Genomic DNA, 72,089 nt, shown 5'->3' with positions numbered 1-72,089 from the left:
ACCGGTCCTCATTCTTTCTTATGATATATTAAGCTCAAACAAATCCGTTTTACTTTTCTGAACAGGTCGATATGTTGGCCCTAGCTATGGGTACGTTATGTGAACGACGGATTTCTCTCGCAGTCACTCAGGACAATTGCAAATATGCACGCCCCACTATTCTTCTTTGTGCACTTTTTAAGATTGTTTTCGTCCCCCCCCCTCCCCTATTTTATTTGTCAATGTTCACGTTTACAATCCATGTCATAGCGGGTATGTTGGCTTTTCATTGATAGATTTTCCCACAGCATCTCCAATCTGCTCGAGGTCCACTTCTTTATTTCGTAATTTACATCCCAGTTGTGCCTACGATAACTGGCCTAAGTTATTAAACTCTGCTGCGTTTTCCAGTTGTTCCTCCAGTTTTATTGTTTAGCAAAAATATATATTTGCATGTTACTTGTGATATCCTCATTCACATACCGACGCTGAGCACTGATGTAACACATTTTTCAATAAAACCAAGGCCGTAATTATAATATATATTGGGGGGGACACATCCCCACCAATATTCAAATGTGCTCAAAATGTCCCCCCCCAATATATTGCTATAAAATAGATTTCTGTTTATATTATTGTGGTTATGGTTGTACTTTATTAATCCCTAATCTCTGCCATTACATATGGAGGACTCGTACCGACGCGACAACTTCTTTGTCTTTCTCGTTCCTTTATTAACGCATATAGTTCGCATCTCCTCCGACGGCATCACTCAATGTTCCTCCATACTCTTCAACGCACAACTCCCCATTAACCTCACTCAATGTCCCTCCGTTCGCTCGCTCCGCTGCTTCGCTCTCTCCACCAAGGTCCGTTATATCGCATGTATGATAATGCTTCCCTACGCTGTACTCGCTCCATCCTTGCTACTCTGTCCATACTCTCTCTATCCACTTCTACTGCATACTATGTTCTCTTTGTCCACTGCTACCTTATACTATACACTCTTGTCCACTGTTACCTTATACTATACACTCTTGTCCCAGGCACCAACTCCAACTCTAACTGCAACTCCAACTCTAACTGCAACTCCCGTATCTCCATACACTCTCTGCCTTTATCCCCGAACCAATTAGCCCCAATTAATTATATTATCCCCTGCTTCGCTACTCGCCCCCAGGCCCCCAGCCTCACGTGATGCTGTTGTTGTAGACACCCCGGCGCCAGTCTCAACCACTCACCCTCTCGACCAATCACTCGCCTGCGTCCTCAGTTACCCCTAACACCTGCAGCGTCCCTTAATTACCTCACCCCCTTAATTGGCGCAACAACTGTATGGCGCGCCCCACTCCCTGTGTCCCCGTTCGCCCTCACTGTCCGCCGCACGTCCGTATCACAACCAAACGTGTGACGCGCGTTATCTCAAGTCCTACACATGCAATGAAACAAGAAAAGCTGAACAGGAAAAAACAGAGCAATTTCATAAAAACAATACACTTTTAGACATTATTGTAAAAAATAAAAAAAAATTCCAACGTATGTGTTAGTGAATTTTTATAAATATTTTAGGCAGGAAATTAGTTTTCAAATTTAGATATATTTTTTTCTGGGGGGGGACCCCTAGACCCCCTGGAAGATTTGGTCCCCCCCAATGTTGACTCCATGGCTACGGCCTTGTAGAAAACTATTTGATAAAAAATTAGTGGTGCAGTCTGCAGCTGGATAGATGATTGTGCTCACTGGTAGCAGCTATGAACTTTTCAGAAACATTATCACCCCAAGGCTACTAAGTTGTAATAAGATGTGAATGTTTAAAATGTCAGAATCAAGTTATCTTTAACATCACAAACTCACATTTGACAACATGTTACCAAATAAACATTCACAAGAGTAACACTGGTCCGAATGTGTAATCACACAGCGTGTTACGAGTAATAATGTCCTGCGGCTATTCATTTTTTACACGCTGTTTTTTTTAAAATCAATTAATGGAAAGTTTCCTGGGCTGCAACGTAATGAGACATTAGGCACACTCCATTACTAAAGATAATAAAGCTACTCTTTGAAAATTACAATGCATACTTTTCTCTTTGATTATCTTGATAGCAGAGTGCAGTGACATTAAAATATAATGTCAGCTGCAGTTTAAATTACCATTCTATTCGTGATTTTGGACGGCCCTCATTATTAAACTCCCAGAAATGAGACCTACCAAGCTGGCATTTATATCGCATGTATGATAATGCAAAAAAGGGTTGATATCTTGTTAAGGCGCCAGATTACTTCACTCTGAATGAAAATATATTTCTAGCAATTTAGCATTTCACAACTCATCATGTGCGCATTTTCTGAGGGCATGCTTGAAATTAAATTCGCTAAATGCATAAAAATAGTATGCTAGATTAGTATAGCCTTATTGGATATTGAAGGTCCCAGATGTGGTCATATGTTGTCCAGGATCCAATTGAGTCAGTTGGGTAGCCACAGCTTTCGTTTCTCTCGACAAGGCCTGATCCTCAAAAGTAACACGAATACCTATTTTCTACTCGACAACCGAGCCACTCCGGAGCCATGCCGAGCCAACCCAGCATAACTGAACAGGCGCCATGTGGTTTTCAAACTGCTGTGCCTTGTTACTTGACATCTTACACAGTAGACAGAACGCATGTAGATGGCACGGTGATGTTGTGTCACACGCAAATGAATGCGTCATAAGCCTCACCCCTGGCCCTGCTTGGCCACGTGCCAGATTCAGATGTCTTGTGAAACTGGCGCATTACGGGTTAGTTCCAGCTCCGCATGGACGAATGTATGTGGAGAAAAAGCCGTACCGTGATGGCCCCGTGCCGGCTCGGCTTGGAATTGCCAGTGGGAAAGGGAATAAAAAGAGAATGCAGCTGCATATACTCATCGACTAATTCATTGTTAATTATTTCGATTACGTTTAATTCACGTACGTCTTTGTTTTAAAATGTCAAATTTAAAGCATGTGTTTAAATACATTTAGATTGTATTGATTTATGCGTGCTGCACAGCATGCATACATATTGCAAGTTTGCAACCATATATGACATCTGCTATCAAATTTTTTGTATTTTTATTTTGCCATGTTCCATTAAATCGTTGTACCTTCAGTGGTGTAATTAAAAACACAAAAAGGGCATAAAATGGCAACGACAATTTTTGTTACATTTATTTGATAACTTAATAAAATAGTTTCTCACAGCATTTTTTCATTAAAATCCTCATTTATACTCTGTCTCCCATTTTGTTTCCCCTCGATATTTCAGTGAAGTTGTTTATCTCGCATGCATGTTATGCTGCAATGTTTGTTTTTTTCGACTGTAATGTTTCATTGAAAAACATCCCACTGCTGCTCAGAGAGCCCTATTAAATCCAGTTAAGCCACACAGAGTGCGCCTAAACCAGAGCTCTTGGGGGAAAACAAAATTGCTTTAATTTTGGTAAAATTGCATCTTATTCTTAGGTTTTTTTTCGGTAAAGTCACGTAGGTAAAACATTAAAATTAATGAAAGTAAAATAAAATAAAAATCACGACGTTTCGGAGGCAACACGTGATTTTATTTTATTTTACTTTCATTAATTTTAATGTTTTACCTACGTGACTTTACCGAAAAAACCTAAGAATATGAATCCTTGCAGTCACGAAAGCTTCAAATCTAGAATAAATTGCATCTTGTTGCTTCGCTACCGTGAAAAACTTACGTGAGCACCTGGAGGTGGGCAGAAGCAACGGATATGTGATCAGGCAGCACCGCGGGGAATGGGCGCGTGTGCGTCAGAAGCGCGGACTTACGACTCCACTCATCATTGTTGGCTGTATTCTATCCAATGTTGCACTTGAACACCACCCCACATCATCGCCACTACGCACGGTTCCGTGATGCCACAATCCATCTCGCGAATGAGCCAATTTCATCGCTTGATCTCCAAGGTGGTCATCCTCTCGGGAGCGTGGTTTCTTTTGGCTTCCACGCCATAATTAGTCGCAACCACCAGGTATCCATTTCTGGGACATCTGGCCAACATGGAAGAAGATTAGGCCGAAAGAATACCCTCTAGATGGGCTCACTAGTGGAGGCTCATCCACCGGCAGAGGAGTGATTGAGCCATTGCAAGGCTGCACCGTTACCTTTTGCAAGCCATTATCCTTTCTAATATGTATGGCTAAATGTCATCAACCATGATCCACTGCTGGATGAGGATCTCCCCAAGCCATTCCCTTTTGTTATGGTCCTGTAATGTTTATTTTTTGCATTTTTACTCGCAACTCTCCGCCTAGCATCTGCGCACAAGCTAATTTGATTGCTTAATTTTTCCTTGGAACACGTCACGGCAATATTTATATTGGTAATTTATTTCTACGTAAAGGTATGTGATTACCAAAAATTAATTTTTATTCAAAGTAAAAACAGTTCTGCAAAGGTTTACCATGCACCGTTGAACATGAAATCGTATACCGCACGCAAAGCTCTGAAGTAAAACAAAGCAATGGAAGACAGATAAAATAGTTTCTGTTGTAAATGTGGTCATCACTTTCGCTGGTGGGGGACACAAAAAAATTGTCCCTTCAAAAGGTGGCACATCTATTTTTTTTCCCGTTTGCATTCAGAAGCATGATTTAGGGTCCTTGTACCCGAGGCTTGCCCGGCAATAGGATTTCATGAACGATTGTGTGAAGTGTGTTTCACATGCTCCTTTCATGACCAAGACTACTTTAGCTTTTTATGGGATCAAGCACTGTACTTATTCGGTAAAAAAGTTAGTAGTTCAGAGAGAATCATGAATCGTTGGTATTTTTCACATCGGCTCAACAAGAAAACCATAATTCCATCATTACTGCATACAGTTTTCACTAGCAATGACGCCAGATAGTTGTGCCTGTCATAAAGACAATCGTTATTTTGGAATTATTTAATCACATGGACATTAACCGATGTTTGAAATAAATATGCAGCTTAGTTCAGGGTAAATAGTGAAGTGCGTGTGTGTGGGTGGATGGCGAAGCGATGGCGCCGTGGTTAGCGGAGTGCGCTATGAGCCTAGCAACCTGGGTTCGGTTCCTGGCAATGGCTAACGTCAGTGGCAAATATCTTCACCACTTCTGGGACTCGTCTAAGTCCACTCAGCCTTAAATTAGTACATATTGCAGTGTGTTGCAAGAATCATCACTGGGGAGACAAAGGTGGTCGAGTTTGGGTCTGGCCACACCACCCTTTTGTTAAATAGCTTGTCTCTTTCAGTGCAAAGAAAGCTTCAATGATAACTTGAATTTATATTTTCACATGTATAAGTTTAAAACAGTATAAACGCCTTGGCATATTTCAAACAATTTAAGTACACAGGAATGTATTATTTCAACTCGAAGCAATGTTTCGTAACTACTGGCATGCAAGTTTCGTGAACAGTTGAATAAAACTAGAGATGGTTAACCATTCATGATCTTACCAATGACCCTTTGACATAACAGTAGTCGACTCCCAACTTCTCAGATAATTTCAAGCAGAACTTCTTTGCAGCATGGATGATATTGATTCACAGAAAGAGGAAATGTATTGCATCTGCTAGTGGCTGGCCCATAGGGGTAGTACCCACAATTGAATTGCATTTGTCTTCCCGATCCAAGCCCACTTGTATGCCCAATATGCATTTCGTTTTCAAATGAAGTCATGTGGATACTCCACTCGAGCAGCAGGGCATCGCTGCTACATCACTCGGCTCGAGAGTTTCTTGTTATTGTTTTGCCAGTCAGTTTATAGGGTCATATATACAGAATACTTTCACATCAGTCCTTGCAATGTGTGCCTACAATTTATCCATGTTATATTGCTTTGCCGCTTTATATACCCACATGCCTAACACGGCTCAAATAAAAACTCATATCTTGCTCTTCCGAATCCTTCAAGCTTCACACGAAACTGACTTCGGGTGTATTATATTTCACGGAGCGCATATTATATGTGGGCTATAATTGTGGAGCACCCTGAGAAAGTGACCTGAAATTCCTCAAAGGCCATCTGTGGCCTGCATTTGTCTTCATGGGCCCCACATCACCCGGGCTTTGCATGAGGCAGAGGGCTCAATATGAAACAGGAAATATGAACTGCAGGCGCACTGTGATGCGAATAGGACATTTATTGTTGCAAATTGCTCTGTGGGTACAATGTGGCAGCAGCCACCTGCCTGTCTGAAATAATTACACCCATTATATGTTTGAAGCGAATGCATGATCTTAATGAACATTTAACAACCCTGACCTATCTTATCTCCAAAAACAGCACTATTGTAAAAAATGAAGTGTATAATCTTTGTGCTGTCAATGTTTCCAAAAGCGTCGGGAACATATAATGGTTACACATGTCAGTTCATTTTCCAAAATAATTATACATTGACGATTGTCTGTATTTCTATGCTTAGTTTCGTACGTATATAGTCCGTTAAATATGTATTAATCATATTAACAATCTTGTGTTGACTCATCACTATCGCAAAAGCGGGCACAAGCAGACCTTCCTGTGCTAATTGCCATTGATTGTATGTAATGCCAAAGAGGGGCCATAGAGTAGATGGGTCTGAAGCTGTCACTCAGAATTTGTAATGACGTTTGAGTACACGCTGCTCGCAATGTACATTCAGAATAATATTCATAGTCACGTGTTCTACAATGACAATTTACACCTGGCACGATGACCACTACTCTCAATGATTGATCTTCTTCGTAAAATGTTAAACCAGAATTGCACTCTATTAGACTGCATTCAATTTCACTAAAAAACAACAAAGTTTAGCAATTGCATTTCCTAAATAAGAATGCGGACTTATCTACAACCGTTAGCAGGTGATGATACCGCTGTAGAATAATCTGCGTCTGTCAAAGTGGAAGACATTTTCATGTTGTGTTCAATGGCTAGTGAAATCATCTTTCCTTGCTTGCCATTCGCAATCACAGACAATGCATCACTGAACTCTACAGCTGTAAACCGTGCCTGCAATAAGTGCCCGAGTAGAATGAAAATCACTGTCTTATAGGAACACCCAATTTGAACATGTCCAAATAAAACGCTGCACGTTGGATGCATTGTGCCAGCCGTTATTCCCAAGGTTGGCATTTTGTAAGCGGAGTGGCGTGCTATTTTTTCCCCACAGGGAGAAGGGGCCACATCTCTCTTTCTGCAAAGCAATTGTTCAGCCCTCTCATAAAACAGCCTCTACAGGAATGTGAGATTCCAACGTGATTGCCTCGACATGCTTGTGTTTATCTCTCCTAGTTTCTGTTCCAATTCCTGTTCAGGCACTGATTGTTGTTTGTTTATGTAAAATATATATAGGTGCAAACACTGAACATTCTGCATTTGTATATATATGTGTATGCGTGTTTTTTTCCAAGGGGACACATTTTTTAAAATGTCTCACCTCTACGTTGTGGGGGGTCCTTTTTTGTACCCATGAACTAGCTTTTGTTCAGAATCACAATATGTATTTCTCCTGGAGAAATCCGATCAGCTCTGAAGCTTTTTTAATCGATGTCCAGTAAATGGTGAATGTGTAAGGATGATTGCATGAAACAAAATAGCAAAGGCACTGTAGGAATTACGCACATCGGTATTACAATAAAATATCATTTATAAATGTACAGCGAATAATAAACACAACAGGTTGTGTGCGAGCTATGACGATACCATGGTTAACCGATCAGTTGTGTGCATTTGAGACTGTGAACTTAATTAGTAGGCAAATCACATCATCAGGTGCTGCTTGAGTAATGACAACACTGGTTAATGGTAATTGCTAATCATTATGCCATTATATATATGGTAAATTACCTCTGACGTTACATGAATAGTATTTCACCACCCCCCTTACTCCTATCAAAGACCATTTGTATTGATAAGTGGAGGCTTACAATACTAAATGAGTATTACAATTTCTCATATTAACGTGTGATTTTGTGGTATAACATGTAGCTCGTTCAAAATATCTACTGTGCATACTTACTTGTCTGGTGTGATTAACAATAAAAAAAATCATTTTTGGTGATGTTGCATTGGCAGTAGCACACAAGCACAATTAACTTAAAAATAAATAAAATACATGAAGGCTCATTTCTACCTTTCTATGAGGGGAAGAATGTTCCGAATGCCATGTTTGTTACATGAATCAATCACATTCAATCCTTTAACCTCTTTCCCCCATCATGCAAAACAGTGCCATATGAACCATGAACAATAACCACTGTGGTATAATAAAGTAGAGCATCTACAAATGTTTATATTATTCAATATGGAGAAAAAATGCATTTGTATGATTTATTTTTATTTTTTTCTTACAAATGAACACTGGAGCTCACAAACAACACTGCGTGGATACGGGGGAGGGGGGCGGGTGTGAAACAAAAAAAATACTCCCAGCAGAATATTTTCTGAAGGCGTTCTCTCCTTGACAAGCTGTCGCAAAGCCCTGTTGGCAAGCGACATCAGACAGCAGTGGTCCCTGCGTGCATCACGTTGGGATTGGGCTAGCAGCATCAGCAGCAGCAGCCATGTCGCCTTATCTGCATTTGGCATGCGTTGGCGTGTAACCGTTAGCTACAGTGTTTAGCGTGGCTAATCCCGTTGTCGTCATGAGCTCTGCTGGTTAAGAACCCTTCATAGGACCCTCTGGACGGTCTCACATCCAAACATTAGACTGTGTGTCCCTGGGAGACAATGGTGCGAGTGTGTAAATAGAAAATGGGGCTTTTACGTGGATTAGGTTGAGATGGGGGGAGAAAACATCCGAATTCTCGCGTACCACATCACATTATGCCTCGTGTCTTGTTTCACCTTCCTGTTAGAAAACAAAGTGAACAATATGTGTAGGCATGCATTTTGGCAGGTAGTCGTTGTGCTATGTTTATTATAAAATGCTCTGTTTAGATGAGTACCAACGTAATGGGATTAATAATAGATTTTTGGGTCAGATGGCATGAGTAAAATGTGTTTCGTGTGCCCTCCTTCACCTGACACAGAAGAAAGTTGCCATGCAAACAAAAGTGTCTATTTATAACTGCTTCAGTATTCTGGTAATGTTGGAGATCAATCCACAACATTTTATGCGTGCGACTTTTCGATGGTAGTTACGAGTAGCAATCATCAGGCAGTTGCCAAAATTGAAAATCAATCATGATATTGGCCGAGGAAAGCCTGCGTCTTAAATTTACATAGTGTATGACGGTTTAATATTTACCATATTATTTATTTAAAATTGCATTCAATATAATTTTTTTTAATCGTCCTTTAAATACCAACCTGTAAATAATACTTTCAAATTAGTATGCTTATCAGTCTCACGAATTGGATATATTATATCTTGAATTAAAGCTTTCGTGGCTGCAGGAATTCATATTCTTTGGGTCTTTTGGTAAAGCCACGTAGATAAAAAAAATATTACCGAAAGACCCAAAGAATATGGATATATTATATTTAAAAAACGGGTATAATTGCACAGTGAGACCTAACGGAGGTTGATATTTTGGTCAGGTGGTGCTGTTCAGGATGGTCTGAAGGAGGCTAACAAGCTTAAATGGTCAATGGACATCTCCTGAGACAAACACCTACATTCCATCTTTGTCCTGGGGGTTTTCTCTGGAATTTCACGAATACACATTGCCTGTTTTTTTTTTCTATTTCCGTACAGTGATGGAATTTCCTACAGGCCTGATACAGCTGTGCCTGTGAACATTTGCAATCTAGAATTTGGTAAATCACATGTGGCCGCAAATAATATGCTTTTAGTGGGAATATATGAGCACATCTTTGTAAACTGCACCATTTGACGGGCATCTTTGGAGACGTGTGTTTCGCATAAATGTCACGGTGAGTCATTTGTCCCCTAAAACCTAAACATAGAATACCATGCGGTGAGCATAGCATTGTATTCTTGGCCTGGTACCAATTACGTTTATGGTTCCAGACATGCGCTAACAATTTGAAAATGACCAAAATGAAAAAAATATTCACACATCACCATAATTTGACAGTCGCAGTGGTAGGCTGTGCATCACATAAATTACATGAAAATGCTGTGATTATGAATACAATGTTATAAACTAAATAAAATAACTGTGCTCTGAATATGTATTCAGTAAGTGAATGTGACCCCATGGGGTGGCCAATTAAAAATGTATGCTAATGAATTTAGCAAACTCCATCCATATGTTGTTTTATGTTTTGTTTGACATGTTATGGCCGCCAAACTAATGGTATGTAAACTCTATAAGCCAGTTGTCCTCAATGTTACCAACTCAGTTGTTTTGTCGCTCGATTTGGCCATTCTTTCCCGAGTCAAAGTGGCTCGCGATTTCCTGTGACTAAGACATGACAGCTTCCAGGCGTGTATTAAGAAACATGTATCAGGTAGTCGGGTTACAAAGTTGCATATACATGAGGTTCGATTGCCAAATTTCTGCTTTAAAGCAGTTGGCAACACATCTCGTACACTGTTCAATTTTAACCCCAATATTCCCCTCCCCCCCCCCCCCCAGAAATTGTTTTCATAAAAAATGTACAGATAACCTCTAGTCACGAAGCAGGACAGTCAGGTCAAAAAAATAAAAAGTAAAGAAAAATGTAGTTGGCAATACTGAGTATCCTTGAGCATTGGGCAGTGATCTTCTGCTGTAGAAGCCCTGAGTGTGCAATGGAAGTTCAACATTCATTTGGTGATTTTCCACAAAGTGGTTATTATTTTACCATCCCCCAGAGTGATGATGGGAAAAAATCGGACCCCTCATTTGGTATTTTAAGCTGCAGCTCTAACGTTGTGTTTGAGAGCTTAATAAAAATGACGTTTATATATTATTTATATTCATTTTGCAAGGCATAACCTCTCAGCCATTTCTCTGTGCTTCTCTAGAGCCTTAGGTCAGTGTGAGGAGGAGAGCTTATCCCTAATGCTGACAACATTGAGATATGTCAAAGGACTGGCATTAAAATGTAAAAAAGCCACTTTGCTGAGGCAAAGAGATGGAAGACCCAAAATGTTTATTCTGTTGAAAGCTTCATCAAATTAAAATGTTAACGGTAGTGCACTTTGAGCACTGGTGGTAGTTTTGCCTCTGTCGATAATTAATTATTTACTGATTGACACTGACCATGACACGATGCTAAACTTTACCCTGACGATATGCGCATTGTATTTACACGCTGGGGCAAACTTGCCTCTTTCTGACAATCGCTTAAATCTCTGGTGAGCAATTACATTCATTTTAAAAAACGAACTACCATTTAGATAATTGTTTTTTACCCTTTTATCTGGCAACAAAACTGACACCTTTTTACGAGGAGTCATGTTTGCATGGACCACAATACCTGCAGGCATAATGCAAACAAAAAACATAACTCTGATAATGTATGCACTGTCCTTGAAGTTGATTGGTCCACACACACAAGACAGCTTTCCTTAGAGCTTAGTCTCACATGGTGTTGGACCAGTTTTGTTGCCAGATAAAAGAGTAAAAACCCAATTATCATATTTTTCTACTGGCAAATGAGGTTCCAATGGTGAACTACCATTTTGTCAAGAGTGTGGGAATCATAACAAAAAAACAACCATAGTAACTATGAAGAGACATGATTAGACAGCTGCAATTGTTCAGAATTGGCATAGGTTATAACATGAAAAAAAATATTTCTGCTGTCTAGAAGTTGATTCTTCGGGTTTTCAAATATGGCTTCGTAAAAATGATTACCTCGATCCATCTCTTGCTTTTTGTGCTTGAAAAATGGCCACAGGGAGCAATACAGTATTCTTTTAGTCACGCCGGGCTCACCTTGGTCTGCACAAAGATGTGTGAGCCTGGTGAAGCAGCAGCAGCAGCAGCAGGCATACTGAACGCTATGTGTCGTGTTGTCTTGATCTGCAAATGGCTTGCATTGCGTTATCAAATATATATTTGGTTAAAATGGAATATGGGTGTGATTTTCATTATTCAGATCCAGGCATTTGGGGCACAACATGGAAAGTGGAATGATTTGTTAAAAGGAAGACACCACTTACCTATCCTACTTAATTTACGCCACGTTGCATCACCTACCTCCGAAACACAATGGTACCTTACCCATTAATGTTTACACACATCCATCAGCAGCTATTATCTTCCCACTGCTGATTGAAGGCATCCCCACACCATCGCCATCCCTCACGGTTTTGCGATGCCACAATCAATCTCACTCCTGAACATGAATTGATCTCATTGCTCTGTCTTTGCAGTGGTCATCCTCTCAGGCACGTTCTCTCCTTTGGCCACTGTTCCATCACCAGTCTCACGTATTGGCCATCTCCTCTTGCGACATTTCCTGCCCAAGCCCACTTGCGTTCCCTTAGCAGTCAATATGATGTTTCGGATGTTTGCATTTGTTCCATGAACAATGCACATTAAGTAGATCTGAACATGTTTTATCGCCCACGCTTATGAGTCGTGTCCATCACAAATTCGCACTGAACACACATAGCGAGTTCTTTGGAAAAATAACACTTTTGTCTAAGTCTGTATACAGAAATCGTCTCAGACTCGAGGGTGAATGCAGAACATGTGCCGGTAACTGGTTCCAGCTCTTCGGGCCAGAGACCCCGAAATTGCACTTGCACAAGGTGTGTTCGTGGGTGCAGCAGATCAGAGTGCAGTATATTAAAATAACCCAATGATAAAAAAAAAAACATTTTCCATGAGTAATCGGGAGTCCTGTCTCTGAAAGAAAACAGTTCAGGCAGACCAGTACTGAAAGCACAATGTAGCCTGAAATAAAACCATATTTCAAATACCACATCCCAAGGTGTAACTGGAGGGCAACCTTGACAATGACCAAAGGGCACAGCAGTAGGCTTGCCTGCAATATCACCGCTTTCATTTCCCGGGTTGTGCTGAGCCACTGCGCTGTTTGTCTGGACGGACTGGCATTTGGTAAAAGTCAAAAGGCAGCTGCTTATGCAGACTATTACTCGGAGACGAAAAAAAAGGAAAATGCCATGACTATCACCCAAAATGAATCATAATACGTTTTTTTTTTATCTTGAGATCTTTTTTATTCCTTTCAACCGGGTTCATGGTGGGAATGGATGGTTATAAAACCTTTTATTTGTGTCTACAATTATCATTGCCAATCAATGGAACGTGTCCAAGAGTGCGTCTACAAAGGATATAGATCAATGTGCAGGTTCTCGGTGGATTATTGCATTGCGTTGTTATGAGAGGTGGCAGCGGCCTGCGTAGGCCTTCATCCAGCAGTGAATTGATCTTGGCTGATGACGATGATTTTATTACTCTACGAGAGTTGCAACCACAGTATACACAAGACAGTTTTGTTTCGTTACAAAAGAGAGCAAACTTGCATTTCCAGTGGCAATGACACACTGGTCTTCATAATTGCACTTGGATGCAGATGAAATCAATTTAAATGTAGCCGCGTTTTGGCACTGTGCCTTATCCTTTATGCATGTGCATCTGCTCATACGCTCACTGCTTCTGCAAGCTGATCTCCGCTTTGGTGACCTAGCCAAATCATTAACATGACGAAAGCACTGTCCTCGACAACAAGGCCTTCCTGATTGAGTTGAGGCATCTGTTGGTTCAAGTTTTTTTTCCCTTCCTAAAATGATGTTTTCTGCTGAACCAAAAAATGTGCAAATAGTTAATCTGGAAATTTCCATTCCAGTCGGCTTTTCAATCGAGTATTTATTTAAATCTCGTGAACATACATGGGAATGTTTGTAACTACTATCAATAACATATCTGCAGGATATGGCTGCCTTTTGCTTTGCTGAAGATTAGCCAATATAAATGGGTGATGTACAATCAGTTTTTTGTTCATGCAATTTTTTTATCACCTTTTGTCAATCTACTGCTGGATGAATGTAATCCCAAACCACTGCCAACTCTTACGATCCTGCAATGTAATAATCCACACAGCACCTGCCCATGAACTGACCTCGCAATTTTGACATTGCTGATGATTTACACTTTACAAACATCGGGATCTACGAATTAAATGTGCCTTATAAATGTAAAATGCTATTATTAGCTTCATTTCATGACAAACATCGGGCATTGTGTCATTTGCATATAAAAGCAGGTGCCTTTTACATGAAATAATTTGGATACTGCCCTTAAGCCTATGAGGCCAGCTGAGCGTCAACATCTGTCATCAAAACAAGCCACCATCAGAAAAACAGATTGCAGAGCACATAATCTGGAACAAAAAAAACACATAAAACACGATGTATTATTTATCGTAGTTGTGTGTGCATGAGTGGTCTTTGTAAACGTCTTCATTGTGTATTTAAGCTCCATGTGGTCACAGGCAAGGGTCAAGGTTTACTGATGGACTGAGTGCTTGCTCCATGTAGGCATTTATTTTGCTGCACCTGTTGGGGATGTCTGCATTGCAGCTACAGCAAAAAGAAACGTTGTATACCCATGTCAGAAATGATACACAACCCATTCCACTTCAGTTTGCAGCACTGGAACTTAGTGACCTTGACGATTTCAAATTGGCAATTGTGTCAAATAATTAATGTAACTGTTCATCTCATTAACATTTCCATAGGAACCCATCAGCTACATCACTTTGTGGGTTTCCTTAGGAATTGACTCGTCAAAAGCTCTTCATATATGGCATAAGGCTATTACTTTTATACAAGTACAATGAATCTGGGATGGTGCCGTGGTGCAATAGCTGGCACTCTGGACGTGCAATCCAGAGGTCACTAGTTCGATATCCTGGTGCGGTAGTTGAAAGACGATACATTTCTTAGACAGCCCCCAGCTCTGTCCACCCAGCAGTTCAACATGGATTCGCCACAGCCGATCGGCAGGTTGCGTGTGGTGAGGTGCAGTGTGGGTACTCCCACTTCTTCCAAGATGTCTGCCCAGTGTGGAAGAGTCAGCCAAAATACCCTCTAGTTGAGGACTTTCCTCCAGCAGTGGCATAAGCAAATAATTGCAGGGTTGCACGTTTTGCCTATTATACAATGAACAACCAAGAATGTTGTTAGAAGGCATATTGCAATAAACAGAGAAGAAAACTCACATTGAATCAGAGTCCCATATGGTGAGTGTTGTAATCTGGCTAATTGTATTTCCAGACAAACCATTCACCTCTGTATGTCTCAAAGAGCCTAACAATGGCCTTTGAAAGAGTAAACAATCTCAACTCAATAATGAAAACTTCTCTCACCCACTCAACCCATCCTCAATTGAATGCATATTTTGGGAGGCTTGGTTGACGTAGGCCTAAATTAACCAAGATGGATCCCCCCCCCCCCCCCGCTTCACCAAGTCCTGAACAGCGGTGGACAGCAGTCGGAATGAACTCACTAGTGACGGAACATAGTGTGGGCTCCTCGGGCATGGGGTGGCGCAAGGGGGAGGGAGGGGGTGGTGGGTGGGGGGTAGTGCCAACCAGGATGTTTAATGTCAACGGGCAGACTGCACCCACTGTGATGGATGTCAGTAACGCTTCAGCAGAAAAGGCTCAAGTCCACGCCTGGAGCAGACTCAGTCGGAGGCATTAGTGCCCTGGCTTGCCTTTGTCAGAATGCATTAAGATGTCTCCCACTCCGTGTGAATTGAATATTACATTTTTATGTGCGTCCATGACAGTAAGAGCATGGCCATAAATTAAACATGTTACTTCATCTCAGGACAAGACGTAGGGAACACGCGCATCTTGTGGCGTAAAAGTGACACGGCGATCAGCAATCACGTGTGCAGATATTTCTCGCAGCCATGTGCTTCGGGGGCGCCAAAAAGACCTGTGTAGATGTAAATGAGGCAAAGGCGCAGCTCTACAATTGCTTGCTCACGCCACCGCTGGCAGAAATGCCTCCACTGTAGGGAGCTCTAGAGAGGCCCTCTAGACCAGGGTTCCCCAACCACCGGGACGCGGACCGGTACCGGCCCGCGGCCTGTTAGTAACCGGGCCGCACAGCAGCAGGAGGTGAGAGCGGTGAGTCCGCGCGTGGAACCCGCACCCATTATTTTATTTACAACTTCCGTCCGTGCCTCTTTCCCGCACTGCGCACTTGTCTCAGTCAGTTTTGGTAAGCCCACAAGCTCTAACCCCTAGCCGAAATGAGTTAAAAACAAACGACCCAATGATGATCCCCCCCACCCCCGGTTCGTGTAAAAATTGTCTTCCACGAAACCGGTCCCCTGGTGCCAAAAAGGTTGTAGACCGCTGCTCTAGACGGTGTTAATGCGTTACTCGTCCATGCTGGCCAAAGATCTTGGCAGAGGTGGGAGCACCCCACTTTAGCCCACCACGCAACCTGCCCACCGACGAATCGCGGTGCATCCGTTTGTGCTGTTGGGTGGACGGCAGTTGCTGCAACTGCCACGCTGGTGATTGAAACAGTGACCTCGGGATTGCAAGTTCAGTTTGAAAACCATTACACCAGCAGTACCCCTTGTGCATGTGTAGCTACAATTATTGACGCATTGTTATATAACTGCAAAAACAGTTCCATAGGTGACACTCACCTCAACTGAGCAACATTTTTCCCCACCGGTTTATATCCATGTGATAGCAATGCCAGTGTCATGAGACGAATAATACTGGTAGGAACCTCCTGGTTACACCAGCCCACAGGGGATTATTGTGTCCGTCCGTTGTGCAGGGAGGGGCTGGGTGGGGAGGGTGGGGAGGGGCTGGTTGGAGAGGGGAGGGTGGGGAGGGGCTGGGTGGGGAGGGTGGGTGGGGAGGGCCTGGGTGGGGAGGGTGGGGCTAGGTGGGGGGTGGGAGGGGTGGGGCTGGGTGGGGAGGGGCTGGTCACCCCGTGGTGCCCTTATACAACTCAACGTTTAACCTACTCACGCCGGCTTGTGCCCCACCCTTACAGTCGGGCATATTTGCGGAATACACCACGCCGCCGTTGACGCTGGCCATTGACCGAGCAACCCAACGTTTCCTACCAGCTCCCTCCGCAGGAATGTGTTACATTTTATCTTGCTGAACGGTAAAGCACCCTGTATTTGAACATGGTATGTGGAAGCAGATATCACGTAACTACCTCTGAGCCTATTTAAATACGAAACACAAAGTAAACATTAATTCCAAAATATTAAAGGTAATTTTTAGATCATAAAATGGCATAATTATGACCATTGGATCGGTCCTCAGATCATGCCTGGCAGATCCCCTGGCAGTGCCATACTGCATGTTTAACACACACATGTTTAACACACACACAGCCTCAATGCATTTAAATATTGCCGTTTTGCTTATCCGTCTGATGAGCTTCTCATCATTTACAGAAATCTTTACAGATATTATGAATCGAAAATTGTTGACCACGTAAATAAGTTGGAAGTGATTTAGAAAATTACCCATTCACAAATTGAGCTGAAGTGCGTTAAACACAATAAACTATTACTTCCCTTGCTGTAGTGTTCACCAAAGAAATCCCTCCAATATTCAGTATAACGTGCACAAATGTAAAGGGTGCTTCACACATGAAGCACGTGTGCAGGCAATCGCCTGATGAAACTGGTTGTAATAACCAGCAAAACGTCATACTCAAATTGTAAAATATTGTGGGATTGCTCTCCGACACACCGGTGTGTTGGAGTAGTCACTATATGGCACGTTTTGTTCACGAGACAACCCTTACTGATTGACTATGTCGGATGGAGGTGGATTTACGACACATTTATATTTACGCGATCTAACCCACAACATTTTATTACGAGCATTGTTCCTGCTCATTGTCACTCATTACTTGCAAATGCTCATGACATTCTAGTCTTGTTGAAGCAATTGGTCATAAAGCAGTCATCAATTTTTATTATATAAACCTCCCGTTCACATATATGTCCCTCCACGTATTGCACTGCTTTGCCCAGTGTAACACAGTACAGCACATCGGACAGCTGTACGGCACAATCGGGGGAAAAAACCCGGCGCAGTAGCAATTGTCGATGGATGGGTAGGTGCTAAAGGAAGAAGCGGTACAGGCAAGGTCAAGATGAAATGTGTGCGCATATGCCTTAGCATGGCTCCAAAGGAGATATGTGATAAGGCACTGGACTATGGGGACATTGGTGATTTAATTTTGCTCTTCATTCCTTATCGCATCATTCCATCTTTACCCTCCCCATCGCCGCTTTCCCTTGTGATGTGCTTGTGTTGTATTTTTGGCGGCGAAAACAAAGTCAAGGTCGACAATTGATTATGCTCGATACAAGTGAAAAACAATAACATGAAAAATGCATCATGGGACCTCCTTTGCCAGTACCAAAATATGAGAATAGGTTTTTCCCTTTTTTTCTGGCAAAAAAACAGGTGTTAAGATGTTAAAATTATTCCTTGTAAAATATTTCAGTTTGGTGTTTTAACATCTTAACATCTGTTTTGTTGCCAGAAAAAAGGCAAAAACACTTTATTGCTTTTGTTAATATTTCTGTCCTACTTGTTTTTTTGTATTTATTTATTCCATAAGTTTATTGACAATGACGCATTGTACATTTGATTTGCTGTCCAAAGCAATGTAAGGGCACTTCGGTATGGGGTAATAATGTAGCATAATAGTACAATGACGTGACCAATTCCACAAACCGTCACCCAGCTCAAGAAATCATTAACCTGGCACAGTAATTATCTGCAGAACCTGCTCTCTTTTAGAAAAAAAATACGTCTTATAGCCCTACTCACGTTCGCCATATTAATTGATGTTCACGTTCACATTACACAGACGACATCAGGACACACACTTCCCCGAATGTTTGGCTTTCAAAGCGGAGTGCGTGTGACATTTTCCGTGTGTTTTGCTGTCAAACGTGCCATTGGCCCCCATTGCCGCACGTTCTGACTGGTCCCGTCGCTCTGAAAATGTGTCTGTCCAATTAGAGGGAGCCATGAGGTCTCACGGGACACCAGACTTAAAGCTGAATGTTGCATCAACGGCCATTGTTTTGACAAGACGTTGTCGACTGTATATATATAAATTTTTAATAAGCACAGTAGCCAAAAGGCCTTCCACGTTGGCCCAACGTTGGCGTGTTCACTGGGTTTTTTTAGGTTATAAGATTCATAATTCGACTGCATATGTCTGAGATGGAAAGCGCAGTTTTGAGAGAGACTTGGTTATTGGATCGGATTGATTGAATAATGCAGCCGTGTGTTGTCGTGTTTGTTATCTTTTAAGCAATAGAAGAAAAAAACATCGTGAAATTGTATTTTATTTTCTCTAAATACTCAGGGAGATTATAAGTAACATTTGTTTCCCCCACAATGCAATTGTGCTCGTCTTTGAAATTGCTTAATGTACTTAGTTTGGTGTACTTCCCCCGCACCTCCGATTCGCACAGTTGGCTACGTACGATGTGAAATAGAGATGTGAGTAACTGGTCCCTTTTTTAACAACCTGACACCACACAGTCCTGAATCTCTCTCCATCCACGCCCTCTAACCACTGCAGAGACTCGCTGAGCGATAAGCCGCTCAGTTCGCTTCTGTTTAAAAAATCACAGTTTGCATTTAAGCGTCACCTATTCCACCCTTTCAGCCGATAAAAGATGTCACACCATAATAATTCGGTGCGATGCATGTACCTGAATGACGGCTGCTTATCTCTGAACAATGCTTCATTGTTATTGGAAAGTCAAGCCCGTCTTGAGACCGCGTACGCAGAAGTGCCACCTTGATTTATACCTTGATAGCTCAGGCATCTGCTGTCAGTGCCTTGACAGCTGACGCAGGGCGATACGGCTCATCAAATTGATGGCATCAAGCACAGAGATAATGAGACTGTCATGCCAACATTTATTTTCTTAATTAATAACAATATAAAATGACAGCAGTTACCATGTAATGTTTCAAAGAGCATGCAATATGGTGCGTTTTAGGGTGTTTTTTTCTTTCTAGTTGCTGTGTGCTCATGCAGCTGAATATGGTCGTGCTGGTTGACTAAAGTCGAACTACAATAACATGTAAAAGTATAATATAACATCGATAATAGTGTAGACATTTATGAAGTCTGATTTTTCGAGCCATTTTGTTCAAATGTTATGCAATGTGTTTATGGTTTAGTGGTCGTTTGGAATTGTATGAAACATTTGCATAGCTAATTGATTTTATGGTTTAACATCTGCCGCTTCGCAAATAAATGCACGTTTTCAAATAGTTAACATTAATGATTGGGATGAAAGTGGCTCACGAGACAAATTTGTGTTTTATGTATTTTATATATTTTTTATTTACCTCTGAATATGTCAAGCCTCTATGTTATTTCCTCCTGCAATTACTAGCGTATATAGCACTGCATCTACTGCTATATTTAACACTCTATTTACCTTCTGTGGTACTGCATTAACACAGTATTTACTACACTACGTGTATCTTAGAGTATTCGGTGACAACAACGGAAAGAACTCCGCGCAGCCGTATCCAGCTTGATCGTGTGTCCATACGAAGCTATTCTGTGCTCTGAAAGAGCAATTTTTGTAACCTACGTTTTATTATTATGGGGATTTGCTCTGTGGGTGTCTGTCAGAGGCGATAGCAATATTTTTACATGATGAAAAGTAAACTGCAGTCAGGAAAAAAAAAATTGTTAAATCTCGCTGCAGGCAAAAGCGATACAAGTGTTTTATACATCTTTATATATTTGTAACAGACAATTGTCTTTTAAATTATCTTTAATTTCTTCCATTTCCATGCAGAAAAAAATCCACCGTGGTAATATTATCATAAAAATGTGTATATTGCTTCATAGCTTGCTCATTGCAAGTCAATGAGACGCAAGCTATCACCTAACACATCAGATTCCCTTGTTCCAGGGTGTGAGTAGAGATTAACGAAAACTGCATGCGCAATCCGACACGCACAGGTGCACTGTGGCACAGTATATATCGTCTTGTGGCGGAAGAATTCGCATTTCGGTAGCAGAACAACTCCCCTTTTTAACCTTTGCTTTCTTCTTGCAGAGGACGCATCTGGGAATCTAGCAGAGCTAAAGAGCTCTCGTTTGCCTTTTGCTTTGAGATACATTCTGACAGACCAAATTAACACAGGGAAACCCTCTCTGTTGCAAATGCATGTGTGCGTTATAGATGATCTAAGTGCTGATTCAGTGAACTCGCAGATGAAATAACACATTAATTAGTAATATGAAAAGAAGAGGTTTTTGTTTCATGACGAACGCCAGTTGACCAAAAACCTATATCTTCTTGGTTCTGTCGGTAATGTCACGTAGAATTGAAATAATAAAATAATAAAACTAAAACATAAAATTATTCTCACGACGTTTCGGCCACAACGCAAGTAGCCGTCCTCAGGTGGAGAACAGGACTCTGTCTCCTCGACAGACCTGTTCTCCACCTGAAGACGGCTACTTGCGTTGTGGCCGAAACGTCGTGAGAATTATTTAATTATGTTTTAGTTTTATTATTTTATTATTTCAATTCTAAGTGACTTTACCGAAAGAACCAAGAAGATGAATCCCTGCAGTCACGAAAGCTTTAAATCGAAACAAAAACCTCTAGTTATTATTATTCTATCAGTGACTGTAAAAAGTAAAAAAAATACATTTTTTTAACAGCCAGTCATTCCTAAAGAGACAAGTGAAAGTAAATATATATAATTTCATCTGAATGCAAGTTTGTGCATTAACTTATCTCATAATCACTCTTCTACTGTTCCCACAAACTTCACGTTTTGATTCCTCCACCCATGTTGAGGACTGCGTCTACCAGAATGGCTGTTTCGTTTTGTCCATACTACATTCCACCACCAGAGTACAGGACACAACATTGCTCCTCATGCTTCTTCTCGCACACTGCTCGACTTGGGAATTCCCTGCCACCGTCTCTTTTCCCAAGTTCTTAAACTTTTGCAACTCAAGAAACGTATCTATTACACCTTCCATAGGGTATTTTTGGCCTGTGGGCCCGTGTCAAGCGACTGTAATAAAAAGAAAAACAAACATTCAGGCTCTACGTAAACAACAGTAGAATAGCACATTTCACAGGACTATGAAAATTGCTGCATGGAAATCTCATTAGTTGTATAACCAAAGCACTGCATGATTGAAATTTACATTGTAAGCAACATTTAAAAAAATATATATAACCTACAGACGACATTTTGCTAACCTCTCTATGACAAAAAATACAGGCTGTCATTGCTACTTAGCAAATCCTTGACAGCGCCTCTGATTAGCATGGTTGGCTACATACGATGAGATAGAAGTTCAACATACATTTATCCCTTGCACAGGCACTTGGCAAGGTACATTGCCAGTCTCTAGAGTCCCATGGCACCGTTAATTGCCACAGGATTAGCAAACAGCTCACGTCAATTGTGACCATAACAGCGGAATGGCTGTATACCATAGAATCAAATGAATACTCACAATATACATCAATACATACAGATAACTCTGACTGAGTCATACATATTCTAATTGTGTTCTAGGAGGGATAATAAAGATGTTTTCCCCCCTTACAAGTGTAGTGAGTCCAACTGAGTCGCAGACGGTATTCTTCAGAGGCAACACATTTATTGTAACACGTCTATACAAAGGGGTAACTGCCCCTTTACCAGATACAGCCTGGGGTGGTGACTACCCAACTAACTAACCTATACGTAGGAGTTACAGCTACAAAGGGTCGGACCCTCACTCGGGTCCCTGGTCACGTGTGCCTCGTAGGACGTAGGACGTAGAGCTTCCAGCTTGTAGATGTGGAGCTTCCAGCTTGAAGGACGAAGCGACCCCGGTCCCTCTCCGGGACCCACCTTATATCCTCCCGGGTCGGGGCTGGCTCCGCCCTCGGCCCTGCCCACCTTCTCCAGCGTTCTAGCTCCCCCTCGATCCCTCTCGAGAGCTCTCCCCAGACACGTGGTCACCCCCTAGCCTCCCCACCTGGGGCCTTCTCTGTGGACACTCCAGATCACGTGTCTACGGGGTCAACCAGAGTGCCATGGCCCGGGGCAACCCTGCCCCTGGGCTGACACTCTCCCGTTCCCACTCGTGGGAGCCCGCACTACACGCCATGCGTGGTGCCCGCGCTATCCCAGCGCTCACCAAACCCCGCTCGGGCTGGTACTACACCCGCCTACGGGGTGTACGCGATGATAGTGCATTGCACGCTGTGCTGTGCCAAAGCCGGCATCACACAGTAACCCACCCAGTGCTGTGCTAGAGCCGGCATCACACAGTAACCCACCTGGCGTAAGAACATCGCACGCCGGCACCATACAGTGACATCCCCGATGTCACTACACAAGTATAGTTGAGTCTATGCACAGAACTACAAAAATTCAAAAATCCAAATTACTAAACAGGCACTGGTTGGTTGTACTTATAGGGGCAGGGTCAGTCCCATTATCAACAAACCCAAAAATAATTTGCCTCCTGTGAAGTGTGGCAGGAAAGCCAATAGAGAGCAGGTGAAGTCCACTCCTGGTTGCAGTTTCCGAATATGATCATGTATGCAGCTGGCATAGGGAGTTTGCAAGAAAAGATATCTTGCACCATACCACTCTTAAGCAGCAGCCTGCATCTGCTAATAACAAGTCCAAGTGTTATTCAGAACTATATTAAATGATGATGAGATATCCAAAAGCGTATAATATCCAATTTCCTGAATGTCAGAGGCGATGAGTCAAGTATAAAGTTGTGCACACAGTGGTTATAATGTTTTCAAGCTCTTAAGCCGTAATGGAGTTTTCCTGACATCCTGTTTGTTTTACTTATATTTTTTTAGTGTATTTTTTTTCCGACATCATGTGCAAAATAGAGCCGGGGCGAATAAAGACTATTTAACATTCAACAGCAGAACTGATAAGTGCACCGGTCTATTTAATTTCCGTCTAAGATATGAATGCACGGTTGGACTAAGCTCGTGTGAAGTTGCCAACTCGAGTCATGTGATCTGTCCTGCCACGGGTCCACAGCTGCTGGAAACCACACGGATGTCATCCCAGGCTGAACCCAGTCTTTCGTGAGCTCTGAACTCCAAAACATAATCTATCCCTGCTTCCAAAAACATACGCATTATTAACATTACGGTTGGTCTATGATGAGATCACTCTGTATGCATCCATTCTCATTCGATCGTCGACGTCGAGCAGTATTGAACCTGCTGAGTACTTATGAGACCACCAGGGCTTGCCAGTTGTTGTTGGGAAATCAGGCTTCGAGGTGTGGCCACCTGTCACCTTCTCAAATGCATGGATTTTCTCTGGTTTCTTAAGTTTCCTCCCACATGCGCAACACTCACAAAAGGAGTTTACCAAACGTGCCTCCTGAAAACCAGTCTCGGACCTGAATGAGGCGTCCTTCTGTAAATAAAACCATTGGCATCATTATAATCACTTAATTTATTATGTATTGTTTATTTGACCAGCATCACATTTTAGGATAAATTTGTTAAATATTCTACATAAGTCCTGTGATTGTTGTTGTGGAGGTTTTCTGTTTCGGTGAGCAGTCCTCGGGTATATGAAGAAAATGTGTCGAATGTTGTTGTGATAAGTGTTTATTCTTTGGCTTTGTTAATCCCTAGGCAGTGTTTACCCCGATTACTTTCCATGTCTTTAAATGCGCAACGTGCCGTGAAACTTTAAAAATAAAGCAGGCAACGCAAATAGTTCCGCTGGTTGTGAAGATCAGCTTGGAAGCAGCCGTTCTCTCCCGGGGATTTGAATGCGTCGGAGTGAAAATGAGGAAGATGTTGAGATCTTCATGCCCACCGTAAAAAACACACACACTGAGTATTGACGAGGAGCTGCGGATGGATTTCTTTTTAGTTCGCGACTGCAAAATTCCCACGACGTCAAGCTGGGGGCGAATCGTGATAGACGTTATCTTCTATATAAATAATAAAGACATTTTAATCTGTATATATATGTCTCAAAACCCTCTAGGGTACTTCCCAATAAGGCAGAAAGTCGAAAATTTGGTACCGAGGTAGCTTTTAGGACACAAACAAGTTGAAAAAGAAAAAAAATCTGAGTTTCTTAATTTTATGGCCCCCAAATCTAGATTTTAAGTGCTCCATAAACATGTTTGTGTGTGTGTCATTCAAAAACCGTTCAAAGTATAAAATTGTGGTTATTTTCGTTTGATAGAGCTTTAAAATGTGAACCATTGTTCTATCTATTATTGTTTTTGAGATATTTCAAATTTAATCACTTGTGCCCTGGTCGTGGTCGCTTGTAACTTAAATTCCTTCTTTGATGCTTTCTTATCAGAATTTTAAATCACACGGTCTCATGTCCCGAGAGAGAAGCATGTTTGGTAATAAGCAACATTCGTATGATACGATCATTTGACTCTCACCGAGCACGTGTATGTAAGCTGGTCTCAACAAATGTACAAGGCAATGAAAGCCCTTTCTTAAGCACGCATGTCATGTTCATATTTCTCTGATAATCTCAAAATAGGATGGTTTGGTTGCTTTGTGTCCTGATTTGCTTCTGGGGGTTCCCTGCCTTCGCGACGCTTGCTGCTGCGCTCACAATACTAGACGCGTGCTGCAGGTCAGGAGAAGCAGTGGAATATCTGTGCGCATTTGCAGCTTTTGTGTATGTTTAGCGAACAGCATAATAGCCAACGATATCGACCCAACAATATAATGCAGCTTACTGGCTTGTAATTTAACGCTGTCCAACTTCCTGTTGATTTGTGTTTGGTTAGTTTTACAGCGATGCTGGTGAGTGCAGTAGTTAGTGTGTAATGTGTTTGCCAGTAAAGCAGTTTCCATGGAATCCAAAATTAAATCCCCCACAGATGCGCTGTAATGTATAAGGGGTGTTACAAAACGGAAGCCATCCAATGTATAGTGGATTTTAAGACCCAATGGCATCATCGGTGCATCACAAGATCGTGAGTGAGAGCGGCACTTTGGGGAAGTCTTCATACAGCAGTGGATTAACCACGACCGATGATAACGATGGCACAATTTGCAAGGGTGGATGATTTTCTGTCAACAGCATAGCATGAATCTCAATTTTACCCAGCACTAAAATTACCTGAAAAAAAAATCCCATACGTAACTAAGATTGTATACACGCTTTCATACGCAACAAATAATGAACATTGATTAGCTGTCACATAGTTAAAGAACACTGATTGATTGAACGATTGCAGTGAAAATTTTTTGGGTCTGTTGATTTTTTTTCTTTACCGGAATGACAACAGCTAGTTGATGTGCAAAAAATTGATTCAACAGATGCGACAAGCGTGAAAGGAGCACTTCTGTGGGAAGGGACAACCGTTGCCCGAAAATGTCTTGGCATGGGGACAATGCCATTGTCGTCCGTGCTGGGCTTGTGTGTGTTTTGTGGCGAGGAGCGGCGGCCATCTGCACAACGTCAGCCTCAGGGACTCCTCGTTGGAGAGCAGAGCAGCTGGCCACGCTGCCGCACAACTCCCGTGAAACCTTCCCCCGCGGCAACGGGGAGAAAAATGACGTGCTGCATCCGATAAAGTTTATTTTCCAAGCGCGCTATATTTTAAAATTACAAATGAGCACGGTAATAGAAGGATAGAAAACACTAGATTGAGTGGAACACTCCTGCAAGGCTAAACCTGTGGGCGATGTTCATTCATACCGGCAACATGGGATGGGCTTTAACCTTTCAAGATGCACTTTATTTTCTTTAAAGCGTTGAGTCCAATTCATTGAGCTTTGCTGCATTAGCTTGGAGGACCATTTCCCTCCAATTAAGATCATTATCCATCTGTTTGAGGTACTGCTCAAATGTGATAAACTTCTGTTATGATTGTAATGACATCGTTTCATGGAGCTGCCGTAGTGGAAAAAAAAACGAAAATTGGAAACTCTTTTTTGCGCGATACAATCTCACAGCATGAAAACGTTTCGGTGATTTTTGACCGCTGAATTGTTGTTGATGAAAAAATAAATTCTACAACACTCCCTCGGGATAGTTTTTCTCGTAGTAAACTAAACAACTCTTTCATTTCAGAGGTTGTATGTTTCTACCGTAAACTTTGACAAAGATATGGATAGTTCTTACACTGAATATTAAACCGAGTGTTTACGGTAATACATTTGAATGCAGTAATGTGACGTAGAAAAGTATTCTCAAGGTGACCGAGTGGTTCAGGGGCAAGAGCACTCAGCCTCCACCCACTGGAATATAGCTGGGTATGAAACCAGGTTTAAGCTGCCCGGGATAAAAAAGGGTTCTCAAGTACAGCGTGGTCACCAATGACTGCATACAGAAACGCCATTTATACTCTTACTACATTTGATTTTTCTCATTGGTAAAACATCAAAATCTGAGAATTAAAATGTTTTTTTTTTGTTTGGCAGTTTCACTGCCATTCAAAAATAATCTCTCTAAAAGGAGGGTTTGTATGGATACAAGGTCACTTGAAGGGATCTCTTCTGTGATATCTTCTTCTGTAGACCATTATCTAACAAGTGGTGATCTAAGAAGCCTTTGCAAGAGTCCCAAATTTAAATGTCTAAATCTCACGATATGACACCATTAGTACAATTGTAAAAAATACATGTGTAGGCTATTGATTCCACGATAGCATTGATATCTCCCCACTATGGAAAAAGTTTTCACGAAATATGTGTACACTTTTAAAATCAACATAACAATTAATCTTTTACACGATACATTATACGATATTTAAAGTCTGTGCCATGTATTCATGCGCTATAAGTTCATTAGGTGATGTATAGTTTCCCCAGTGCCTCCATAATCATATTAGAAAATATGATTATTGGATAAAAAAAATGCCTTCATCAAGTTGATAAGAATCTTCAGTTATTAATAAATCTCGTAATATAAAAAATGTGCCACGGCAAAATATAAAAATCACACTTTCATCCCATTTTTAATAGTGTGTTCTTAACCAAACTCGGTATACCTATGCATGTCCCATGCTAATTTGAGATACAACTTGGATTTGTTTATTTTCCTAACAGTTCACCATAGTTACCCACATACACCACAGTTAGCTGATTGGCAGCTTGCATGCAATGGGGTCAAGTGTGGGTACTCCCACGTCTTCCAAAGCATCTGACCAGTGTGGAAAAGTAGTCCAAATCCCATCTTTAGAGGGGCTCTCTATAGCTCCCTCAACTGGAGGCACTTTCACCAGGAGTAGCATGAGTAATTGCAGGGCTGCACCATTACCTCTTACAAATGCAGTTCAGCCTCAACTTTGTTCACCATAATGCATCATTACTTCAGATACTTTACCAGCATCAATTGCAGTATCCATTGTTGCAACATTTCACGGATTATTTATAGAGTAAACATTTAAAGAAACGTTCCAGACATTTTCTTTACATCGTTTCGCAAAGGCCAGCACTTTATGGTAGCCCCCTGGAGACATCACATTTCAAGCACTGCTTCTTGTTTTATGCTCTCATTATTTTAGGGATTGCTTTGAACCTGGAGGCGGTTGACAAACTGAAATATTTCATACTTAAAATTGTTGAGCTGGGACCAATGGTTGCATGTTCATGGAGACGCCTAATGAGGGCAGGCCTCCCTCTAGCATTCTCTGATCTTAGCACCGTGCGATGTTGTGTTCTTCCTGAGCATGCACGTGAGAAATCAACTTTATTTCTCCAGTATTCACACCTCATGTTTCCACCTCTTACGTACAAAAAAAATTGGAACCTATCAATGGAAGAATAATCATTCACAATACCAGAAGAGAAGATCTACATGCAGATTTATTTTCTCGAGTGGTGTATTATTATTAAGCAACTGACAAAAATGGGGATTTTTGTCAAACATGGAGGGACTTCCCTGGCCCCCAGATCAGCTGCCTCGATAAGAGGACATCTTGGGAACACAAGCACAGTATATAGGTGGCACCCATATTCCCAACACTCTCTTCTAGCTTTGAAACTACAAAGTCCTCCCTGTTAATCCACATTCCTTGCAAACGCCACTGGAGTATCCGGCCAGCCATGGGTTCATATGTATCGTAACATTATTTTTTTCTGGAAAATTCTGAAATCTATCTTTTTTTATTAAATCCAAGGAGAATTAACACCATTTGGGTGGGGTGGCGGTGGGATTTTTTTCATACTTGCTCAGGTAACAAGGATTTTAATGTGTCAGAAGTCATGGTGTTATTCTTTTGAGTGGTCAGATACATAACAAGCAATCTGAGCAATATCGATAGACCATTGTTATATTAGCACTTTTCTATATGATGGCCATTATTGTATTGTATATGTGGCCTACAGCAGCAATTTAATGGAGCCACTGAGCTGCAAAGAACCTGAGGTTATTTTTGACTGTGGACACATTTTTTTCTTTTAATATATTTCCATAATTTTATTCTGATTAGTATATCGGTATCATGTCACGTCACATAGTGTACTTTTGTATCTCTCCCAAGGCAATGCAACACTTTATGTAACAAAATAGCTGCAGATATTACGAGGATGCTACTTCTGAAATCTCTTCAAATAGCCTCTGGTCCATACAGTAAGGGTCAGCACTTTCCCACTCACCCTGTTACCAAGCAAATCTACATTGCATGATCGCCAAAGCTGTGGGGTTTTTTTATTCTCAGAGCAAAAAATTGGCTAAATTCAGCACAAAACCAAATTTAACGTGATGATTTTTGTTGTTGTTGTGCAGTCATTGGTGACCTGGCTGAAACCATAAATTCACTCCACCTGAGAACCTGCTTTAACCCTAGGGCTTCCTGAATTCGAACTCAGGATCTCAGTGGTGGCAGCTCAGTGCTCTGACTTCTGAACCACTCAGTCACGTGATTGTTTCCTTTAAAAAATTGAACTGCAAACACACCATGAAGAGGTTTACATATATAAAGTACAAACACATTGAAAAACTGCGTGTGTGTGTGTAAAATTAACTCAAAGTAACCAGCACTGTCGCAGAGAAATGTTGAGTCTTTCAGATAAAGACATCTCAGGGTTTTAAGAGGTTTTGAATTTAAAGAAAAATAAATGGCAATCCACAGCAAAGTGGTGCTACTGCTTTAACAGTCCGAATGACGATGGCTCGAGGGGTCTATTGCATTAGAAATTTAAAACAGTGTTTTGCTCTGAGCTAAGGCCGAGAACCAGTGAGCAATTTGTGCCTCATACCCTTGGTAGTGTCATGTGAATGACATTATAACCTGCATCAACGAGGAAAGATGAGACTTTACAATGATTAATCGTGCATTTGGCTCAGCGCTGGAATTAACCTGTGCTCGTGTTGAAATGTCTAGCGGCATTGATTTTCACATCTTATATGGGTTTTTAAATTAATACAGAAATATATGTTGGAAAAACCTTTCCGTTTTTAATGAAACAAAATGGTAGATGCTACGCCGTATACCCAGACAGAGGGCTGCACGTATATATCTCAATTAATAGTTTGGGTTTGAAAATAATCTCATTGAAGATAAAAATTACAGCCTCATAAAAATGTACCTGATCTTTTAATGGTAAAACAAATTTAACATGAAAATCCATGGTTGGTAATTTGTGTGTGTTTGTGTGTGGCTCAGCCTCTCTGGATGAACATGCTTGAATTAAATTGTAAGATTTCATATCAGAGGTGGGAGTGGGGGGGAATCATTTTCACTCCGTGTTGCATTTTGTCAACTTTAAACAAATGCTCAATCATATTGGGTCTTTCCATTGTATTTTTAAATGCTCCTGGTTTGATTATCTTAAAGAATTAAAAGTAATATATTAAAGTGATCAAACCGTTGCGTACAATGAGGTGATCATCTCCACCGTGCCCACAACTAAATTACCCTGGATGCTTCCAAAGTCTTCAGATGTTGTAAACCAATGCAGGTTTAAGCCTGGTTAGAATTTCAGACTGCCTAGAAATACCCAGGTGCTGTAGACTTGGGCTACAAGGTGACTTGAAGGTGTCAGGACAAGCAGAGATCCTTGAATCTATCTCTGTGGAGCTTTTGAGCATTACCACATCTTATAGTCTTGTTGGGGGTTTCTCCCCACGTGCCAAATATTCATTCATGGAACAACAATCCCAATGCAGGACCCTCGTAAACAACAAAAATGTCTGGAAGACTAAGCGAGGCTGTCCTGGATAAAGGGTACAGCTATTATTAGCCATTGCATGAGGCTGACGCTGCACATTGCGTGAACCTGTAAGAGGTCAACTTGTGACCATGGTGAGCACTACCATTTGCATATCAACCAATGCCACAGCTGTCACCACGGTTTACATCTTTTAGGTTAAATTTCGATTTAAACCTTTCGTGACCGCAGGGATTCATATTCTTGGTTCTTTCGGTAAAGTGACGTAGAAGGGAAATAATACAATTATCACACCTGATGATGATTGCTTGTGTTGCAATCGAAACGTCGTGAGAATTTTATTGTTTTATTTTTATGATTTTATTATTTCTCTTTTAGGTTAGTTTTTAAAAAAACACGTGAGTGGCTCTGCACTCCCCCCCCCCCCCCCCCTGGAGACTTGCAGGACAAGCACAGACCCAAAGGCTCAAAATGCCACGTGGCCAGCAACAAACAGCACTATTGAAGTTGACAAGGTAACAGCTTATCATAAATTGGGGGAATGAGATGATGGGAGGGAATTCTAAAGCAGAGCAGTGCGGGCAGAGGTGGAGAGAAGCGGAGTCATGCTGAAGCATGCCACTGTGCTGCTGTGTCCCTTTTGACAAGTGAAAAGCATCACACCCATGCATGCCGCTCATTAAAATGGTCAGAAAGCATGTTGTTTGTGGTGAGTAAAAATACAATGCGTTGCAAGATTAATGATGGCCGGAGAATTTGCCATTTCCGAGCGTATGAAACAGATGCAGAAGCGTGTTTAATATTTGGCCAGTAGAAATTGACGCCGCTCGCATTGTGATGAAACGTCAAAATGCCGCGTTGACATTCGATTTTAAATATTGATTCTTGTTTCTATTTTGGTGAAATTAGCGGCCTCTAGTTGGCAGCAGGGGTCACGTGAACCCATTACATGCGAGGCATACAATTTGAAAATCCTCAATTCATATACGCACGCTTGAGTGTATGTTCTGTGAGCATAATACACTCTAATCAATGAATCATTGCATTGTTACAGCCCTATTCAATATACACCGCAATATCCTGTGTTTTATAACAAATGCTCGCTGCGCTAAAGTATAGCAGAGTGCACCTAGAACAGCTGTTGAAGGCCGCCAGCTGGAGTGCTTATCAAGATGCCATAAATATGCCAACCGCATGATTTAATTGACTGTTTTGCTCTGTATCACCGTTTTAAAGGAAAGTAGATTTTAAGTAGTGTTCACTTGTGGTGGGCCAAGGTCTTTTGAGAATGAAATACTCACAAGTTACAGTAACCTACAAACAAGGAAGGCTTCTTTTTAAGGCCCATTTGTATTTACAAGTCATCCATTTTCGATAGACCAAACCACAATTGTGCACATTTCAAATAAATAATCCCATCTGACTGGAATATATACTCCTGTGAATCATTACACATGCACTCTGACTTTTCAGTAGGTGGCACACTTTGGAAATTAATTGTCCACACTTAATTACTTTGGAAATGTTATGTATGCTTTCCGCTTGCTGAGTGGAGACTCCCGTTATCCTGTGAGCTTTATCCTGAAATTTCACCAAGTATAAATAAAATGGAACATCACCTCGCTGAAACACAGAGTCACACGACTGTGATTTTTTTTCCTGTGCAAATTAGTTTTATTCACAAAACTTTTTGAGCGACATTTTTGTATATGTTGTATACAGTACTCGTACACGTGTGACATTTGTATAACACCCTACACAAAGTGCTGTAGTTATTATTAGTTTGTTTATGCTAATCAATTTAAAAGTCAAATTATACATGGCTCCAGTGAGCATAATTTACAGACATGATGAACACATTTCTACGATGAAGGAAAATTAATTTCTTTAAAAGTGCTTCTAGTGTATAGTGGATTGTCCTTCTCCCACACCTTTGATTTACGCGGTTGGCTATGTCCGTGCAAAAGAAGTTCAACATACATACACGATATTTGAATTTCAGAATGTACCTATATAGTACTCCACTACGGCATAGGTGTGGCCATGTAGCTCTCCGATGTTTTTCAGTTTGCACCATGTGTCATTTCGGTGTGATGACTAAAGTTTCACTTTACATGCCGGGAAATTGTTCAGGAACCGAATTGACACGTAGGCCTCGGCAAGGCAAGGTAAAAGTTAAACGGTAAAAAAACAAGACAAACTTTACCCTACCTTTTACCTTACCACAACACAATCGCTCTACCCTACCTTTTACCCTTTAGCAGGTAAGGTAATTGGTAAACGGTAAAAAGCAACGAGCCTACCGTTACCCTACCTTTTACCCTTACCCATACAAATGACATGATTACAGGGTAATTACTGGGGTACTACTACACATGAAAAAGGTTAATAACGGTAAATGCTAGGTAGAGCGCTTTATTCATATAGAATACTCTCGATGATGCCAATTTTATACGCTTACTTTGAACTCAGTCTGTCTGTTGTTGTTGTTGTCATTGTTGATGTCGTTGTTGTATCCTCAAATCTTGCAACTCAATTTTAACCCACTTCCCAATGTGGTATCGACTGCAAACTTGGTATACTTACGTCATACTGATGACAATACTCTATTCTATCATTTAAAAAATATTTTTAAAAATTATTAAAAAAATATTTTTAAAAATTATTTTTTTTATATGTTATGTTTCGCCTTGGGTCTAATTGTTCACGGTCAACTGACGTTGGCTGTAATTGGCCACGGTCCCTTACGTTGTGGCAAGCCTCGGGGCCACTTCCTGGAGTCGTGGAGTTCTGCCATTACTAGTACGTTTAATAAAAGCGTGTTTTAAAAAAAGTTTTTTTTTAAATATTACTTATTAAATGGAGGCCACGGACTGCACCACGGAGCTTTTAGCGGTAAACAAGGTACCGTATTTACCGGGTAATACTTCACGCTACCTTTACCCTACCGGATAATTCTTCCGAGCTACCTTTACCCTACTCTTTACCTAACCCCTTGGCATGTCGACACCTTTACCTTTACCCTTTTACCCGGTAAAAAGGGTAAACTACCTTACCTTGCCGAGGCATATTGAAACGAATTTTAAACCGCATTCTATTCGATATTCAATTCCTGGAGAAGCTGCCAGCACACGGAGCAAGAGGTTTTTATGTCATATGGAACAACTCTCTGTACAACCCGAAAACTCATCGGATAACCATGGCAAATATAATGACTAACAACTCTGTACAGCTGAGAATTGTGGGCCTCTCATATTTTTAAACATCAGGAAATGCCTACCTTGCTGTGCAGATTGGTAATACATCTACTGGACAGTAATGGTAACATATATATTACGTGCTAATCATAATAACTTTAATAAACATCTAATTGTGTCGTACTTCATACAAAAAAATACTTAAAAAATGTTCCTACACAATATATCACCTTTCTCTTCTACCTCTGTTTGTTTGTTTGTCTGTTTGTTTGTTTGTCTGTTTGTTTGTTTGTTTGAGGTAACAAACTTACCTCAGGGTAGTGAAAGACAAAATCTTCATTTATACAAAATATATGCTTGTTTTCACCGGAGGCCAATCAAATGGATATTTTTCGTTTAACCTGTACAGATTTGTTATTTGGTTGTAATGATAGTGTTTATGGCTATGCAAATATTTAACACATTAAAGCATGCCTAATCAAGCGAAAACTATTTCACAAAGATAATGCCTGTCTTGTGACATAATACACATCGCTTTATAGTTCCTAATTTAATTAGATTTTTCACATCAATTTACAACTGAATGAACATTATTTAATACTTAATGCTACTTAATGAACATTACAGTCATTACATAATGTTCATCGACAGCGTTCATAACGGATTTTTTTTAATGACAATAAAAAAATGACCATATATACACACACATACAGTAAGTTTTAAAGTTATATCAATGCGACATAGCAACATCTATTTATACATAATAACGGTAATCTTTATAAATTAACCACCCTTAAATAATTGAGCAGGTATTAAACTAAGTTATACATATATATAAGAAGCATTTTGGCGGCGCTGTCTGCCATCATGGTGTAGTAATGCAGTGGTTCTTACCCTGGGGTGCGTGCACACCCTGGGGGTTGACCTTTCTGGGGGTGCGAGACGTGGCAGATTTTCTTGGAAGGTAAATCATAGAAACACAAATTAAGCACGGGCACGTATGTACATCTACTTTGTTACATCTACCATGTATTTATTAACATTTTTAAAAATATATATACGATTGAGAACGAACCAAATGGGTGCAAGTAAAGGTTAAGAACCACCGGTGGCATGGCTAGCACACTGGACGTGGTTTCATCTCCCGGCGCTGCACCCAGCTGTATCAGTGCGTAGAACCACAGTTCGCCAATCGGAAGGTCACGTGCGGTCGGATAACGTGTGGGGTACCCCCACCTCTGCCAAGAGGTTTGGGGTCGGCATGAAAGAGTACGGTAGCCTCTAGACGTGGCTCTCCTCGACCTTCTTCTCGTGGGGTCCTTCTCCCAACAGTGGTTTGCACAAGAAATTGCGGGGCCGCGCCTTGAAATTCACCAATTCGCAGAGTAATCACGCGGTTTCACCGTGATGTGCAACGGTCGCCAGTTTTTAACATGCATACGACCTTTCGATTTACAGCTTTCGTGACTGCAGGGATTCATCTTCTTGGTTCTTTCGGTAAAGTCACGTAGAAGGGAAATAATAAAGTAATAAAAATAAAACATAATAAAATAATTCTCACGACGTTTCGGCCACAACGCAAGCAGCCGTCCTCAGGTGAAGAACAGGTCTGTCGGAAAGACAGCGTCTGAATGAAACAGCCTGGTGGTGTTTCATTCAGACGCTGTCTTTCCGACAGACCTGGTGGTCTTTCATTCAGACGCTGTCTTTCCGACAGACCTGTTCTTCACCTGAGGACGGCTGCTTGCGTTGTGGCCGAAACGTCGTGAGAATTATTTTATTATGTTTTATTTTTATTATTGTATTATTTCCCTTCTACGTGACTTTACCGAAAGAACCAAGAAGATGCCTACGACCGTCGTGTAAATGTGCGCTGAAGTGGCACGTAAAACGATAGCGGACACAAACACGAATCTTACATCGCTTTAACGAAAACAAAGCAAGGGTAACAATATATCCTGCATTGCACAAATAATTCAGTGTCACTCCTCGCCATTTGTAAAGCGGGCGAGCAGTGATGTTTAATCAGAGATCAGTGTAGAAATTATTCAACCGTACTAAACTTCACCTTCCGTATATACATCGGTATCTGAAAACCAAATTATAACTTTGGCCTCCAGTTGTTGGGATTTACTGCAGATACGAGTAAATGTGATAACATATAAAGTAAACAAAACTCTGTTCACACACAAATAAATCAAATGTGTTTAGGCATTGGCCATATTGGCTCTCCAGACGATATCATGATTCACCCCCCTCTTCCAATTCATACAGTTTTGTTCACACGATTATTCCATACGTAACAGCGTATAAATTACATAAGTTACGAGTAATTGATCCTCACGCACACGATTTTACTGCGAGATTAAGAATCAATTGAGCGTTGAAGGAATGTCGCATAAACGTACACGGTCCATGACGTTATTCTCCAACCAATGTGATCATGCGTTCGTGCCAACAATTCCACTGTGCACCTACATTTACAGCCCACGCCTTGCGCCTGCAGGCCGTGGGGGATATTTTGACTATACTTCACCAGGCTGGTTAGTGTGGGTTGGTGAAGGTGGGGAAAAAGGGGGGGGGGCGGGCAGAAAGCAATGGCGTTTGCTGCATTGCTCTTCTGCTGCCCACAATGCCTGCTACGCCTGTCTTTTGCGCTTGGTGATCACCCATCCAGGCACCATGCAGGCTAAATTCTGCTTGGCGTATTAGATTTCACAGTTTCGGGTGCATTCCATATGGTTTGGCCATAGGCTGAGAAAATCCTATAAACAGCTAAAAACGTTTGCGGAAGTGCAGTTGGACTCTGTTAGGTCAATTAGCTACGTAAAAACTAAACAATGCTTTTTTTATGTTACCATGTAAAGCCACTGAGCTATATAGCTCTTTTGCAGAAGCGACCTGGCCACAAATGATAGCTCAACGAAGTGGCTTATCATGTAGAAATGTAAACCAGCCAAATACTTTAGGTGCATGTTTCTAAATGTGGAGAGAAAAACCGGAGGACCCGGTGAAAAATCAACGCGACCACGGGGGTGAATATGCAAACTCCAAATATACAGGCGTCGGGGTTGGAATCAAATCCACGACCTCCTGTATACCAGGTGAGGCAATTAAGATCTCGCCACTGTGAAGCCATCAACATGCACAGTGGATGGCACCAACACATTGACTTTTAGGATGTCTGTATATTTTCCATAGATAAGTGAGGCTGAAGGATAGTTAAAGTAGGGTTTTCACGGCTGTGCTGCATAGCTCAGAGATGCCGTTTAAATCCGAACAGGTGGCACAACTTGACAACACATGGGAGAATGTCCAAAGCCTATGTCAACCCAACTGAACACTAAACAAAGGTTCATGATAACCTCATGATGACATATCTTGGTTACATATACAATTATGAAAGTATATGAGAATTGAACATTAATTATCTGTGAAGTACCATTCTGCATGAATTAATTAAGCCATAAATTAATGTTTACATTTCACACCAGAACCTCCATTTCCATACCATAATCTTAAAAATGGCCTCCTCCAGCAAAGGTGGTTGATTAACATTTTATTTATTAAAATACAACATTGTGTACTTAGATTGGCTACGCTCACGTAAAATATTTCACTTCACGTTATTTAAATGTAAACATTTTAGGAAAAAGTAAAATTACTGAAATAATTAAGCAAAACCAATTTCCAGCCGGTGACAGGGCACATTTTGCTCATGTACACAGTGGTGTGAGTGCTCAAGACGAGCAAACCAAACAAATGTTGATGCTGATTTCGGTACCATGATTAGGCAAGACAACGACATAAGCATGATTGCCATGAGCATAATATGTACTTTTTTATTCACAAATGCAGTTACTGCCAGCTGAATGTATAGCACAACATTAGTTACCAGATATTTTGGTAAAGAAAAAAAACGAGCCTAATTTACGATATCAGACCTTCTTAACAAAACATTGTTACCTAACTATAATATACTCTTAAACAAAATGCGTCTTTGTGCAGTGACAAAAAAAAATATTTTTCTTGTTTTACCAAAGTACGACTCGCAACACGAATGGTGTTAACGGAGTCGAGTTACCGTGAACCAATCAAGAGTCGGGTGCTCAAGGAGAGTGTTGGCTGATGTGGCCGACGTGGCTTTGCACCGCATCTGCGATGCGACAGCAGCTGATGACTCTGCAAGGTTATGGATGTGGTGGGTTCTGTGGGGGGGTGTCAGTGGAGGGAGGGGGGAGCAGCAGCCGCAGCACTGGCAATCTCGCACGCTCTTAGTTTTTTTGAGCATCTTTTAGCGAGTCAGTCGGGGAATCGTGGTGGTAATAGCACGTGGTGGCGGGGGAGGAGGAGGGGGGGTTTGAAGACAGAGGAGCACATGATGATGACGATGCCTCCGAATTTCCCCACAACAAGTCCACAGGTGAGCCACCTCTTCCACCGCCCCCCCACGCCGCTCCTCCTTGCCGCCACCGCCTCTCTGCCGTGGCGGCCCAGGTGGCGGGCGGTTATCCGTGGCCGTTATTGGAGAGGTAGGCGATGAGGGCGATGACGGTGCCGATGTAGAGCCCCGTTCCCACCGTGATGGAGAGGATGGCGAGGAAGAGGGCACGTCGCGAGGCGGAGTTGGCTCGCAGGTAGTCGCCCTTCGTCACCGCCTTGCTCGACTTCGTTCGCGGAAGGGAGAAGCGGAGGGGGGGGGTTAGACGGGAGGGTCGATAGAGCGGCGGATAAAGGGTCAACAATGGTCGTTTGGCATGATGGGACGGTCTGGCACGACGTTCGCTCCTTTGTTGACCTTCCCCCGATGTCTCAGGCTTCGCCTTGTCAAACAGGAGAGGGCACGAGGAGAGGGTTAACAAGGAAGGACTTTGTACGTGGCACGTGTGCATTTTCATCATGTCGCGATTGTCTCTCGTGCGTTTAATGTAATCGGGAACGTAGATGTCGTCAGAGCTATAATAATAACAATGCAAACAAGCCATGGGCCACATAGCTTTGTAAAGCCCGAAATATAACTTTGAAGGCGATGCACATGTAATTTGTCGAATCTCAGACATAGCAATTGCATGGCTAAATCGCTTACAAAGGAATCTATAATAGTTGCTCTTCGTAGGCCATACAAGAGCAAGAGGAGGCAGACAAAAGTAAGCGCACTCACATGCCAAAATGTGGTAGCAGTTTGTCACATGAGAAGATAACTGAGATGGCTTGTCATTCACCCAGCCAGGGAGATCGTAAGCACCAAGAGTCTGGGTGACTGTGTTAAAATCAAAAGGGCACTCTGCCATGTGACAATGAATCGTTGGTTGGCTTGCGCCAGTGAATTGTACAGCAAGGAGTGATTTGTTTTGACAAGAAGCAGCAAATGGCACCAAAATTTATTTTCTGCTGTGCAAGAGTCTCGGACACCTGGGCAGGCTCTGCATTGTGGATATGTTGGTTATTTGGAGTACACCTCTTGAATTACATGTCTTTTAGAATGTTTCACAATCCCGCCATTATCATCGTCGTCATCAGCCTTGCTCTAGTCATTGCTGGATGAAGGCTTCCCAAAGTTGCTGCCATTCCTCATGGCCCTGCAATGCCACAACCTATCTCTCTTCTGCATATGAGCTGATCTCATTTCTCCATCCGCTATAGGGGTTGTTACCGCCTTCAGCTAACAGTCTTTTGTCAGTCTCAGCCATCGACCGTAATCCCTTGACGATGTGTCCCACACACACCCACTTCCTTTCCCAAACAGTCAACGTGATGTATCTTAACTTATCTTATTTTATATGTATAGTGCGCCTTAGCTCAAGACGCTTTACATCGTTTAAAAGCGGTAACAAAAATAGAGCGCTTTAGAATGGCAAGGGCATGCAAGGGCCGAAGAACGAGTGACCTAACAGAGGCAATGTAGGCGACACAAAAGGGCAGGAGAGGGATGGGAAGGAGTGGAGTGGTGAGGGGAGGGAAGAGAATGGGCAATGAAGAAGAGGTGAGCATTGAGAGAGGAGTGGAAAGAGGTTAATGAGGGGGACTGTTTAATGTACAGGGGAAGATTATTCCAGTGGAGGGGTACAAAGAGGGGGGAAGGTTGAAATATTAGATTGGGCACAGGGAGAAGGAATATGTTCTCTAATAGACGTGTACCTCTCTCTAAGTGTACTACCATCATACACCACCTCTCTTATTTGAGCTCTGTTAGTGGCCACGGTTCCAATCCTTGACATAGCAGGAAATATGCACTATCACTTAGCAGACTTGAAATATATCAGTTAACTTGTTTCCTTTCTTAATTTTATATTAAAGTGTTAAGCTCCTTTTGATTTAACAAACTGTTTAATCCCAAGTAATATTTTAAGCATGTATGTTATGAAGACGTATAAGAGCATTTACAGACGAGTAAAATATTATTTGTTAGAGATGACATTTTACAGACGAAATTAATCCTCCATTTTAATAAAGCATCTGTCTCTGTTTTTCATCGTAACATTAACATTTTCAGCCCTTTCGCCAATACACTGCTGGATGAAGGCCTTCCAATGCTGTGTCGGTCATGGGGGTTGGTTGACCATACTTCACCATGCTGGTCAGTACGAGTTTTTGAAGAGAGGGGGGGGGGGCGCAACCAGTTGAGATATCACCAATTTTAGCAACGGCTGGGAATTGAACTCGGATCGCTGTGTTCACAAGCGCAGCGCACTAACCACCAAGTTGCTGCTCCACCCCAATAAGAGTGGTCAACAAATAGTGTACAGTAATTTCTAAATTTGTGTGTTTTTTTTAAGTTAACGTGAAATATTTTGACTCGTTTGAAATAAATCGAAGTGTGAAATTTGTATCGGTTGGGTAAATGATAAGGCCAACATCTTGACTACAATCAGATATAATACCTCATTTAAGTCAGGGTTTACTGACTGGCTTTGGCGTTATAGTAAATGTACTACCTATAGCATGTTATCAAACTTACATTGTTGATGACATTAATAAGACAATTGCCTTTCAAATCACTTGGCAATAGCTTCTGTTTGTGTATAATGTGTTTATATAAGTTGTAGAGCGGTGGCATGGTGGTTAGCACACTCTGCTGTAAACCTAAGCAACCTCAGTTCGATTCCCAGCCACTGCTAACATCAGTGGTGAGTGATATCTAAATCAATCCTGGGATCCCCCACCACCAACCCACACTGACCAGTATGGTGAAGTATGGTCAGTCAACCCTCATGACCGACATGGCATAGGAAGGCCTTCATCCGCAGTGGATCAACAAAGGATTGTAAATAATTTGTATGGAAATAATACAATATTTAATATAAATACTGTACTCTATATATCATATTCTGCTCTATAATTTACAAGTAGCTCTAATTTGATTTGCAACTAGAACCAAAACACAATCATCATCTTGCTCATTACGGTTATAATGTGTGAACCAGTTAGATAGGCCGATTATTTCTAGCCACTATATCATGATATATCCCCCCACGTACGTATATCTGTGAATGCAAGCACGCTCGGGTCAACAAGGGAGCCTAATGTCAGGAGCAAAACATGTCCAGGAGAAAAAGCCTCGCCAGAGCAAGATTATGAAGCCAATTATAGTTGCATGTAACCCTTGGGGGAATAAATGTCGAATTTCCCCAAAAGGCGATGGCTTCAGAAAGCGTGGGTCGGGTGAGCATAACCACCGGCCTCCGCGTCGCGCCAAGGACACTAGCTCGACTGTGCTCAGTTGCACAAGGTCGGGGTCAGAGGTCGCAACCGGGTACCCGATACCCGTATCCTACCCGATACCCGGCTACCCGTACCCGGCCGGGTACGGGTACCCGTTTGCAACCCTGGTGCGGCCGGGTACGGGTACGGGTAAGGAATCAAAACCCGTTTGCGACCTCTGGTCGGGGTTGATTTGATCATTTTATTTCATTAACATCGTGCAGATAAGCCACGGCCAACACACACTAAAAAAAACTCTCAGAAGACTTTGATTAGGTTTTTTTTTTGCTTTTCTAAACCATCTCCTTGCATGAATTATAAAAACAAACCTCCACCCCCACCCAAATCACAAAAAAAACTAACGTTGGTATCACGTGATTAATAGATGTACAAAGACTCCTCAAATAAGTTGAAACGGCGATGTACAATGGCATAGCTGCCGCATACATCATAGCAGTCCACCACAGTGAACATCATGCATGAGAGGGTATACAGTATTAATTTTTGATAACAAAAAAATAACACTTTAATCTGCGAGAACACTCTTCTTGGTTCTTTCGGTAAAGTCACGTAGAAGGGAAATAATAAAAATAAAACATGAAATAATATTATTTTATTATGTTTTATTTTTATTACTTTATTATTTCCCTTCTACGTGACTTTACCGAAAAAACCAAGAAGATGATTCCCTGCAGTCACGAAAGCTTTAAATCGAAAAAAAAAATCTGCGAGAATACTGCCAAAAGCTCTCTTGATATTTTAAAGTTTCCAAACATTGTGTTTATTTCTTTCACCAATTCACTGTTGGATGATGGCATTTCCATGCTGTGCAGTTCTTGGGGGTTATTTGACTATACTTCACCACGCTGGTCAGTGTGGATTGGCGAAATCAGGCAGTACAGACGTTAGTGTATGTAGTACAGTACAATACTGGATTTGACTGCTCTCATACTGTACTTTACATACTACTTTACATTCTATTGTACGCAGAATATGTGCTACGAATGGACATTGCTAGAAACGTCGCTGATGACATTTTTTATTTTAAGGTAGTATGGTTGACGAGTGTGAATTATTTGTTAATAGTGTTTGTGCGCCACTGCCAGCAAAAAAATTATTTGTCACCAAATAATTTTTTATACAAAATCTGGTTGTTATCGTTGTTCTGTGTATCTTGGCAGTTTAATAATTTGGGTACATTTGGTTGTAATGAATTGGACTTTAATTATGAAAATTTCCCCACCGGCACATATTTAACTCCCAAGGCTTCTTCACACCACAGTAATTCGAGCTTTTCATTAGCCCGATCTCTGGAGTGTTTCTCCTGAGCATGAGCTACGTTGCTTTTTAGCACTTTAGCAATTTAATTTTAATTGTCCTAGCATATCTTGCACAGCAGATAGAAGTGGCATAAAACATGTCCTGGTCTTCATAATAAAGGCTTTTGGGTTAGATCGCGTAAGTATAAATGTGTCGCAACCCTCCATCACCCGACACGGCCAATCAGTAAAACATGTGTCACGTTGACAAAACGCCAATTAGTTACTTCTTCAGCCCAGCGGTGTGTTTGAAGAGTGAATCCACAACATTTAGAATTTGAGCACGACGTTTTGCTGGGAATGACATCCAACAGCTTCGGGCAATTTGCCAGAATAGTGAAGCTATCCACCTGCTTCCGGTCTTAAATAGTGCAGGATGACGTCATCATTGAACCCCATCAGGTTTAGAGATCAGAGGCGGAGGAGGGGGGGGGGGTATTGTAATATTATAATAGAATAATAATCAGTTCATTAGTATGTGATTCCTCTATAAGGAAATGGAATATGTATTGTGTATTACTTAACAATATGCTTCCAGGATGTGCTAAGTCTGTCGCTATCAGAGCGGTTAAATTTATTGGTATTTCTCTCAATTTCGATGGATTCTCTAATTAGTCTTGGCCAGTAATAATTAGTTTTGCATAACACTTCAACGTTATCAAAATCAATTGAGTGTCCTTGTTGGCAAGCATGATCTGCCACTGCCGACAGTTGTGTTTGAGATAATTTAATGTTCCTTTGGTGTTCTTTTAGTCTGACGCTAATGTTACGTCCCGTCTGTACAATATAGCATTTACCGCATAAGCAATTCATCCGAACTTATGTAATTAATCTTTAGTACAAGACACTGCTACTTCTGCATGGTGGACCCTTCCAAACGTCGGACTGGCAAGAATGCACCTGCTGTCACGTATCCGGACCTTCCTTCATCCATCGTCCCAGTGCCACACTACCATGAGCTCCCCGTACCCACTCCTCCAGAGAGAGAGCACCCATCTTTAGAAGAGAGCAGCAAGTCAGAGAGCGAGGAAGACGTAGATCCAGATGACAATGTCAGAGGTAGAGCTGAGGAAACAGACCCATACTACCCCAGCCAAAAAGACCTCAATGACTTGATCAGAGATCTTCGTCTCACCAAGTCCAATGCCGAGCTTTTGACGTCTAGGCTCAAGCAGTGGAACTTGTTGGATGAAAGTGTGCAAGTCGCAGATCAGAGGAAGCGTAACCAACCTTTTTGCAGCTTCTTCACCTGTCAAGATGGGCTCTGCTTCTACCACAATGTGACCAGTCTGTTCGAGGCAGTCTAAATTGTCTGTAACCAGAATGAGTGGCGCCTCTTCATTGACAGCTCATCCAGGAGCCTCAAAGCCGTGCTGCTCCATAATGGTAACAAGTACCCGTCTCTTCCCCTGGCTCACTTGGTGCACCTTAAAGAGGATTACAACAGCATTCGAGACCTTGCTGGGCGCCTTTAAGTATGATGAGTATGGCTGGGAGGTCATCGGAGACTTCAAAATGGTGGCATTCCTGATGGGTATCCAAGGTGGTTTACCAAGTGTCCCTGCTATCTTTGCCTTTGGGACAGCAGGGGCACCAAGGCGCACTACCACAGGCGGGACTGGCCACAGCGGACCGAGTTCTCTGTGGGGAGGAACAACGTTAAGTGGGAGCCACTGGTGGACCCCCGGAAGGTGCTGATCCCACCACTGCACATCAAATTGGGCTTTATGAAACAATTTGTCAGAGCTGTAGATAAGGAGTCGGCAGCCTTCAAGTACCTTCAAGACTTCTTCCCTAAGCTGTCTGAGGCAAAGGTCAAAGCCGGTGTCTTCATTGGACCACAGATAAAGAAGATCCTGGAGTGCAATGAATTCCCCAAGAAGCTCACTAGTAAGGAGAAAGTGGCTTGGAACAGCTTTGTCGCAGTGGTTCGTAGCTTCCTGGGCAATCACAAGGTCGAAAAGTATGGGGAGCTGGTTGAGACTCTGGTGAAGAACTATGGCACAATGAGCTGTAGGATGTCCCTCAAAGTCCATCTCAATAAATTCAAGGAGAACATGGGAGCGCACTCAGAGGTGCAAGGCGAGCACTTCCACCAGGATATACTGGACTTTGAATGCCACTACCAGAGGGCTGATTCGGGAAAGTGATTTACAGTATAATCGAAAATCTCGAAAAACTACTCACTTCTAAATCTTTTGTAGTCATTTTTGTATTACTTTAGTACAAATAAATGTAATATTTTATTCATATGTTTTTTTTTCTGACTTTATGTGAACGAAAAGACACAAATTTGACCGTTTTCCCATTGAAAATAGGTACATTTCAAAATATCACTGTCCCGGTCACAAAAGCAAAGTTTGTGGAGAATAATAGCCATTTTCTATACTTTTTAGGCATAAGCAATTAGGAAATAACACTTACTACCCAGGAACAAACATTTGTGTTACATAGTGTAATCTAATCACTTTCAGTAGTTTTGTTGTTTGGTCTCTTGGTTTGGCTTTCAAGAAGACAGGTTTACCAGAAGATATTCCAAAACTTGCTGACCATTGTCTAATCACACTTATTTCTTATGGTGAGGTGATTTCTTTAAACAAAAGGAAGGGGCAGCAATGGGTTCGCCTTCATCTCCTTCTATATGAACTCTGTACATGGAAAACTTTTAAACAAAAGCACTTGCCTCAAGTACATTAAAACTATATTTTTGGTTTAGATATGTCGATGACACTTTGGTTGTCTGGCCACATGGTAAATATACACTTAATTATTTTTTAAATCATCTCAATGCACAAAACCCGGCCACCCAGTTTACAATGGAAATGGAGGTGAACAACACACTCCCCTTCCTAGACATTTTTCTTGGACGCGGCCTAAATGGTAAAATAACGCACAGCTTCTACCGAAAGGGAACACACACTGATTCCTATCTGAATGCAGATTCGCATCATCATTCAGCACAGAAATCCTCTGTCATCAAGACGCTCATACATCGAGCAAAAACAGTGTCAGATGGTGAAAGTCTAAGGGGAGAGATTAAACATGTTAAAGAAGCACTACGCCTGAATGGCTACAATTATACTCAAATTAACAGAGCATTGAATGCCAAACCAAGACCGAACAACAAAACTGCTGAAAGTGATCACGTTATCAAAATACAGTAATTAACAGGACCCTGCGGGGTGGGCTGGTAGGAATAATACTTAGTACCGGTACAGGGATATCGACCGGGTATAGAGGAGTTAAAGAAAAAATTACTGTATTCTAGTGTAACGTTAATTAAAAGTGTTTGTTTTGACAAGAAACGCTGTGAGATTTAAAGACTCGTAGTCTTTCATTTCCAACACCACCCTCAACACCACCCCTCCCACGGACGGACGGACGGACGGACGGACGGACACATTAATCTATTGGTGGTCTGGTCCACTTCGTTCCTATCAGTAAAATACCATATATCTCAGGAGTAACTGACAAATTAGCCCGTGCTTTGCAAAAGCAAAACAGTAAAGTAAGATTTGGTACAATATACAAAATTTCTAAAAACCAGTGTCTTGTACTAAAGATTAATTACATAAGTTAAAAACAGAAGGCGTATATCGGATTAGTTGCTTATGTGGTAAATGCTATATTGGACAGACGGGACGTAACATTAGCGTAACACTAAAAGAACACCAAAGGAACATTAAATTCTCTCAAGCACAACTGTCGGCAGTGGCGGAAAACATGCTTGCCAACAAGGACACCCAATTGATTTTGATAACAGAACTAATTATGACTGGCCAAGACTTAGAGAATCCATCGAAATTTCGAGAAATACCAATAATTTTAACCGCTCTGATAGCTACAAACTTAGCGCAACCTGGAAGCGTATTATTAAGTAATACACAATACATATTACATTTCCTTATAGAGGAATCACATACTGATGAATTGATTACTAATCTATTGTATAATTACAATACCCCCCACCTCCACCTCTGATCTCGAAACCTGATGGGGTTCAATGATGACGTCGTCCTGCACTATTTAAGACCGGAAATGAAACCATCAGTCAGTCATTGTCGTAACACTATCTTTTTAAATAATGTATCTGAACGAATGATCACGTGGTTGTGGTGTTTTAAAATCGCATTCTCTTAAATACTTTTCATGTTTTTAAATGTCCCCCACACTGCAATGATCATCGCTGATCAATATTCTTTAGGACCGAAATATTCTACCATGTCCTGAAATGATCTTTGACAAAGCACCACATATTGCCAGTGAGCTTCTGCATCCAGTAATAATGAGAGGGACTACTTAGAGCTAGTAGCACACGTACAAAGGAGACATTGGAAGGTATGAGAGGCCAATTTGGCGTGGAGACTAATAAACAACGTAAGTAACACGACCCTTGCTTCTCTATCTACGTCTGCAGCACCTATCGAGTGTGACCCTCGCAGCTGGCTTCCACGGGACAAAGCTCACAAAACATCGGTGCGTTTCACACAGCTCACTTTGTGTTTTGATTCTCTAGCATCGTGGATATGTATAAGATTAGGCGAGACTTGCTGCTGTTTTGAAGGATTCTTGATATATATGGTAACCACTGGTGGGAAAAGGTGTCTTTATTTTTATCCGCTGCTGTTTGTCATGTTCAAAAGCATGTATTAGCTGAGAATAGAGGGCACTATAATAATAATAAAATAATCTGTTTCTTTCCCCGTTTAAAGGTGTATGTGCCGGTGTATATTTATATTTGTAGCAATATTGAATTAATATCTCCATTGACTTGACAAATAAATAAATGATGCTAAAAATCCTCCGGCCACTGGAGGTTCAGTGGATTCTGTCGGTACGTTTTTTCCAAATGTACGCTCTGTGCATGAGCCTGGCAAGCAGGTATATGCATCCGAGCACATCGCTGCAGTTTTCTTTTTCGCTGATGGTAACTTATACATATGGATGGTCTTGATTAGGTGACTGATGTAAATGATAACATTGTTCAAGAGGAACTGGAGAGCGGAAATTTGGCATCGAATATAGTCGAGTGAATCGAGTCTATGCCAAAGAGAGGACATTTATGGCGCAGCGGCTAAACACACCGCGCTATGAACACTGCAATTGGAGTTAAATTCTCAGCCATGGCTAACATCAGTGGGGAGCGACACCTGGATCAGTGCTGCTCCCGCACCCGGCACCAATCTTCACCGACCAGAGTGATGAAGTATGGTTAAACAATTTCCAATCGGCAGTGGATGACAAAGGGATGTAAATAATGTGTTTATTTATGGTCATAACTATAAAAATAAAATCTCAATCTTAAAATTTGTACCCTAAATAATTATGGCTTGGAGATTCATAGATTTTACTCATAGCGTAGGATCTTGCGTGAAGTTCTCAATACAGTGATCCCTCGTTTATTGCGGTTAGTGGGGACCGGAACCCCTCGCGACAGGTGAAAATCCGCGAAGTAGGATTGGCCCCCTAGGAATTTCCGTATATGTGTGTGTGGGTACCAGGATGTTTAAAATATGTATATTTATACTTTATATATATTTTACTTTAATCTATTTAATTATAAAACCTTAATATTATACATTCACTCTCTCTCTCTCATACGATACGTATTATGGTGTTCTACACTCACCAATGACAGTAGTATCTTGAGACTTGACTCCAGTAATGACGACGACGATGACAATGACGATGACAATGACGACGATGACAGACCTGTGCAGTTCGATGAATGTGATGATGAATGATGATGATGATGGTGTTACTGCACAGGTATAATGAGGCCTTTAAATCAGTTCGAAAAAATCCGCGATGCACTGAGGCCGCGAAACTTGAACCGCGAAGTGCCGAGGGATCACTGTAAATTTAAATCTCACGGTAAATACATATAAAGCAGTCAATGATTTAAAAATATGTGAGCCCGAATATCAGTGAACCTAGTAATTGACCTCGTGTGGAGTGTGACACCAAAGCCAGTAGAAAAGACGCAGAATCGGTTTTTGGTCAATCCTAACTCGTGTCACTGCTGGTGGAAAGGTCTCCACCCGAGTGAGCTCTAGAAAGCCCCTCTTAAGTGGATAATTTAAAATTAGCCGAATAAATGTCATTTGTCCACCACACAACTCCATGCCTGTGGTCCGATCAATGCTCCAGATAATCCGCATGCCTGGGTGTTTTATGAGTTAAAAATATGAATTATTTGTGGAATGCACATTAAATGTATTTGTAATGTTCATGGCAATTTTACTGCATGCATGGTGAAGGAGAAGTCACGTGATCATCGGGGCCCATGAACGGGATGTACAGAAGTGTGTATCGCTAAAGCAGTTTCCGTTACGTTGGGAATAAAATAATAATAATTACGGTTTTTGAAATGTATTCATTGGAAAACTTACCTGAGTATGTAATATCAAAGTAACGTACAATAGTTTAAGGTAACATTGCAGTTAAAATGTAAGGCTGTATGTAATTCATGCATCAGTTAGCAGTTAAATACAGTATTTATAAAAATTACTTGTGAGTACAAGGTTATATGTTGCATTTGACCCCCGGTGCATACATTCTACTCATGGTGTCAACACTGGCGGGTGAATTACTCAAGAGACTACAAAACCTCATCTGGAGCACTGCATCCGAGCCCTTAATTTCGAAGCTGTCACCTACACTAGGCTTGCTGTGCAACCACACTCAATGATACAATTATACACACGGTCATTTTTAACACCACTACGATCCTACTAAATGCACGTAACAGTCGGGGAATGGAAATCCCCATTGCTTGAGCAGGCCTGGTTTTTTGATGGGCAATGGAAACCGCTTTGGAAGAGAAGAGAGACGAGAGATACGTCTGAATGAAAGGACAAATCTATTTTAGATGGAAGTGCTTTTTGTAAGAATGCATCAGTTGGACATCTGGATCCTAAGCAACTCGAAAATGAGTTGTTGGCATTTGAATACAGGTGCCTCAGATGGATGTGAGGAATTTATTTGTGGCAAGGCAGGCTTAGCAATTCAAAAGTCCAGCAGAGAACATTGTTGGTAATTGTTGGAGATATGAATATGAAAAAAACTGTTGCACGGGGTAAGACATGTGTGCAGAAAGGGGGAGGGCCGATTGCAGAGACAGCCATTGAAGGGGTCTCCATGAGCCCTGTGGCCAATGGGAAGACCAAAGGCCAGATAGTGGGATACCGTTTGGGCAGATGTTGGAGGTTGTGCGTCTACTGTGCGGCAGTTGCGGGATCTGGCAGAGGGTAGAGAGTGTTGATAAAGTGTGGTCACATCAACACCTTTTGGCCATATGGTGACATCTTGATCCTTAAATGGAGATCAGCGATGAAATGGAAGGCGTCTCTGGAGCTCCTGGGACACGCTTTTTAAAGACTCACGTTTTCAACGTTAAAGAAATCTTCGTCTGAGGTTGATTGCAGTCATATTCTTAATTCCTTTCCTACTGTTTCGTTTTCTCGTCTTTTTTCCTGTTTTTATTTTCTCTGACCTATTCCCTGCTACATAATTGTATGTTTTTGTTTATGCGAACAACATTTTTCATGCAATTTAAAAACGTGATAGCAAAAAAAAACATGTGTTTGACCTACATGTTATTTTTGCCACCGAATGTGCTTGACGTGAGGCGTTAAATGCTCTTCGTGAGAAGCTGGATGCAGAAAAAGCCACAACCATTAGTGTGCTTGTACCAACAGTTTCTATTTGCCTTCTCCCTACAAGTGTTATGTAAGAATGTGTTATTTGGTATAGCCCTGTGAGCCATTCGGCTCTTGAATCGGGTGCAACCACAACAAATAAAAAACAAAAACATGAACAAGAAAACATCTTAAAGTGACTATGTGACTATGCGCAAACAGAAAAATCCAGGAAAAAACTGCAAAGTCTTCCAGAAAAAAAACACCGTACACCAACGCTGTGCAAAAATCCCAGTGGGATGCAAGTCAGACAACAACAAAAACAACCACAAGACAACTTAGATTAAAGCCATCATTCTAACTCCGTACTACAACAAACAAACATGGCCAAACCAAAAAACTTTTCGAAATCATCAAAATAAAGCCATAAGCAATGTAACAGTGATCATAGGAACTGTGACCGAAATTTCACAATAAACGACATAAACAACATGTACCACCAAACCCTGTAGCCATAGCTTAAATCAGTGTTGTGCTTTTAAAAGGTGTGCTTCTATCCAGAAATAATATAAATAAATAAATATATTTTTATGAATTGGTTTGTTATGTTTCACGTTGCTTACGTAATGGCGCGTTACGTACATGATTTCCAGAACGAGGTTCCCGTCTTTTTTAAAGGAAACATCGTTTTTATTTAGCTATCGTGATGTCGACTTTAATCACTGATACTGAATAGTTTACTGTTAGGAAGGTTCCTGTCACACATTTATGAAGTGTCCACAAGCACGCAGCGAAGGCCTGGATTTGATACCGCACATGACATCACAAATTGTACCGACGTCTCGACACGTGGCACATTTTGAGGCGAGATTCCAGGTTGACACATGAATAATTGAGTCTTTTCTCAGATGCGAATGTGCTTCATGTGTGGACTGCTACGGCCAGGAACGTGGACACATCAATGATCCTAACATGTTAATGATCCGAGCAAAGATGGTCACCGCATCGCGCACTTCAGATGCGCTTCTGCGGCCGTCTGGAACGTTCTTCCTTCCTATTTTAGGAAGCCACTGGACCTAGGCACTTTTAAATCTAGATTGAAAACTCAGTTATTTAGAACTGATTTTTGTGTTTAGTTTGTTGTCCTTCACCTCCGATAACCACAGTTGGCTGCGAAAGATGTTCAACAAGAAATCCTTCAAATGGGAGAAAAAAAATGTTTACGCACCCTTCACCTTCGCAAAACAAATAGCTGCACAACAATGGGGAAAAGCAGTGAGAGTGAAAACACACGAAAGGGCATTCGTTGGTCAGGCGGCACTGCCGAGACTCACCTGCTGCGAGAGGCAGAAGGCAGCAATTCCAAGAGGCCAGAAGCAGCAGAGCATGGAGAACACGCTGAGGCCCAGGTGGTCTCGAGGTGGTAACGACAAAAAGGTGTCCTCGCTCTCCGTATCGCTTGAGTAATCGCTCTGGGCAGAGAAAACGGAGCAAACGGCGAGGCCAGTCACCTTACGAATGAAGCGTTTTCCCTGCACGATGCTATTTGATCCAGGAGCATAAACAGGTGGAGTAAACTCCACTTTGTGCGTTGCAAAGGGGAGTTATGCACTGCCGTGCCGGACAAGACACGCGGCACAACATGAATACGCGTCGGAGAGCCATGCAGCACAACCAGGAAAACGTGCGTAGCAGACCGTGGTTTCTTTTATATTTTAACCTCGCAGCTAATCGCTCGGGTAGAATTTAAAAATAGCATTAAGTAACTGCGTGATATGGCAGACTGTGCACTTGGCTGGATTGGGTTTTTAGCACGGGCAACATTTTAAATGGTGGTTGATACATCGGCTGCCATGGGAATTTTTTTTTACTTTTCTTGCCGATTGCATAGCAATAATTACACGTTTTAGCCTGTCATTACCTCCCAGATGTATTATCGTAAAGCTCATTAACATATTGTTCCATGATATTTAAATGCACAAATTACAATGTACTTTGAAACTCAAATTTGAATTGCCTTTGTTTGCAGTGGAAGACATGGAACCAAGACTTCAGTTCAGCCTGGTTTGTCTGGTTTGGTCATTAAAAATATATATTTTTTACACCCAGCACACCACATCCAGTATCCCTCTCGCTATTGCTGTGGCTACTAATTGCATGCCTCCTGCAGTCCACCAACGATATGGAAATATTCAGCGAGAAATTAAGCGCTGTGTAAAACCCATTGGTTTGAGACGCTGTACAATTGAAAGTGACTCTTTAAAGCTCTGCACAAAATTATATTTTTAAAAATGGCTAAATGCTTATTTATCTTGTGACAATGTGAATAGCAAATGAGTTGGACACCATTCACGATGCTGCAACAAATCTTCAGATATTTCACACCCCTTACAAAAATGTTGCATTCCGTAGTAAATTTCCTGCATGAGCAGCATTGAAAGTGGGCTTATACAGCAGCGCATGTAATTAAGCATTTTACCCAATTTTTGGGGATTTAGTCATCATTTCATTATTGTCAACAATGTCTTAAAAATGCCAGAACCCGAGCCTCAAGGTCACTCTGTTCAGTAAGGCACAAGGGACTTAAAGGGCGAGGGACTGAGTGCACCTGCGATAAACAAGATAAAGATGAAGGCGCAGCCCTGCAATTGCCTGCTCGCTGCTCGTGCCACAGCTGGCAAAACGCCCTGCGCTAGAGGTAGCTCAAGAGAGGCCCTGTGGATGGTTATTTGGTCTACTCCTCCACGCTGGCCAGTGTTCAAAGACGTGGGGGTGCATCCACACTTCTATTTAGTGACCACTTTGTGCAGACATTCACGGCTTCATTCCTTGTCCATCTTTGTGTGCAAAATGCCAGATATGCTGAGCCTCAAGGTCACTCTGTTTAGCAAACCACAGGGGGAAATATGGGTATTGGGACCAAGTGCACAGGGATATTTTGCTTTAAATAGATTTCAGGAGTAAAAAGGTGTGACTTCAGCAGAAATATACCGAGCTAAGTCCCGCTAAATAATATTGTTATCCAATTATACTCCCAATTAGTATCCCTTGGATGTATGCTGGGATTAATCACATGCAGCCACTCGAAAATGTATATTGCGCGATTGATTTTGAAACATTACAGAGAATGAAAGATTGTGTTTTGTGAAATAGTACAAATTGTGCTTCATGTGTTTTAAAATCTATTTCATCACATTTTCTAAGCATGTTACATAGTCCAATGAGCAAGCTTTATAAAAGGGATGGTGTGATGGCCATTAGTGAATTGTTGCTTTGATCCTTCCTCAGTGAAAAATTATAACGGTTGCCATTCATATTAGCACAGAAATAGCTGCAGAAGTTACAAAAAAAGGACATAATAAATGTATCATTTCATCATTGTCATGTTAATGTGGGTCACCAATTTGTTCTCTTGGAGCTACATCCATGTAGGAGACAAAAAGACGTTTTACCTCTGGTTTGAAGCAATATCAAGATGCTCATGGAAAAAAAAAATCTTCGCTTTTCATTAATTGGCATTTTCATTTGTAGAATCTATGAGCATCGGGGTTGATACCGGTGCGGTGTAAATCAGATATTAACACGCTTCTCGTAGCAATATCAAATAAATATATTGTTCTGTAACGTAATATCCCATGTCCTCATGAGTGCAGCATCAAAATGCAATGCTTGTTACATGAAAAAAAAGTATTTTAGTGCGTGTAACATCCTCCGCAGTGTCATGCTAATTTGTGTTTTTACGCACGACATCTAATGACACTTGAAGAGCCTACCATGCCCTTCCGCTCACACACGAACAAAGCCGTGGGTATGTCGCCTATTTTTTTTACTCTTAAGCAGTTTTACTCATGAATGTGTTGCCATATTTTTGGTTTGCTATTTGTGCTTATTCCCCACTGCCAACAGGGTGTCACTAAATAATCTGGGTACAATTGTTCGAAACAAACAAGCCAAACTAAAATTCCATCCCCTTTTGCCCACGTGCAATCACGACCCCAGCCACACACCTGCAGATCTTGGTAGTCGCCCTCCTCGTCCACCTCGTAGGACACGGTATGGATGTGCCGCGGCTCTCCGGCCGCACCGATGGCTCCCCTCGTGGGGGAGTCCATCCTGCTGCCGCTGCCGCCACCGCCGCCGCAGCTGCTGTCGCTGTCACTCGCGCTCCCGCTCAGGCTGTCCCTGCCGCCGGCCACCGCCACCGCCGCCGCCGCCTCGGTGAAGGTGGTCTCGCAGTGCAGGCTCTCCGTCGGGGGCTCCCCGTGCTGCGAGCAGCCGCCGTCCTCGTTCGCGTCGACGACGGCGGCGGGGGCGGCACCGCTGGGCGACAGGCGGGCCACGTGCGATGAGTCCGAGCTGAGGTGTCGTCGCCGCTTCTCACCGCCGCTGCTGCCGTGCTGCTGCAGCTGCTGCTGCTGCTGCGTCAGGAGTGCACCGGGGTCCAGCAGCTGCTGGTACACGCAGGTGGAGTTGTCGTCGGTGCCGCAAGAGTTCAGGTAGATTGAGATGAGTCCGTTCGTATGTCGGGGCCGCTCGTTGTACGCGAAGCCGTTTTTCTTGTAGAAGTCGAACCCGTTGACCGGAAGAAGTGGGTTCTGCAGCTCAGCCAGGCTCTCCATTGTTGGTAAAAGGTTTTTCTCTCCTATTTTGTTAAACGTGTCGTCGAGTCGCGTTGTGCTTTAACGGCTGAATCTGCGCAAAGTTCTTACATCAATCTTGTCGCAGCAGCTGCTGTTCTTCTTCAAGAAAGAAAATATTGGAAAAGCGACAAAGCTGCAGTGTTAGAGGTAGCATCAGCGCAAAAAGCTTTGTTGTGCAGCTGATATGTATGAGCAGATATGCCTATCTCAGACAAACAGATTACCACAACTGAAAATAGTGACTGATATGATGTTCTGAAAATGCTATAAAGCTGAAATTCAGTCAAAAAATATACTCGCGTTTATGCATATAACTAGGATAATTCAAAAACATTTTTTTTATTTTGGTCCCCAATATTATGACCTGTGCCTAATTGGTTTCTATAATGTGACTGGGTCAGCCTCAAGTGCTACATTGCTTTAAGTCTCATGTAAGCCACTTAACATGTATGATCCGGATCAGTGAACCAAGTAATTTGCCTCCTGTGGAGTGTGACACTAAATCCAACAAGCGGGCAAAGTCTGGTTCCTAGTAATATCATACCACAGCATCTATGGGGACCTTTGTGTTTTAGAACCAAAATTAATTGCACATTAAACATCAACAAAATATATCAAAGAAATACTATTATCATTTTGAGAACACATGAACACTTGTACTACTATTAAGCACAAATTACATGATTTGCAGCTGTCTATATGCCTGATAATTCCATTCTCAATTATTGTGCTTAAATACTTTTCACACCAGGATTACACTAGAGTAGTCGCTGCTGGACTATGTCTAATAAAGTGTATTGGCAAAGATCAACCATCCAGAAACGTTCCAGCCTGCATACTAAACTATTTCACAATCACTATGCAATTACTGCACATCTCCTTAAAGCATACTCCTTGGGCATTTATTAATAATATTACAAGTCGGTGCACTTGGTCGATCGGCATGTTGTGTGTGATGGAGGAAAGCGTGGGCACTCCCACTTAAACACATCTGGCGAGCGTGAGAGAGTAGGCGAAATTATCCACTTAGAGGGGCTTGCGGGTGGGAGACCTTTCCACCAGCAGTGTCATGAGTAAGGCTTTTCAAGGATGTACCTTTACCATTGACCAGAAGCCGGTTCTCCGTACTTTCTACTGGCATTAGTGTCACACTCCACACGAGGTCAATTACTAGGTTCACTGATATTCGGGCTCACATATTTTTTAATCATTGACTGCTTTATATGTATTTACCGTGAGATTTAAAGATATTGAGAACTTCACGTAAGACCCTACGCTAGGAGTAAAATCTATGAATCGCCAGGCAATCATTATTTAGAGTCCAAATTTTAAGATTGAGATTTTATTTTTCTAGTTATGACCATAAATAAACAGATATTATTTACAGACCTTTGTCAGCCACTGCTGATTAGAAATTGTTTAACCATACTTCATCACTCTGGTCGGTGAAGATTGGTACTGGGTGCGGGAGCAGCACTGATCCAGATGTCGCTCCCCACTGATGTTAGCCATGGCTGAGAATTTAACTCCAATTGCTCAGTTCATAGCGCGGTGTGTTTAGCCGCTGTGCCATCAATGTCCTCTCTTAGGCATAGATTCGATTCACTCGACTATATTTGATGCCCAATTTCAGCTCTCCAACTCCTCCAGAACATTGTTATCATTTACATCATTTACATCAGTCACCTAATCACGACCATCCATATGTATAAGTTACCATCAGCGAAAAATACAACTGCAGCGATGTGCTCTGATGCATATACCTGCCTGCCAGGCTCATGCACAGAGCGTACATTTCGGTAAAACGCACCGACAGAATCCACTGAACCTGCAGTGGTCGGAGGATTTTTAGCATAATTTATTTCTTTGTCAAGTCAATGGAGATATGAATTCAGCATTTCTACAAATATAAATATCTACCGGCACATACACTTGTAAACTGGGAAAGAAACTGATTTTTTTTAATATATAATGCCCTCTATTATCATCGAATACATGCTTTTGAACATGACAAACAGCAGGGGATAAAAATAAAGGGACCTTTTGCCACCAGTAGCTACCAGATATAAAAAGAATCCTTCAAAACAGCAGCAATACAATGCATTCCATCCCACGGGCTCACATATGTACGCAATGGATTCGGTAAATTACGTAAGGTCCATAGACCCTTCATCTCTGTATATCGTATCGAAATGTGCACGGCTTGATACCTGCTTTGCACGCTTTGGCACAGCGTAGGAAATTAGATGATCCAACAATATTCATTGAAATTGGTGGCGGGAGATTTGCCTCTTTGCAAAGTTTGGCTCCGTTACTGCTATGGTATCCGCCTCGTGGCTGCCAACAGTACCAAGGGATCTTAATTAATGTGAGGTAGCCGTTAGCCATTTTCAATTTATAACATTTGGGGCTGCTCCGTGTGTATACAGTAAAACATCAATTACCTGCGCACAGGTTAACTCACGTAATTGGATTTTGCGAATGTAAAATTCCCATTAAGTTCCCCTTCACCGACGCCCCCCCCACCCATATGCACCTCCTCTTCTCCTAGAGTGAGTTTTGATTTGCGATTACTGGCTCGTAATTAAATATACATCAGTGGCGTGCAGCCGTGGCAGCCGTTAATGCGAAAGGTTATAATTGCAACATCTAATAGGCGAGCGGGTGATGCTTGATAGTGTTTTTTGCACGTACATTTACACGTGTACGTGTCTTCGTATCTTGTTAAAGGGAATTTATGTATACCACCCGCCTCCCAAACGATGGTAACAAAAAACAACACGTTCTGCATAAGAAGTCAAGAAGGGCAAAAACAAGTGCAGAGTTTGCCCGCTTAAAGTAATTCTGCTGGTCGACGTGAGTCTGGAAAGTCAATGGGATGAAAGACGAAAACTATTTTTTAAACGGACAATTGATTTGTTATAATTTAATACAGCTTTCTTTTTCACATGACTGATTATTTTTAATAGCAAATCACAAGCTCCATTGTAGATCATATGCATCACCACCACATTTCGTGGCTTTCAACGCGTTTGCCAGTTCTTTCCCCTTGTGGGCACAAACACAAACCAGGTTTTATTCCCCGTTGAAAATGTTGTTTACGACTCAACAGAGGCCGAAGTTGGCCGTGGAAAATCCAATTTGATTTACTGAGTGGGCGTTCACTCACCCGCTCACAGAGTGTGAGTCCGCTGTCTTTTGGTGGGAAGGTTGGTATGGGCCCTCTACACTTACAATATCTGCCTCCAGACATCAAAACATTTTGCAGCAGTGACTGAAGTCACGGGCCACTTTGTTCCTGCGTACTATGAAAAAGAGGACGCCATATTCTCGGTTCAATCATGAATACGCACCAAAATCACCCGATGTTAATACACTCGGAATTGTACTACTATTATATCTCACCCGATGACTAATAATGCATACAGTACGTATGGCGTGCACCAGCGGGTAAATACAGCCAGTTAACGAACCTCGGCATGGACACCGAGAAACTACTTGGCTGCTGGACAGCGGGTGCTCTTCCACTGCCCAGCAGTTGCTCCGGATTTGAAGGTTGGCCCCTAGACACACAGGGCACGCTCGGACACTCGCTTGTCCCTGGCAAGGCTGCCACCGTGTAAATGATGAAGCCGCATTCGTCGCGTTCTCAGGGCAGGCAAAGCGGCCAGCTTTTTCTGTGGCCGTGTAAAACGCGGCACTGATGAATGAGCGGACCGAGGAGGCTGTGCGTATGGGGCCGCGTTTCCCAAGACCACCCCACACCGTGCGATTACCCCACAGTAGTACAACCTAGCGGTGTCTAAAATTTAAACTGTAAAGATTTTATTATTTTACCAGGTAAGGCCCACTGACGTATATAACTCGTTTTCAGAAGCGACCTGACCGCAAATGATAGCTCAACGAAGTGGCTTATCACGTGGAAATGTAGAGCAGCAGACAAATACTCGCCGTGGGTGTTTCTAAATGTGGAGGGAAAAACCGGAGGACCCGGAGAAAAATTAATGCGATCATGGGGAGAGAGACCTGAAAACTGGAAATATACAGGAGGCATCAGGGTCTGGATCGAACCTACACCCTCCTGTATACCAGGAGAGGTAGTTAGCATTTCGCCACAAAGGTGCGCATTCGAGTACATTACCACACTGAGTCTCAGTACTGTAGTTCAGGCGTCAGGGTCGGGATCAAACCACGATCTCCTGTGTACCAGGTGAGGCAGTTAACTCATGCCACGGCGGCGCCCCTCTCGCCACCACGGCGCCCCTGTCATCTCTCATGAGCAGGTCACTCGGCGTGTAGCCCTTCTCTTCACCCGTGCATAACATCATCAGTGTTAATCAGCTCGCTGCTGCTGCAGACTGGGTGCCGGGGAGAGGTTAACATTGACGGAGACACCGCGGGTCACCTCCCCCCTCCTCCCGTGGCAATGACTTTTCCCAAAGATGTAAGGCTCCATGCATGTCTTTCTGAGATGGGGGATTCCCTATTTTAAGCCTCGCCTGGGCAGGCGAGAGGAGATGCACATTCTTGCTGCGTATCGCATTAGATACCAAGCAAACATGGATTTTATTAAATGAGTACATGTTTTAGATTACACCATCTGCCTCCAGACATCAAAAACATTCACAGCACTGAGTGAAGTCAACAGACCACTTTGAGCCTGCGTAATGCCAAGCTTAAACCAATAAAGTCTCGGTTTAAATATGTAAATATTTAAAAAAATCGCTCAATGTTAATACGTAACTCAAAATAATAATTCTGTATTATATAATTTCGTGTCGAGCTGGGAACCATTGCATAAAGAGGGAGTTCTTGCCTTTAAAATCTAACAGTTCACCAGCATTGATTAAAGCAAGCACGCTCGACTCCACCAGTGGAGACCCCGTATGTCGAAACCGATTCAGGGTTTGCTTGAACTGAATGTTGCTGAAATGATGCACTCCCGGAAGACTGTGACTGATGGATAGCGCAAAAAAAAAAACTTACATTTTATCACGTGCAGACACAGATACATAAAGGTGACATTGCTTATGTAATTTTGTCAAAATTATCCTGTGCTCTGAAGGTATATGGTACTAAGATTCCTGCCAGGTGCCGATAATGCGTATACACAAGTACTCGGTGCTTTGTTTCAGACCGAACTATCTGGGGCTGAGCTACAAAAAATATTCCCCCGGTTGAGGTCCCCGGGGGCACTGAAGGGTCGGCCCGGCAAAAAAATCATTACAAATTATGGTCTTAAAATAATCACTATCCCGTGTGCGCTGGTGACGTGTGCACATTTTCCAGACAATAGCGAAACAGAGCCCCAGCTCGCTGCTCGTTAATGACCCGGCTTAGGATAAAGCACATGACACATGGCATGACATTACAGCTTTCTTACTTACGTACCAACGTGGTGAAGTCTCGTCAATCTCTGCCCTCCCACCCCACCCCCATGACTGACACGACATGGGGAATCCTTCATCCAGCAGTGGACTGACAAAGGAGTCCACACGACATGTCGGTCACGGGAGGTTGCAAGTAACATCGGCAGTAGCCGCTGAACGTGAGACCGTGAAAAGCGGAGGCTCTTCTCCCATCAGGGTCACAAGAGCCACGGTAAAATCCGCAAGCGATGCCTGAAACCTTCTACAGCGCACAGATGTCGGCTGCTGCGAAGCAAAACCCCCAGGAAGTCGAGGCCACCTCGACCAGGGAGGCCCGGAACACGAGCTGCGTCTGCGATGAAAAGCAGACGATGCCTCCTCACTCATCTTGCTCCGGCGCCGTTTGCTCGAGGAGCACAGCTGATGATTCAAGCATCGATACTGGCCATGCGCGGGGCGGGCGGGGGGGGGGTGCCCCCCACAAATGGTCATCATTGATCTGACTAAAGTTGGTGTGATGGACACTAACACTAAATGACGACGACGATGATGCTGATGATGACCCTTCTTAAGATATGGATCCGAGGTTCGACGTGATTTATAATCTGCACAAAGGCGCTAAAGGCGACTGCAGACGCACGGCTATAACACTCGCTGCGCGAATGCCTCGTCGCGAATATACATGCATAATGCACACAGAATACACGTGTCAATCCATACACGGCTCTCAACAATCGCCCGGAGTGTCGCTTGCCCCATTGTGTGCACGGGCGGTGCAGCGGACAATCTCACCCAGGTTTGATCACCAACGACGCGCATCAAACAGCCCCTATGAATCCACTCAAGCTTTGAGTTACGATTCAATGGGTCGCCTCGTTTACAGCGGGCATTATCGTCATCATCATCATCACCCCAGCCAGGCAGCAGCCGCGTTCAATGTGCATCAAAGCCAAAGATGTCCCGTAAAGCCTTAACGGACTGTTGGGGCAAGTGCTTGTTGGCGAGCACCTAATGAAGGGCAGTACGGCGCACACACGTTTCTCCAGATTGCAGGGAAACGTTACAGGGCTATAGATAGAAAACTTGACACGTGTGTGTCAATAACACCGCCCTAAAATAAAACCTAATACAGGATAAGCGACGTTTCGGACAACGACCCTCGTTCATAATGCAATGCACTTATTGCGGTTCGGGCAAACGTCATTTAAATTGGCCAGATTATCATATTATTATTAAATCCGTTGTGCAATTAAGAGGGTGTTGCTTTCTTCATTTAACTGCGACATTTTCCGTGAAAATTTCAGGAATGCCATAAATAGCCCTGCCGCGAGAGTTTGATGCATCATTCGCAACGTTCGGTAGGCAACATACCCACGGCGCTGTATCCAATGCCGACCGCGGCTTTCATCATCTGCTACCAGTCGCACTCAGAAACTCCCCAGCGCCCCGACTCGTTACAAATGTCGCTTCTTTGTCCACCGAAGCAAGCGACGACCCATTGTTAACGTGATGCAGACAATCAAAAAGAACATCCCCTTAATAATGGAGGTTTTTGGGTTGGATCGCGTAAATAAAAAAATAAAAAAACGCGATCTAACCTAAAAACCTCAATTATGGATGATATTGGTCGCGAAAGTCTACGTGTTAAACAAACTCCCCCTTATAGCCTCAAACAGACTTTTGGGGCAAGTGCTGTTAGCGAGCACCTAATGAATGTCTTTTGTCTCCCAAGTGACGATGTTTACACATCGCACCGCGTACTCATTTGAGCTTGAGCCGACCTCGGAGAGGCCCAGAACCGGTTCAGACAATCGTCGCTGATGTTGACCCTGAGCGGAAATCGAACTCGGGCTTACCGGCTCCGTAGCGCGGCACAGCGCGCTAACCACTGCACTACCGCTCCCCGCACACGCTACACAATTCCTTGATAATCGATGTAAATAAACATATGTTCAGAACAAGCACCCTGTTGCGATCTTGCCCCACGTGCAAACGAGCCGGCTACCGACAGCGGGTCTCGCAGCTCACTCTGTGTGCCGCCTGGGCCTCTCTGCCTTTGCGAGAGCGAGTGCTCTTTATTCAACACGTTTGGCCGTTCGTTGCAAGGTGACATTAAAACCACGTCCTCCGAGGGCCGGCTTTCTTTCGGCCGCAAGACAATGTAAAGAACCGCATCGCTTACCGTAAAATCATACTTTTTCCACGGGCTCCGTCCGGGGGCGGAGGAGGAGGAGACGCATTATCGGGCGCCTCTCCGTAAATCCACACGCGTCCATCTGCGCGCCCGCCCGCCTGCCCGGGCTCCTGATGAATGCTGCCGCTAAGCGCACGAGGATTTGAGCGCTGGTAGCAGCCCGGGAGCCGACCCTGGGATGAGAGCTGCTGCTATAGCGCGAGCGCGCCTCTCTTCGCCGCCGCCGCTGCCGCGTGCTCCGCCCCGCGATCTTCCCCCCCGTCCCTTGCCAAGTTGTCAGGCGTCACACGTGGCACGAAGAGTCCGGAGGCGAATGGGAGGCGGGGGAGATGGGGGGGGGTAAAGACTGACGAGAAAGGCTCACCTCGAAAGGCAGTGCTTTCCTCTTGGCAAATCTATTAACACCCGCCTCTCAATCACCCCGCGGACCGTCGACTCTTCCTCGCCTGTTCCCTTTCCTCCTGTCACGGAAGATTTTAATGCGTTGTCCAGTGTCCACCTCGCCCGGGGTTGCGAGTGGCTGTTTTGCGTGTGTGTTGCGTAAAGGAAGCATGTCAACAGACTCAATACTTAGATCAAGCCCATCCCTCCCCCACCCCGCTCCCTCCCCCCCTTTTTTTTAAAGATGAACTGGTCTCGTGTTGCTGTTATCGTGTTAGTATTTAACTTGTCATAGTATCGTTATTGTTACTGTGTGATCTATGTCATCGATATCATGGCGTTGTCGTATTGGTGTGCTGATGAATGTGTATTCAAGGTTGGTGTAAATAGCCGGTGACACGCACGCAGGTCGAGGAGTAACTGCTGCTCGAGTTGCTTCAAATGCAGAGCAACACATTAATCCACAGTTGGGCGCAGCTATCGGCTGTGGATTATCATAACGCCCCCGCGTGCACGTGAATCCAAGGCAGGCGTTGTTTGTCGTTTGAAGTGGACCCACCAAAAACAGCGCCTTCTAATTGTATTTGTGATGCATTCAGTATGCAAGAGCAGAACGCGCCTTCTGGCAGGCCTCCGCATTCACATTATGTAGATTTTATTGCAATGTTCCGAACAACGCATTGACTTTTATGAGGTAGCAGCAATAAGTGGCATCAATGTTTATCCACCGTGCTAACTGCAATGTATCAACACGTGTTTATGCTGTCTCTCTCGGGTAGACTAACATTGTCGTGTCCTATGTAATTGCACCGCGGGCTTAATCTTTGCATGTGCAAATAAAACGAGGGAGAGTCTTGCATCTCAAATTCACAATGTATTTATATTTGAAAGTGTCTATCCCTCCAGTCGTTTAAAACGTATTTCTCTGCCCGGTACTGAAACGGACAGCGCCACCCGCATAACACAGGGAGTGCTGTGCTGCACATGATTCGTATAGCCAAGACGTGGACTGCTACACGTTACAGCTATAACGTATGTATTTATCGGACTGGCTAGTGAGGTTTGTCGGTTCATGTAATGAGGGCATATGTTTCACATTGTGCTGGCAGTCTCGGCCTAAATTACGTAAGCTTGCTATATAATACAAGCACCCTAAATGTACATTTTAACATTACATATTTGAAGTTTGACCCACTCTTTTAGAGTGTGCAAGTGTGTGTGTGTAATAGTTATCTATGTAATCTGCTTCCAATTAATAGGTGTGTAATGCATTTCTGAAAGCGATTATCACGTATTTAATTAGGGACTTTATCTGCGCGTGTTAACCAGTGTTGGTTTAAACCGTAAAGACGATGTCAAACACCACCTCCCTGAATGAATGAGCATCCTGTGGTAGTGCATTGTTTCAATTACAAACCTAACACGATGTCACGTATTTTTACAAGAACAAGCTAGCAACGTATAGCCTACGTGCTCAATCTCAGCTTTGCATACGCTTCACACACGTGGTGGGAGTCTTGCTTAATACTACACATGGGGATGTATGTGAAGTGGAGGCTGTATAGTCGACATGCTATTTATACGCATGTACAACTACTTATTGACCTTCCCCTTACATTTCAGTGCGTGTGGGTGTGTGGTAACATGCCCGCTGGGGGACACTGATTGTTTTTCGCTCTCCTAATTAAAAAAAACGTGACACTAATTACATATTCTTTGGGTCTTTCGGTAAAGTCACGTAGATAGAACAATACAAAAAATATATATTCACGTTTTTTTCATTTTTATTTATTTTTATTATTTTATTGTTCTATCTACGTGACTTTACCGAAAGACCCAAATATTATGAATTCCTGCAGTCACGAAAGCTTTAAGTCAAGAATTACATTAATACGTAGTCCGTGATCTCCGTCTTAAGCTGGTTAAACCATGCTGTATTTGTCTTTATGCAACGTAATGAATGGACGAGGAGATTGGAACGACAGACAAATGGCTACGGGGACATTTTTAACTGTGAGTAGATGCTGCCATTAGTCTGCAGGTATTAAAAGCATGACAATGAATAAAATACAGGATGACTTGAAAACTCTCAAACTTTATACATTTCTAGACTTAACTATTGATTTTCATCACGCGGTCAATTTGTTCTGAAGGGTAGTTTATACCCTCCAAATATATACATACATTCATAATACTAATTAAGATATGTCCAGTAGAGTATGCACGACATATATCAGGCATATATGCACATACCATGTATATATATATATGCAGTCCTACCAATGCATATACAATATACAGACGAGTATATACAAAATACATTTGACATCTGTGTCTCTTATATGCTGTGCAGTAAAACCACGCAGAGATGAGGAATATTATGAGGGCTATTAAATATTGATTTGTATAAGGGCTATTGCCTTTTATGAAACACTTTCTCACTCGGCATCCTACACTCACACTCGCTCCTTCACTCGGACACTTCGTAACCATTCAGAGCCGACCCCGGCAATCCCTTTGGCTCTCTCACTCGTCTGCCCGGAGCGGGGGATCAGCCAACACCGCTCCGTGACGAGGAGAGAGAGACCCTCTTTCAGCCGTTTCCTTACTCTGGCCCCCAACGACGCCCTCGCCCCCGTCACGGGGTCCCCCTTAAGAACCTCTTTGGGCGGCTCTTCCCCCCAGCTCGCCACCGCCCGCCTTCTTTCTCGCAAGTTCCATCCGAAAGCCCCTTACGTAACCCGTAACGTTACGTCATCCTTGACCCCACATGACTCTCAACCCGTTGGTACCTCCTTCCGCTCGCCCCCTCATGGGATACCCACAATAATCCTCTACACATGTGTATATATATAATTGCATATGTGCACACATACTCAAATGAGTGCACACACAGATGCACACGCGCACAGCAAATGTGCCAGAGTGACTGGTCTTTTGTCTCATTGCATTTGTCAGTTCGGATTGTCGCACATTCCTCTGAAAGTCACGGAACGTCGCTGGAAATTCCAGTCCTTGTGCTCAGCACGAGTGTGTGGCTCTCACACTTCAAAGCATTTTGACTTGGCATTTTGAACATCGTTTTTTAAAATACATTTGAAGGCTATACTCTAGCATGAACTGTTCTTTTAAAAGTAGGAAACCTACAATCAAGCAAACTTACAGATATCTGCTCTATCGCATGCCCATTGGCAAGACAAGAGAATTATATGGTGGGTACCAATGGGGGTACGCTGAGTGCTGAGAAAGGTGATGGCACATCCACTTTTTAAAATTGTGTAAACTGTAATTAAATATCTTTAAATGAGGCGGCTTGGGAGGCTTCACTTTATCTAATTCTCATTGAAGCAGCATCCTCTCACCTCCCAAGTGCCCCAGTTTCAGCTCCATTATTCACATTCCTGCCCATACACAGGCCTGCAAAAGCACTGTGACCCATCCAGATCCAGTTTTGTGACGGCCACCCCCAGAGAAATGCTCTACTTTTCATTGTTGTTCGTATACAATTTTATTTTTGAAGAAAACTTATATACCTTTCACTATATATACTGTATAGTATTCAATATGTGGACTGCGCACGCCATTAACGCCATACACAGCTGTCTTCAATAGAGGGTCTGGGAAGCGTCAATTCATTTGGGTGCATCACCACATTTGGTCCACCACCACTATCACCCCTATCACCACCGCTACCGCCACCTCCATCACCGTAACCACTCTCCACCCAACCTCACCCAATGCTTACATTCCTGGAATAGTGATTGAGAAAGTAAAATAAACCTCCTTTTGAATGACTCCACTGGAGCACGACCGGCCATAATAATACAGTGAGGTTTTGCTCAGCTGTATTCTAATGGGGCTTCTTAAACATCAAAACGTGACATGCAAAAAAAATATTTCTGAGATTGACGGTATACATTTCTGCCAGCTGCTAGAGTTAATAGGTGTTGCGGTTGCTTCAGGTTATGACTCGCATCAAGAAGCAGAGGGGTCAGTATGGGTTAAAAAATCGAGTAAATCCCTGTAGGATACTGCTCCTCTCCCGTCTGGGGTGGTCTGGCTGCCTACGATAACAAAGCTTCAAATAATTTCTTTCTGATATGGAGTTTACATTATATAACACGGTGAACTCTGAATGCTCTGCATTTTGCTTTACATCATCAACCACTCACAACCAAAATCGTGTTGTGTTTGGTGTAACTGTACCGAAGTGTTTACCACGTTCGGTGAGCAGACAATTGCGTATTGTCTGTCTTTGCATTTAAAGGTCATACGAATATTTGTTTGATTTTCTTTGCTATTTTTTCATATCATGGAAAACGCAGTTCTGCGGTTGAAGGGTAATCCGACATTTAACATGGTTTTACCTTCAGAACCATTTTGTCAAAGCCGTGGTCAAACAAGTGACAATTTGTGATTAATATATCATTCAAATGAGTAAAAGCGCAACGAACATTGAGGTGGATCAACTTACTTAATATTTAACTTATTTTTATGCACAACAATGCATACAAACTAAAACTTTCGTGAGATAATTAAATGCGTTTTGACAGCAAATATATCCCTGTATGGACAAGCGGAGTTACCTCAAGTTTCCCTGGGTTCACAAGACATCCACACATCCGCAGGCATCTAATCGAAGCTTCTGGTTGGAGAGCTGCATTGCCACACTTGTCAATATCCTGTTTATCTTGGGTGGCATCGATCTGTTGCTGTTCTTTTGAGCTCCCCTCATAGTCTTCCACCCAAGTGGCCCAGCAGGAATGCAATTAACTTGACTTATTGAGGCTGCGCCAATGATAATTGTCATTTAAATCTATGACGAGGGAAAGCAAACACAGAGCACGCATGCCGATAGTTGGCAAAGTGTCGATGCTGTTTGAGGGAGATAGCACTTGCTGCCTGCTCTGTTTTATTTAGTTCTCGCCAGGTGTGAACATTAAAGGTAACCGATCCTTAAATTTCGATTTAAAGCTTTCGTGACTGCAGGGATTCATCTTCTTGGTTCTTTCGGTAAAGTCACGTAGAATGGAAATAATAAAATAATAAAAATAAAACATAATAAAATAATTCTCACGACGTTTCGACCACAACGCACAGAGTCTGACTCTGTCTTCTCGACAGACCTGTTCTTCACCTGAGGATGGCTGCTTGCGTTGTGGCCGAAACGTCGTGAGAATTATTTTATAATGTTTTATTTTTATTATTTTATTATTTCCATTCTACGTGACTTTACCAAAAGAACCAAGAAGATTAACCGATCCTTCTTTCATCATCCGCCATTTGCCCCTAAGTGGCGGTGGCTAACCACGGTGCTTGTGCCAGGCTTGGTGCACTTTAAGGCCACGTGAAGTGTCGCACGCTCGCTTGTAGGAGGTCACGGAACAGACCCAGTTATCATGGGTTGACTGACTAAGATGACCGGCAGATGCACCACCTGTGCTTCCTAATGTGCCAACTTTCTTTGTTTTATCGCTCCTCTGCGCTCCGTTCTTGTTGGAGGGCGACTGCCTCAAACTGCCCAGTAGCCTCCTTCACGAGCCTATCTCCACAGAGGCCGATCTTGACACCGCTGGTGGCAGTCATTGGCAAGTCAACTCCGCTCCAAATCCTCTCGTAACACATAATTCCATCTCTTCTCTAACCCGTGCCACACCCGCTTAGCTTCCATTATCCGGCCGAACAAAAGCTGTTTGGGCATGCGGTGGCTGGGTATGCGGGATACTTGACCCAGCCAACGCAGCCTTGCTTGCCAGAGGAGCTCACCGACAGAACTGTGTCCAGATCTTTCAAGAATTTGTGAGCTCCTCACACAATCCAGCCTGGTTAAACCCAGGATGGATCATAGGCAGGCAGCCCGAATGTTTCTAACCAGTCAAGATGTTCCATTAGGGGGGTCCACGTTTTCGCAGGCATAGAGAAGGGAGGGCATGACTCTGGCTGAGAAGACCCGAAGCTTTATGTGGAGCAACAGATCTGGTACCATCCACACAGTGTTACACAACCAATGAAAATATAATGTCGCTGGGCTGATTCGGAGTAAGGCCTCTGCTGTCAAACCTGTCCACTCTCTCCACAACTGCCCCATCACCAATGGGGAGTTGGGGGGGTGGAGTGTTTGATGACGCAAAATATCCAGGCAGGTGCTTAGTTTTGAGCGTGCTCTTCGTAGCACGCTCCAGGTCAAGCTGCAGCGCCTCCAACTCCTCTGCGTTAGCATAAATCACCTTATCAGCATACATATCATGGTTGACCAATAGGGAATTAGTCACACTCACACGTGTGCATCACAGACAGAAGTAGCGTGTGTGAGAAAACGGAGTGAGATTAACAACATCCAAACTATTAAGAAAATAACAAACTAAATACGAAGACAATATAAGTCCTTTAAACATCTGTCCCTCCACATAAATAATACATGTACAAATATATAAAGGATATATATGGTCTGCTTATTGATGTTGTTATTTAATTCTCCACAATGGCGCTATGATTATGTTGTATTAAGAAAACTGGAGGCTTGGTCACGACGCATCGTTAGAATGGATGATGAATGATGGTCAATAATAAAAATGTAGGGAATGGCCAAGGAATGGAACACGTCTGAGAATACATCCATCAAGGAGGTGGAGTGATTAAATCAGTTTTTGTGCAGTTGCTAGCTGGATTATTACATCACATCAACTTTTAAGATTGGCAGCAGTTTGGAGAGGATTTTATGCAGCAGTAGATTGACCATAGCTGATGATGATAAGATAAAGTGGTGGCAACAGGCGGTTAGCACACTGTGCTACCTATCTAGAAACCTGAGTTCCATTCTCACCCACAACTAACATCAGTGGTGCTCTATATTTGAACGGGTCTTGGGCATCCCCCCGCACCAACCCGTGATGATCAGCATGATAAAGTATGGTTAAACAACCCACATAAAGGACATGGCATGTGAAGGTCTTCACATGGATTGACAAAGGGCTTTGAATTTATATTATTATTATTATACAGAGGATAATAAATAAAAGATGGAGCCGATAGCTGCTGCGTCTACTCGCACGGGACTCACTCCTCGCCACTGCTGTTGACACAGGCAGGCGTTTAAATAGGGATTGAGCTGACCTCCACCCGGGCCTACAGAGAGCCTACACTGGGCCCCAGTCACAATCCACACAGCTCCTTGTATTTGCAGCGTTTGTGTGCACTCAGTATGCCGTGTTTCTCCTCCTTGGAGGGTCTCTGAACGATTTTGGGCCCCAAAACACCTGTATTGAACATTCCTCTTGCAACCCATACAGGGCCAGATTAAGATTGTGTAGGCACCTGGGTTACAGGTACTGTGAGGTATCCATTAATATTTGCAAAAGGAAAACAAAGTTAAAGAAAAATAAAATTTATTTTTACAAGGCTAACAAAATTCATCATTCACAAATGAAATAACTTTTCACTCAATCTCTGAAGGCCCTCCAGCTGGCGGAGGCCCTGGGCTGCAGCCCCTAAAGCCCCGTGCCTTAATCTGGCCCTGAACCCATGTACTAGGCTGTAACTGAATGTGTGTTGGCAGTGGTGGTTACTGGGAAAATATATGCGTGGGAAACAGAAGCCCTTTTTGCGAGTGATGGGTGGTATGCATATTATCATGTGTAAACTTAAAAAGTTTTATTATGGCTTTTGACCAATTGCCACTGTGCATTACATCTTTTGCAAAAGTGTGAGGACAGCGTTGTTCACTTTTCTCCAGATCTTATATGAGGTCAGGCAGCTTCATACCACAGATGTGGATCACAATTCATAGAGGTTGAAATTCACAATACTTGAGTTTGCCAGACTGAATGTTTATATCTGGCTAAATGTAGATGATTTCAAAAGGTGGTTTATACTTTGCACCTTGAAGCATAATCTATGCTGACAAATATGAACATTTCTGATGTATACTGTTTTGTGAAGACCCCATTTAGAGGCCTCCTTTGTTTATTTTTGGATTTTACTGTGTATTTTCTTATGCCTCTGGCCATAGAAGATAATGCAGACTCTTCACATGCATGAAATAACTTGTGGAGACCTTCAAATCGAATACTCTAGGCTGTGATAAAATGTCAATATTTTATTCGAATTATTTCTGAAAGTTTGGATAAAATGTGTTTTGAAACTGTAATTTTTGAATTTGCAATATTCTAACAGCTGTGGTGTTATGTTTAACATTTGTATTAATCACCTTGCAAACTTGCCAATAGTGGTTATAGTATTTCAAGTGCAGCAGTCCATTTTGCCTAAATAGTGATGCTGCTGTGCTTGACGATTGTTTTAGCCCAATCCCTGCCCATGGTCACAGTTCGCTTTTGAATGATTTGCTGTGGATATAAATAATAAATAACAAAAACCGCAGGGCACAGGATGCGATGTTCATTCACAGCCGTATCTCAACTCGTAGACCCGTGAGGCTGTTACACATCCTAGACATACAATTTCATTCACCAAGCACCTGCACGCGAGCTGATTTCATCACTCCATCTCTGCGGTGGATGTCCTCTCCACTCCTTAACTGCCACTACTTCCATCGTCATTCTTGACAAGTCGGCCATCAATCCCTTCTCGCGACTTGTTCCCTCCCCAAAGCCCACTAATTTCCATCTTCACAGTTACAATCA

The 72,089-nt window shown here is 42.5% G+C and overlaps 1 protein-coding gene across 1 annotated transcript; it reads right to left on the bottom strand.

The window, feature by feature from the left end:
- Positions 1-36,048: 36,048 nt before the first annotated feature.
- Positions 36,049-63,580, bottom strand: SYNDIG1L (synapse differentiation inducing 1 like). Its single transcript, XM_061559145.1, has 4 exons — positions 63,058-63,580; positions 54,874-55,605; positions 52,201-52,338; positions 36,049-38,873 (listed from the first exon to the last, which is right to left on the bottom strand). The coding sequence occupies exons 2-4, from the start codon at positions 55,483-55,485 to the stop codon at positions 38,715-38,717; spliced, it is 909 nt and encodes a 302-aa protein (XP_061415129.1). The 5' UTR covers positions 55,486-55,605; positions 63,058-63,580; the 3' UTR covers positions 36,049-38,714.
- Between the last annotated feature and the right edge of the window lie 8,509 nt (positions 63,581-72,089).

The sequence above is a fragment of the Lethenteron reissneri genome, chromosome 25 (assembly GCF_015708825.2).
Source record: "Lethenteron reissneri isolate LAM-NWPU_2019-01 chromosome 25, ASM1570882v1, whole genome shotgun sequence".
NCBI classification, from domain to species: Eukaryota; Metazoa; Chordata; class Hyperoartia; order Petromyzontiformes; family Petromyzontidae; genus Lethenteron; species Lethenteron reissneri.
Note: the sequence above shows the minus strand (reverse complement) of the source record. Positions and strands in the feature narration are given on the sequence as shown.

Bases quoted from the DNA above. Each gene is read 5' to 3' on its own strand.
- SYNDIG1L (XM_061559145.1), bottom strand. From the start codon at position 55,485: ATGGAGAGCCTGGCTGAGCTGCAGAACCCACTTCTTCCGGTCAACGGG. The intron at 52,339-54,873 runs GTGTGTGGCTGG...TTCTCTGCCCAG, and splicing joins GCGACTACCAAGATCTGCAG to AGCGATTACTCAAGCGATAC. The intron at 38,874-52,200 runs GTGAGTCTCGGC...CCGCGAACGAAG, and splicing joins CCTTCTGCCTCTCGCAGCAG to TCGAGCAAGGCGGTGACGAA.